The sequence below is a fragment of the Salvelinus alpinus genome, chromosome 3, assembly GCF_045679555.1.
Source record: "Salvelinus alpinus chromosome 3, SLU_Salpinus.1, whole genome shotgun sequence".
Lineage (NCBI taxonomy): Eukaryota > Metazoa > Chordata > Actinopteri > Salmoniformes > Salmonidae > Salvelinus > Salvelinus alpinus.
In genome coordinates this window covers 35,207,107-35,279,195 of record NC_092088.1, presented here as the reverse complement: position 1 = coordinate 35,279,195, position 72,089 = coordinate 35,207,107, and the positions used below count along the sequence as shown (strand labels likewise).

The following is a 72,089-nucleotide window of genomic DNA, read 5'->3' as shown; positions in this document are numbered from 1 at the left end:
GTTTTGACCACTAAACAAACAGTTAGACAAACATAGTTTGGCTTAAAATCTTCCTCTACTTCTCTGCTTCTCAAAGGCGGAAACGTTTTTTAAATTGGGTCTACCGTTCTCGAGTGAGAGTGGTTTAATTAACCCCTCACCTGCTCTTCACTAACAGCTCTCTGTGTCAATACTGATATTCCAAAACGGAACCGTTGGCTAGGGTACTCGCAGACGCTGCACTGCCAAAATCATGAGGAGACACTCCTCCTACACCGTTTAAGCAAGAAATGCCGCTCCAATATCAACAATTCCGCAACAGTCTCGACCGAGTTGCTTGAAAAGAATTTTGGATATTTGTTATACTTTTTCCGTTATTCACTTTCTTGTCCTCTTTTTGTCCTCCATCCACTTTCATTGAATTTCTCAAGATACTAAAGGCCCCATTGTGACATCATCACTTCCACCTGACATTCTCTGTAATTGAAATCAAGCAACGTTTGAAACAAATCAGCTAATAACTCCACTTTGCAACCACTTAGACAAAATTTGTAAAGTTCTCCAGCTTCGTCTACTTCTCTGCTACTCAAATCTGGAATTTGGAGAGAAAAATTATATTCGCATCAAAAGTTACAGCAAATTAAGTAACAGCACCAACATCATGTTCTGTAACATTTTGGCAAACAGTGTCCATTTTGACCAATACTGCAACAAGTTAGACAAAAAGTTAGAGTTTATGGGATATTCCTCTACTTCTATGCTATTCATAGCTGTGTGCAGAATCAAAATATTCCATAAGGAACTTACGTTACAGCTGTTTTTGTCACTGCATTACCACATGTTTTTCAAACTTTCACAAACAACGGTCGTTTTGACCACTTTCGGAGCTTTTTTGAGGAAAAAAGTACCCCATGCTAAAATCTTCCCCTGCTTCTCTGCTCTTCATAGACAAAGTCGGATTTCAAATCGGGGCTACCAATCTGTAACTAGAGGCGTTTTCGTAACCTATCGCCTCTCTTTCATGTGTCTGTAAATCATGTCAGCATCAAGGCAATTCATTACTTTCCAAACAACTATCGTTTTGACCACTAAACAAACAGTTAGACAAACATAGTTTGGCTTAAAATCTTCCTCTACTTCTCTGCTTCTCAAAGGCGGAAACGCTTTTTAAATTGGGTATACCGTTCTCGAGGGAGAGCGATTTAATTAACCCCTCACCTGCTCTTCACTAACAGCTCTCTGTGTCAATACTGATATTCCAAAACGGAACCGTTGTCTAGCATACTCGCAGACGCTGCAGGGCCAAAATCATGAGGAGACACTCCTCCTACACCGTTTAATGGAACTGTCTACCACTATATTTCACAGTTGCAAACTGCTGAAAATTGTCTCATAGTGTTTTTGTCATCTCTACTATAAGTACTGCGCACATTTTTACTTACAAATTGCATCAAACATGTTTGAGACCTTGTTTATGGAAAAACGTTTATAACTATTTTTCACAGATGCAAATGGCTGTCTCAAAGTGTTCCTATCATCTCCACCACTATGACTGAATCAGTTTTTACTAACAAATTGCATCAAACATGTTTAAGACCTTGTTAACCTCTAATTCCTCCCAAACCCGGATCCGGGAGCACCCCCATCAGTAAAAAAGCTGACTAGCATAGCCTAGCATAGCGTCACAAGTAAATACTAGCATCTAAATATCATTAAATCACAAGTCCAAGACACCAGATGAAAGATACACATCTTGTGAATCCAGCCATCATTTCTGATTTTTAAAATGTTTTACAGGGAAGACACAATATGTAAATCTATTAGCTAATCACGTTAGCAAAAGACACCATTTTTTTTACTCCACCAGTTTTTTACTCCATCAGTAGCCATCACTAATTCGACCAAATAAAGATATAAATAGCCACTAACCAAGAAACAACTTCATCAGATGACAGTCTGATAACATATTTATTGTATAGCATATGTTTTGTTCGAAAAATGTGCATATTTCAGGTATAAATCACAGTTCTACATTGCAGCTGCAATCTGAAATAGCGTCGATGCAGGCAGAATAATTACAGAGACCAACGTCAAATACCTAATTACTCATCTTAAAACATTTATGAAAAATACACAGCGTACAGCAAATGAAAGCCCAACATCTTGTGAATCCAGCCAATATGTCAGATTTTTTAAGTGTTTTACAGCGAAAACACAATATAGCATTATATTAGCTTACCACAATAGCCAGAAACACAACCGCATTTACCAGCAGCAAATGTTAGCGATCGTAACAATCCAGCAAAAGATATATAATTGGACTAACCTTGATAAACTTCATCAGATGACAGTCCTGTAACATCATATTACACAATGCATATAGGTTTTGTTCGAAAATGTGCATATTTAGCAGCACAAATCGTGGTTATACAATGTGATCAGTAGCAGCATTTCATGCATTCTGGCCGGCGCCATCTTGGAGAGGCACCTAAATCGATAAATAATCGTAAACTTGACTAAAAAATACAGGTTGGACAGCAAATGAAAGATGCATTAGTTATTAATGCAACCACTGTGTTAGATTTTTAAAATTAACGTTACTAGACATACAGTGTGTGTTACAGCCAGACCAGTGCCGCAATAATGGCGGACAAATCCTTTTACATTTTTCCACATAAATACGGAATAACATCATAAATAGCTCTTACTTTTGGACGAGCTTCTATCAGAATCTTGGGCAAGTTGTCCTTTGTCCAAAAGAATCGTTGCTCGGTTGTAAAACGTCCTCTTCAACTTTGGAACTAGCAGCTAACAATAGCTATGTGGCGCAGACATGCCCAAATGTTCAAAACGCAATACTAAGGAAATTCCGAAAACCGCAATATACTCGCATAAACTGATATAACTCGGTTTAAAATAACTTCGTTATGATGTTTCTAACACCTATATCGAATTAAATCACAGACGGATACATCTTAGGCCTATAACGAGAGCTTTTGAGCATGCCATCCTGAGGTCCTCCATTGCGTCTTGACGAACGTCGAAAGGAGCGCTCCCCCCATGCCATGTCCTTTTATAAGGTCTGAGATCTACGTAGAAACTCCATTCCAATTCTCATTGGTTACTGACATCCAGGGGAAGGCGGGTGCAGTTCATGTCGACCCATAGGATACATACAGAGCTTTAAACTGATCTGAGAACAGAGCCTCGTTTTCAGACCTTCGTAGTTCCTGTCATGAATTTCGCTGCAGAAAGAGTTCTGTTTCACCCACAGACATAATTCAAACGGTTTTAGAAACTAGAGATTGTTTTCTATCCAATAGTAATAATAATATGCATATTGTACGAGCAAGAATTGAGTACGAGGCAGTTTAATTTGGGAACGATAAATGGTAACGTTGAAACAGCACCCCCTATATTGAGAAAAGGTTAATGGAAAACTGTTTATCACTATATTTCACAGTTGGAACAGGCTGAAAATGGTCTCATAGTGTTCCTATCATCTCTACTACCATATTGCCCAAGTTTTTTCTTACAATTTACATCAAACATGTCTTAGACCTTGTCTATGGAAAAATATGTTTAACTATATTTACCATTTGCAAACTGCTGAGAATTGTTTCATAGTGTTCCTATCATCTCTACCACAAGTACTGGACCAGTTCGTACTTACAAATTGCATCAAACATATTTTAGACCTTGTTTATTGAAAACTTTGTATAACTATATTTCACAGTTGCAAACTGCTTAATAAAATGGTCTCATAGTGTTCCTATCATCGAAACTACCACTACTGCACTAACTTTTACTTAAAATTTGAATAAAAAATGTTTTAGACCTTGTTTATTGAAAACTGTTTATAACTATATTTCACAGTTGCAACATGCTGAAAACTGTCTAATGATGTTCCTATCATCTCTACTGCCAGTACTGAACCAGTTTTTACTAACAAATGTGCATCAAATATGTATTAGACCTTGTTTATGGAAAACTGTTTATAACTATATTTCACAGTTGCAACATGCTGAAAATTGTCTCATAGTGTTCCTATCATCTCTACTACCAGTGCTGCACCAGTTTTAACTTACAAATTGCATCAAACATGTTTTAGACCTTGTTTTTTAAAAACTGTTTATAACTATATTTCAAAGTTGCAAACTGCTGAAAATTGTCTCATAGTGTTTTTGTCATCTCGACTACCTGTACTGCACTAGTTTTTACTCATCAATAGCATCAAACATGTTTTCGACCTTGTTTATTGCAAACTGTCTATAACTATGTTTCACAGTTGCAAACTGCTGACAATTGTCACATAGTGTTTCTATCATCTATACCTACCAGTACAGCACTAACTTTTAATTACAAATTTGCATGAAAAATTTTTTAGACCTTGTTTATTGAAAATGTTTATAACTATATTTCACAGTTGCAAACTGCTGAAAAATGTCAGTGTTCTATCACCTCTCCTTACCTTTCAGTCCTGTACCAGTCTAACGGTATAAATCAACATAAAAGTCATGTGATATAATGTTAATCACCAATTCCTGAAAACAGATTAAAAGTATATTTAGTGGTTAAAATACCCAAAATTGTGTTTACTATTATTGAAAAAGATCTGTCATGGTTGAAATTCTCCAATTGATACCTCTGTTCAATGGTTATTGTAGTTTTTTGTAGGAAATTGCCTCAAACATGATTTAATATCATGTTAAATGACATTTCCTTTCAGTCCTGTACTATGTTTTGTGGTAGAAATTGCCACAAAAGACATATGCTGTTAATCACAAATGGTTGAGAACGGGTTAAAATTATATTTAGTGGTTAAAATACACAAAATTGTGTTTACTATTATTGTAAAAGATCTGTCATGGTTGAAATAGTCCAAATGATACCACCATTCAGTATTGCTGTAGTTTAATTGTAGAAATTGCCTGAAAAGTTATTTTATATCATGTAAATGACCAATCGTTGAAAACTGCTGGAATTTATGTTTTGCTGTTAAAACACATAATAATATGTAGTGAAATATTGAAAACATCTCTCACGGTTAAAATTCTCAAATTGATACCTCCATTCAGTCCTGTAGCAGTTTTATGGTAGAAATTGCCTCAAACGTTATTTTATATCATGTTAATTACTAATGTTTGAAAAATGTTTGACGTTTTGTTTTGCTGTAAAAATACATAAAATGCTGTCCTCTATAACTGAAGAGATCTCCATGGGTGAAATTCTGTAAATTACATTTCCTTAATGAGTGTTACAGCATTACAGACACACTATTCACGCAACAGGCTGGGAGCAGCACAGGGTCAGCCTTACCCTTGCAGCAGTTTAGGAGTTCAATGTCTTGCTCAAGGCCACAAGACAGTAAGGGATGGCACCAGCCCTGGGAGTAGTATTTTTCAAATACATAAGCTAGCTAATGCTTGATTGTGCTTGCCTGGCGCAATGGAATCAATGGAATAATCCCAAAAGTGTAAACCCCACTTGCCAATCTTGCACTCCAGGCAGGCTTGAGAAAACACTCAAAGTATTTGAAAGATTTCAAATACTATTCTGGATAGCACCAAAGTAATTGTTTGCCATTGTAATGTGGTAGGAAGTCATCTTGCTGAGACCTGAAGACCTGAAGCATTAGCTCCACAAATAAATGCCTAGCTTTAGGCTCGATCCTAGGTCCCACACTCTTCTCAATAACGTCAACAACATAGCTCAAGCAGTAGAAAGCTCTCTTCTCCTTTTATATGCAGATGATAGTCTTATACTCAGCTGGCCCCTCCCCGGATTTTCTGTTAAACGCTCTACAACAAAGCTTTCTTCGTGTCCAACAAGCTTTCTCTGCCCTTAACCTTGTCCTGAACATCTCCAAAACAAAGATCATGTGGTTTGATAAGAGGAATGCCCCTCTCCCCACCGGTAGGATTACTACCTCTGAGGGTTTAGAGCTTGAGGTAGTCACCTCATACAAGTACTTGTGAGTATGGCTAGATGGTACACTGTCCTCTCAGAACATATCAAAGCTGCAGGCTAAGGTTAAATCTAGACCTGGCTTCCTCTCTCGTAATCGTTCCTCTTTCAACCCAGCTGCCAAACTAACCCTGGTTCAGATGACCATCCTACCCATGCTAGACTACGAAGATGTAATTTATAGATCGGCAAGTAAGTGTGCTCTCGAGCGGTTAGATGTTCTTAACCATTCGGCCATCAGATTTGCCACCAATTCTCCTTATAGGACACATCACTGCACTTTATACTACTCTGTAAACTAGTAATCTCTGTATACCAGTCGCAAAGACCCACTGGTTGGAAAAATCTCCAAAAAACACTCAAACTGGACTGTTTTATCTCCATCTCTTCATTCAAGACTCAATCATGGTCACTCTTACTGACAGGTGTGGCTGCTTCGCGTGATGTATTGTTGTCTCTACCTTCTTGCCCTTTGTGCTGTTGTCTGTGGCCAATAATGTTTGTACTATGTTATGCTGCTGCCATGTTGTGTTGTTACCATGCTGTGTTTTCATGTGTTGCTGCCATGCTATGTTATTGTCTTAGGTCTCTCTTTATGTAGTGTTGTCTCTCTTGTCGAGATGTGTGTTTTCTCCTATATTTTTATTAAATGTTTTATTTTGAATCCCAGCCCCCGCCCCCGCATGCGGGCCTATTGCCTTTTGGTAGGCCGTCATTTTAAATAAGAATTTGTTCTTAACTGACTTGCCTAGTTAAATAAAAAAATAAAAAGCTTTTATCTCAGCAGGCTAACACCATTTTGTTGTGCACAGGAGTCCTGGGCTTGAACCCACCCAGTCAGTAACACCAGCAACCATCTGGTTCACTCCCACCAGATTGTTCAACTAAAATAGATTTTTGTACTATAATGAAAAGGAACTTATTATGAAGACCCCTTATGAATTATGTTGAATAAATGTGTAATGAATGTGGTATGAATGATCCTGCAACATTCATTAAAGTGTCATGACTGGTTTAATACAAGTGTTATCAATGCCTTACGTATACCCCTTTATTTAATGTGTTACCACTGTTTTGAAGTATAAATTAATAAGGGAATGCCATACTTATGTGACTAACCACTCTTTGTTCAACGCTTCTTTTGTATAATTTTAATCTCTCAGCTTCTTGCCGTGGAGATTGACACACCAGAAAGATTCAGAGCCACGGCAGACATCATCATTAATCTTCTCAACACCAACGACAACGCTCCCAAGTTCTCCTCCGATTACTACAATTCCAGAAATCCCGAAAACTCTCTGGCGGCTCCAATGTTGATTCTGTGACGGTAAGCGTCTCGTCCCAGTCCCACTCTATCCCGTCTAAAAATACATCCCAAAGCCCATGTACGTCATTCACTCGACATGTAGATAAAAGCTAGGGGAGGTAAGCTGCCAGATGGCTATCACTTTTATTTTGTTGTGTAACACTTAAGTCCCAGATTTGTTTCTCATGCTCAGCAGCACATGCTGCTGCTACAGTCCAGAATTATTTGCTTTTTTAAACAAAGAATGACTACATTGCTTTAGGACAGGGGTTACCAAACTTTTTTTATAAATAGCTCTCTAAGGTATGCAATGACCAACATGACAAGAGGAAATGATGATGTACTGATGACGAAATTGCACCCTGTGAATTCAACTATTGTAACTTTCAAGAGTAAGTTTAAAGCCCAACTGAGTTCCTTTAAAAAAATACAGATTTTTGTTGGGGAGGGGGGGGAATTACAGTTTGGGAACTACTGCTTTAGGATATGGCATTATTAATGTGTGACTATACATGTTCACTCTTTTAGTCTTCTATCTATCCATCCTCCTATTCCAAAAGGTAACGGTTTTCTTCCTGGGAAGAAGGAGAGGACCAAAACTCAGCGCGGCTAGTGTTCAACATGATTTAATAAAGAATATATTAGAACACTACAAACAACAAAACAAGAAATGTGAAAACCGAAACAGTCCTATCTGGTGCAGAACACAAAGACAGAAGACAACCACCCACAATCCCCAACACAAAACAAGCCACCTATATATGATTCTCAATCAGGGACAACGATTGACAGCTGCCTCTGATTGAGAACCAAATCAGGCTGAACACAGAAACAGACAAACTAGACACACAACATAGAATGCCCACCCAGCTCACGTCCTGACCAACACTAAAACAAGCACAACACATAAGAACTATGGTCAGGACGTGACACAAAGAACAAACCAACAGTTTCCTATTTCCATTGCAAAAGACCAACGACCCGGTGTGAACGTCAGCATTATAGATTTTTGAATGAATACTGTTTTTGTTTATATCCTTTTCGAATATCCTTAAATACATGTGCCTTGCATAATAGACAGTGCAAGAGAGCTCAAGGGTGTTTGTGCGTGTGGAGGGTAGTAATAGGTGAGGGTAGTGGCTGCCTAGAATCCTTGTCCCTGTGTGTGGTTCATCTGTACACTGAGATCGAGAGCACTGGGTGGTGGGGCTTCACTGTTAAATCCTGCCTTTGTGTGAACGAGACAAAGGCTCACCACTGTGATCACAGGCAATTTCAAAACTGCTAAACTAGCAGCTCGCCAGTAACCTTGGCCACATGGTAGAAAGGCTGTGAACAGAGCAGGCACTCCTGCAATGAGATAGAAACAGATTAGCCACATAAGCTACTATATGTTCCAATAAACATGTTCTATTCAGAGATATTCTTTATAGGTGACCCCATGCACATTATGGTCTACCTTTATTTGGTGATTTTGGGGTCAATACCGTTTCAACTGACTCATTACAGGAGAGGAATTGAAAGAAATGAATTGAGAAATCATTCTAGAGACTCATCGGGTATATTTCTTTGAGTGGAATTGTAATAGTAGTAGTTCCAGTAGTAGTTCCAAATGCTGGGCCTAATATAGTGTATAAGATGTCATACAATAACTTTTGTAGTGATTCCTATGTTGATGATGTAAATACTATTTGCTACTCTGTGGTGTGTAATGAGGAGCAACCAGATGCTGCAGTTATGAAATTGCTTATTCCAGTTACTAATAAGCATGCACCCATTAAGAAAATTACAAAAAAACGTTGTTAAATCCCCTTGGATTGAAGAAATTATGGTTGAGAGGGATGAGGCAAAAGGAATGGCAAATAAGTATAATCAAATTTATTGGTCACATACACGTGGTTAGCATATGTTATTGCAAGTGTAGCAAAATGCTTGTGCTTCTAGTTCCGACAGTGCAGCAATATCTAACAAGTAATATCTAACAATTCCACAACAAATATCTAATACACACAAATCAAAGTAAATTCATGGAAGAAGAATATATAAATATATGGATGAGCAAGTCTGGCTGCACAACCGATTGGCAAATGTACTTGCAAATTGAGAAATCACATGACTAAACTGAATAAGAAGAAGAAACTATAGTATAAAATTATATAAAGAATGACAGTAAAAAGCTTTGGAGCACCCTAAATAAAATGTTGGGCAAGAAAGCAAACTTAGCGCCATCATTCATTGTATTAGATGGCTCATTCATCACAAAACCCACTGATATTGCCAACTGCTTTAATGATTTTTTCATTGGCAAGATTAGCAAGCTTAGGAAAGACATGCCAGCAACAAACGCCGACACTGCACATCCAAGTATAACTGACCAAACTATGAAAGACAAGCATTGTAATTAAGAATTTTGTAAAGGGAGTGTGGAAGATTTGAAAAAATGATTGTTGTCTATCAACAATGACAAACCACCAGGGTCTGACAACTTGGATTGACAATTACTGAGTATAATAACGGGCAATATTGCCACTCCTATTTGGTATATCTTCAATCTAAGCCTATTTGAAAGTGCGTGCCCTCAGGCCTGGAAAGAAGCAAAAGAGATTACTCTACTCAAGAATAGTAAAGCTCCCTTTACTGGCTCAAATAGCCAACCTGTCAGCCTGTTACCAACCCGAAGTAAACTTTTGGGAAAAATTGTGTTTGACCAACCACAATGCTATTTTACAGAAAACAAATTGACAACCGATTTTCAGCACGCTTATAGGGAAGGACATTGAGCACGAATGACTGGTGATTGTCTGAGAGAAATTGATGATAAAAAGATTGTGGGTTCTGTTTTGTTAGACTCTAGTGCGGCTTTGAAATTAACGATCATAGTCTACTGCTGGAAAAACGAATGTGTTAAGGCTTTACACCCCCTGCTATATTGTGGATAAAGAGTTACCTGTATAACAAACAGAATACATAAGGTGAATGGAAGCCTCTCCAACATAGTCCAGGTAGAATCAGGAATACCCCACGGTAGCTGTCTAGGTCCCTTACTTTTTCAATCTTTACTAATGACATGCCACTGGCTTTGAGTAAAGCCAGAGTGGCTATGTATGCGGATGACTCAACACTATACACTTCAGCTACTACTGCGACTGAAATGACTGCAACACATGACCAAGGGCTGCAGTTAATTTCAGAATGTGTGGCAAGGAATAAGTTAGTCCTAAATATTTCCAAAACTAAAACCACTGTATTTGGGACAAATCATTCACTAAACCCTAAACCTCAACTAAATATTGTATTGAATCATGTGGGAATTGATCAAGTTGAGATGACAAAACTGCTTGGAGTAACCCTGGATTGTAAACTGTCATGGTCAAAACATGTTGATACAACAGTAGCTAAGATGGGGAGAAGTCTGTCCATAATAAAGTGCTGCCCTGCTTTCTTAACTTAACCATAAACCAATAATCTGAGACGGCGCTCTGGGTGATTAGCCAAATTAGCCACCATGTTGGACTCAACAGAAACCAGAAAATACATGATAAATGTTTCCTTACCTTTGAGGAATTCATCAGAATGTAGTCCTATGAATCCCAGGTCCACAATAAATGCTTGATTTGTTCGTTCATGTCCGTTATTTATGTCAAATTAGCTACTTTCGAATTGTTTACCAAAACCCTAACCAAAGTCTCAAAGCGCGACCACTATAATGTGACGAAATGTCCAAACATTCCGTTACAGTCAGTAGAAACATGGCAAACGATGTACTGAATCAATCTTTAGAATGTAGTTAACATACATCTTGAATAACGTTCCAACCGGAGAACTATAACGACTTCAATTGAGAGATGGAACACAGCTGCCTATCACGTGAACGCGCGTGGGGAATGCATGGTCACCTCATGGCACCTGATACTAAATTCTGTCTAATTCGACCCCCCTTCACATTAGAGTCATCAGACTTAGCTCTGTTGATTGCTGACATCTAGTGGAAGCCGTAGGAAGTGCAAACCCATCCACATCTCTCTGTATTTTGAATCAGCCCTTGTTGAAAATATGACACCCCTAGAAAAAATACAAACAGGAAGTGGAACTTCTCAGGTTTTTGCCTACCATATGAGTTCTGTTAATCTCACAGACTTAATTCAAACAGTTTTAGAAACTTTAGAGTGTTTTCTATCCAATACGAATAATAATATGCATATATTAGCAACTGAGACTGAGGAGCTGGCCGTTTACAATGGGCCTTTCATCCAAGCTACTCAATACTGCCCCTTCAGCCATAAGAAGTTAATAACACTATCAACAAGGCAGGTTCTACAGGCCCTATTTTGGTTGCACTTGGACTGCCGTTCAGTTGTGTGATCAGGTGCCACAAAGAGGGACTTAGGAAAAGTACAATTGGCTCAGAACAGGGCAGCACAGCTGGCTCTTAAATCAATACTAGTCAGGCTTCATTCAGGGCCTACTATTTGCATGGTCGCTGGGGTCAGACCGAGCGGGCTACGGTCAAGTGGGGCACCTCCTTGATCTCGGCACGGCCTAAAGACTAGGTTGATGCCATTTGTTTCCCGTTCTGTGTTGATTTAAGCCTGCACATTACTGGATTTCAGCCCAATTTGATGGTGAATTCATACTTCCACTTTAGTATATGAATAGGACCATTCTATCTTTTCATGTTGATATCTATAAAGGTACAGGTGACCGTGAAAATGTGCTAAAAGGAATTTGAAAATTGCCTGCACAGAAGCAGAGTTCGAGCATAACCTGTAAAACCATGTTATCCTTAGGGAGAATCTCGGACGTGTCAGACTACATGAACCGGAAAGCGCAGCTAGAATAACACTTTGCCCTATCCACCCCAACCTCCCCCCGGTGAGCCAATCGAAAATGGCGTGTCTCATTCAGGGCCTACTCTTTGCACAGTAGCTGCGGTCAGACTGAGCAAGCTACGGTCAAGTGGGGCATCTCCTTGATCTCAGTACGGTCTAAAGACTAGGTTGATGGCATGTGTTTCTTCTTCTGTGATGATTTATTAAGCCTGCACATTACTGGATTTCAGCCCTATTTGTGGTAAAGTTCATACTTCAACCTTTAGGATATGAATGGGACCATTCAATCTTTCATGTTGATATCTGTAGAGGTACAGGTGACCCTGAACATCTGCTGAAAGGAATTTAGAAAATTGCCTGCACAGAAGCAGAGTTCGAGCATAACCTGTAAACCCATGTTATCCTTAGGGAGAAACTCGGATGTGTCAGACTACATGAACCGCAAGCGCAGCTAGAATAACTCTGTGGCTTATCCACCCCAACCTTCCCCTGGTGAGCCCATTGAAAATAGCGTGTCTCTGTGTGACCCAGAGGCTGCAGTATATCCAAAGCATCATTAAATCACTACTAGTTTGGCTTCATTCCAGGCCTACTATTTGGACGGTCGCTGCGGTCAGACCGAGTGAGCTATGGTCAAGTGGTTCATCTCCTTGATCTCGGCAAGGCCTAGAAACTAGCATGATGCCATGTGTTTCCCATCCTGTGATGATTTAAGCCTGCACATTTCTGGATTTCAGCACAATTTGATGGTGAATTCATACATCCCCTTTAGAATATGAAGGGGACATTAAATATTTTCATGCTGATATCTGTAGAGGTACAGGTGACCCCTAACATGTGCTAAAATGAATTTTGAAACCTGCCTGCATAGAAGCTGAGTTAGAGCATGATCTGTAAACCCATTTTATCCTAATGGAGAAACGCGGACATGTCAGACTACTTGACCGGCAAGTGCAGCTAGAAAAAACTCTGTGGCTTATCTACCTCAACCTCCCCCCGATGAGCCCATTGAAAATGGAATATCTCTGTGTGACCTAGAGGCCGCAATATGTCCAAAGCATCATTAAATCACTACTAGTCAGGCTTCATTCTGGGCATACTATTTGCACGGTCGCAGCAGTCAGACCGAGCGAGCTACGGTCAAGTGGTTCATCTCCTTGATCTCGGCAAGGCCTAGAAACTAGCATGATGCCATGTGTTTCCTTTTTTGTGATGATTTAAGCCTGCACACTACTGGATTTCATCCCAATTTGATGGATAAGTTCATTCTTCCCCTTTAGGATATGAAGGGGTCCATTCAATCTTTTCATGTTGATATCTGTAGAGGTGCAGGTGACGCTGAACATGTGCTAAAAGGAATTTTGAACATTGCCTGCACAGAAGCAGAGTTAGAGCATAACCTGAAAACCCATCTTTTCCTTAGGGAGAAACTGGGATGTGTCAGACTACATGAACCGGCACGTGCAGCTAGAATAACTCTGTGGCTTATCCACCCCAACCTCCCCTCGATGAGCTCATCAAAAACGGCATATCTCTGTGTGACCCAGAGGCCTCAATATGTCCAAAGCATCACTAAATCACTACTAGTCAGGCTTCATTCCGGGCCTACTATTTGCACGCTCGCTGCAGTCAGACTGAGCGAGCTACGGTCAAGTGGGGTATCTCGTTGAACTCGACACGGCCTAGAGACTAGGTTGATGACATTTGTTTCCCTTTCTGTGATGATTTCGGCCCAATTTGATGGTAAAATGCATACTTTCCCTTCGGGATATGAAGGGGACCATTCAATCTTTTCTTGTTGATATCTGTAGAGGTACAGGTGACCCTGAACGTGTGCTATAAGGAATGTGAAAATTGCCTGCTCAGAAGCAGAGTTCGAGCATAACCTGCAAACGCATGTTATCCTTAAGGAGAAACTCGTATATGTCAGACAACTTGACAAGAGCGCGCAGCTAGATTACCTCTGTGGCTTATCCACACCAACCTCCCACCGACGAGCCCATCGGAAATTGCGCATCTCTGTGTGACTTAGAGGCCTGAATATGTCCAAAGCATCATGAAATCACTATTAGTCAGGCTTCATTCCAGGCCTACTATCAGCTTGGTCGCTGCAGTCAGACAGAGCGAGTTACGGTCCAGTGGGGCATCTCATTGAACTAGGCACTGCCTTGAGACTAGGTTGATGCCATTTGTTTCCCTATCTGTGATGATTTAAGCCTGCACATTTCTGAACTTCATCCCAATTTGATGGTAAAGTTAATACATGCCCTTTATGATATGAAGGGGACCATTCAATCTTTTCATGTGTATATCTGTAGAGGTACAGGTGATCCTGAACATGTGCTAAAAGGAAAATTGCAAGTGCTAAAAGGAAAATTGCTTGCAAAGAAGCAGAGTTAGAGCATAACCTGTAAACCCATGTTATTCTTATGGAGAAACTCGGATGTGTCAGACTACATGAACCGGCTTGCACAGCTAGAATAACGTTTTGGCTTATCCACCCCAACCTCCCCCCGGTGAGCCAGTCGAAAATGGCGTGTCTCTGTGTGACCCAGAGGCCGCAATATGTCCAAAGCATCACTAAATCACTCCTAGTCAGGCTTCATTCCGGGCCTACTATTTGCACGGTCGCTGCGGTCAGACCAAGCGAGCTACGGTCGAGTGGAGCATCTCGTTAACCTTGGCACGGCCTAGAAACTAGGTGTATGCCATTTGTTTCCCTTTCTGTGATGATTTAAGACTGCACATTACTGGATTTCAGCCATTTTTGATGGTAAAGTTAATACTTCCTTTTTAGGATATGACCTGGACCATTAAATCTTTTCATGTTGATATCTGTAAAGGTACAGGTGACCCTGAACATCTGCTAAAATGAATTTTAAAAATTGCCTGCACAAAAGCAGAGTTAGAGCATAACCTGTAAACCCATGTTATCCTTAGGGAGAAACTCGGATGTGCCTGATTACATGAACTGGCACGTACAGCTAGAATACCTTTGTGGCTTATCCACCTCAACCTCCCCCCGATGAGCCCATCGAAAACGGCGTGTCTCTGTGTGACCTAGCAGCCGCAATATGTCCAAAGTATCATTAAATCTCTACTAGTCAGGCTTCATTCTGGGACTACTATTTGCGCGGTCTCTGCAGTCAGACCATGCGAGCTAAGGTCAAGTGGGGCATCTCCTTGACCTCGGCAAGGCCTAGAAACTAGCATGATGCCATTTGTTTCGCTTTCTGTGATGATTTAAGCCTGCACATTATAATGGGGGTTCAAATGGGAAGTAATTTCAGTAATTCATGATCACTAAAAGTAACTGGTCAAAAACTGTAAATTGATCTAATGAGTAATAACAGTTTTGTAATTGATAAAAAACAAGTTGGATATAAGCCATATTTTTATTCTGGAATTAGTATATTATTGTTTGTGAAACAACAAAAGTTAAGTATATTATACATAAGAATACCTCATGTTGGAAATATTCAAAAAGCTGATGCAAATAGTAACCTTTTTTTTTTTTGAGAACTTGCACAGTATGTTTTACAGTTTTGACAGAATAGTGATTTGTCACAAAAAGCACTTGGGGAAGCACTTGGGGAAGTCTACTGAAAAGTATCAATAATACATCAACATTAATTAATATGAAGCTGTTTCAAATTAAGAAACAACTATAGATCAGAGACATCCACAAAGCTCACGGGTGTTCACAAGTCACTTGCACCTTTCACAGATTAGACTGTGGGATTTAAAATGTCAATGCACAAATACCTAATATGTCTTAAATATTTCTTAGAACTATAATTTTTATAGTTGATTCATTCAATAATTTAAATGGACTCTGTTTGATGGCAATTACTCTTTCTTTATACCAATGTGATTCTATATATTGATATTTAACCTTTATTTAACTAGGCAAGTCAGTTAAAAACAAATTCATATTTACAATGATGAACTACTGGGGAACAGTGGGTAAACTGCCTTGTTCAGGGGTAGAATGAAAGATTTTTATCTTCCAGCAATCTTTCGTTTACTGGCCCAACATTCTAACCACTAGGCTATAAACATCCTGATGCAAGTATTTGATTGAATTGTACATAACAGGGAGTTTTACCTCCCCACAAAACACAAAAATACAGCTACTATAAATGTTGCTGTTTATGTTTTGGAATTCTAAGAAGTTGCAATCTTATTAGAAAACAACATGCAACAGCACTTAAATCGTATTAAGATTACATGGTTGATTTGGAAAGGTCAGAGTTTGTGAATTTCCAAATGACTGTGCTATTCTGATGATGTCACTGATAACACACGTGACATTGTATAGATGATTGTCAATCAAGGACGGGAATGGTAAGGAGGACCGTTTTCACTCTGCATTTTAGATAGTTGAACATCTCACGTGGTTTCTATGTATTGATGCTTACACATTGCTTACATTTCTCACCCTAGATACCTGAATGAGACTCATAGATACCATAATTGTAGGCCTACACTCAGCATTAGGAGTTTTTACAATTGCAAAACAGATCATCTGAGTTTCTCCTATAATAACAAAAGGATTTTATGTTTGATTATCATCATTGTCATTGATTATCATCTGCTATGGTAACTGCCTCTCTCTATCAGTCTGACCTATGTTACCCTTTCAGCCTGGAGGTATGGTGCATCATAATGGAGTTATATTACATTGTAAGACTTTTCATAAACATGTATGATCCCTTATAATGTCTTGTTATCATCTCATAATAAACTTGACTAGATAACACCCATTTTTATTCAGTTGAAAGGTTGATATAGAGATATAACATATTATAGGACATTAGAAAGCCTCATACATGTTATAAAGAAGGCTTTAAGTAAAGTGTTACCACTGTATCAATGGGGTCACCTTATATCTTACTACCTTGTCATTGTTATTCTTTATTGTATCTATCTTATCTCCAATACTCTCCTATGAAAGTATAGTATACATTCTTTCTTTTCTGAGCATCAACCATCAGACAAGGTACATACGAAGTGTTGTGGTAATAATGTTGAAAAGGAAACAGATGTTAACCGATGCTGGTTGCTAAACTGTTCTCTCCACGTAAACTGAATCATACATAAAAATCGAAGAGTTGGATGGAATGAACGGGTCTCAAACACTACCTTGTGCTCTTTAATTCGAATCAATTAATGTCAAGGAACTTTACCTTAGTAACATCACCTTTATCAATGACGTGCAATGTCTAATGTCACATTTGGTGCATCATAATGAAGGCGATTGTTTACTTTTCCTGACCAGTTATAACCTGTCCGACCATTTATCACCTGTCAACAATGAAAATCTATTTTAGTAGTTTACTTTCCAACATGAATGATGTGTTAACAAAAAAAATACTTCTATGTGAAATAGGAGAACATTTTACATTACTGCCTTTGAAACTAAGCCTGGAGGAGAGAAGAGCATGCATAATACATTTCTTTCATTCTTATAATCTCAGGGTGGCCGGAGGGATGTGTTTTCATGAAAAACACCCTTTTTGGTAGAATTGCAGAGTGTTGCTGCTCTACTAATTCTGCTTGGTAGCTCAACCAGGACCTTTGCCTGTAATAACCTACAAAGCAAGATTGGAATGCCCAATCTCTGGATGACCATATGGCTTCTACTGGGACTGGAGCTATAAAGGATTTCTATCAGGGGATCTCTCTACTCTTTACATTAACTTATCCAGCTTCAAAGGAATGCAAAGTAGTATCATGTTTGATGAGTGAAAATATTGGTGACACTTTGCCTAAAGCCTGCAAGTATGATGCATTTTAATGTGGTTATAATGTATTGTTAGAGCAACAATTGTTATACACATGTATGACCCATTATATTAGCATCTCATAATATTAAATGCACATTGCTTTGGGAACCAAAGGACCATGAGTTACAGTGCATTTGGAAAGTATTCAGACCCCTTGAATTTTTCCCACATTTTGTTACATTACAGCTTTATTCTAAAATGAATAAAACATTTAAAAAATGCTCATTAATCTACACACAATACCTCATAATCACAATGCGAAAACAGGTTTGTAAAAATGTTGACAGTTGACAGTGCATGTCAGAGCAAAAAGCAAGCCATGAGGTCGAAGGAATTGTCTGTAGATTATAACAAGACATCATAAAGTGATGAAGCATTATACCTGTAGACTAAAGAGATTTTAAAAATATATATGCATTTTAGTCCATTTAGAGAAAATAAGTTCTAGGCTATTTGAGCTGGACAGGAAATCATCATTATATGTCATAATTTATAATATTAATATCTAATAATATAGTTTTTCACCAGTCTGGCCTGGCGTGTGTCTACTGCCCATCCTAAACTAGAGAGTGAACATAAATATATCCCAATGCCAGAACAAACACAACACTCCATGTTAACCCCAGACTAAAATGTCACACACACACACACACACACACACACACACACACACACACACACACACACACACACACACACACACACACACACACACACACACACACACACACACACACACACACACACACACACACACACACACACACACACACACACACACACACACACACACACACACACACACACACACCCACACCCACAACCACACCCACAACCACACAATGAAGTCCAGGTCCAGTGACTTTAATGAATCTACAACAACATTCGTACCTTTTGGAAAACCAAGAGGACAGTTTGTGTGTGATTATCACATGCTTAGTTTATTTGAACTTGTTCTCAATTTGAGGCACTTCAGACTTTTCCCCAGTGAGGAACTGCCAGATGCCTCCACTGTAGTTCTCATTGCCCAGGGCGTACACGAAAACGTTGAAGGTGGGAGAGGTCTTTGCCAAAATAGGAGCCAACTGCAAACAGAAGACCAAACAGAGCAATGTCAATGTCTCAATACGAGCTCAAGAAGAAAAACAATTGTACATTTGTGTCAAACTGTACAACAAGTTTGTTAAAATACAGATATACATAGAGGGTTGAATGACTCAGTTGGTTGGAGAATGACATTTGGCACACCAGAGTTGTGAGTTTGATTCCTGAATGGGCAATACACTATACCAATATGTGTTAAATGCACATTGCTTTGGGAACCAAAGGACCATGAGTTACAGTGCATTTGGAAAATATTCAGACCCCTTGAATTTTTCCACATTTGTTACGTTACAGCTTTATTCTAAAATGAATAAAACATATAAAAAATGCTCATTAATCTACACACAATACCTCATAATCACAATGCGAAAACAGGTTTTAAAAATGTTTCAACATGTATTACAAATCCAAAACAGAAATACCTTATTTACATAAGTACTTAGACCCTTTGCTATGAGACTCGAAATTGAGCTCAGGTGCATCCTGTTTTCACTGATTATCCTTCTACAACTCAATTGGAGTCCACCTGTGGTAAATTCAATTGATTGGACATGATTTGGAAAGGCACACACCTGTCTATATAAGGTCCCACAGTTGACAGCGCATGTCAGAGCAAAAAGCAAGCCATGAGGTCGAAGGAATTGTCTGTAGATCACCGAGACAGGATTGTGTCGAAGCACAAATCTAAGGAACGGTACCAAAACATTTCTACAGCAGTGAAGGTCCCCAAGAACACAGTGGCCTCCATCATTCTTAAATTGAAGAAGTTTCGAACCACCCAGACTCTTCCTAGAGCTTGCAGCCCTGCCAAACTGAGCAATCAGGGGAAAATGGCCTTGGTCAGGGAGGTGACCAAGAACCCAATGGTCACTGACAGAGATCCAGAGTTCTTCTGTGGAGATGGGAGAACCTTCCAGAAGGACAACCATCTCTGCATCATTTTATGGATGGAAGCCACTCCTCAGTAAAAGGCACATGACAGCCCACTTGGAGTTTGCCAAAAGGCACCTAAAAATGCTCAGACCATGAGAAACAAGATTCTCTAGTCTGATAAAACCAAGATTGAACTCTTTGGCCTGAATCCTAAGCGTCACATCTGGAGGAAACCTAGAGCAAACCTGGCACCATCCTGCGGTGCGGTGGGAATGTTTTTCAGCGGCATGGACTGGGAGACTAGTCAGGATTGAGGGAAAGATGAACAGAGCAATGTGCAGAGAGATCCTTGATGAAAACCTACTCCAGAGCACTCAGGTCCTCAGACTGGGGCAACGTTTCACCTTCCAACAGGACAACAACCCTAAACACACAGCCAAGACAACGCAGGAGTGGCTTCGGAACAAGTCTCTGATTGTCCTTGAGTGGCCCAGCCAGAGCCCTGACTTGAACCCGATCAAACATCTCTGGAGAGACTTGAAAATAGCTGTGCAGCGACGCTCCCCATCCAACCTGACAGAGTTTGAGAGGACCTGCAGAGAAGAATGGGAGAAACTCCCCAAATACAGGTGTGCCAAGCTTGTAGCGTCATACCCAAGAAGACTTGAGGCTGTAATTGCTGCCAAAGGTGCTTCAACTAAGTACTGAGTAAAGGGTCTGAATACTTATGTAAATGTGATATTTCATTTTTTTATTTTATTTTTATTTTTTTTATTTTTTTTGCAAACATTTCTAAAAACCTATTTTTGCTTTGTCATTATGCGGTATTGTGTGTAGATTGATGAGGGGGAAAAAACAAGTTAATACATTTCAGAAAAGACTAACATGACAAAATGTGGAAAAAGTCAAGGGGTCTGAATAATTTCTGAATGCACTGTATATAATCAAGCAGTGCGATTAATGACTACTATATTACACAGAAACCCTGAGTATTGCATTTGGTAAATGGAGTAAAAGACCGTCGGCATACACAAAGTCATATGACCTTGAGAAATCTATATTAAGTTTTCTGTCAGATTAGATGCAGTGCGTGTGCGCACACATATGTGTGTGTGTTGTCCTTACCATCCTAATTTTGGGAGAGACCAAGTTGGCATTCTCAACAGCAGCGTAGAAGGCCAGGACTCCATAGGGTCCCCAGCAGAACAAAAATGTCTTCAGGGGAGTGGCAGTGTTAAACTGTAGAGAGATTGACAGTATATTACTTACAGTGCCTTCAGAAAGTATTCACATCCCCTTGACAAAATGTTGTTGTTTTACAGCCTGAATTTTAAAATGGATTAAATATATTTTTTTGTCACTGGCCTACACACAATACCCCATAATATCAAAGTGGAAATGTTTACAAATGTATTTAAAATGAAAAGCTGAAATGTCTTTAATCAATACGTATTCAACCACTTTGTTATAGCAAGCCTAAATAAGTTCATGAGTAAAAATTTGCTTAACAAGTCACATAATAAATTGCATGGACTCTCTATTTGCAATAGTGTTAACATAATGTTTTATGACTACTTCATCGCTGTACCACAAACATAGATTTATCTGTAAGGTCCCTCAGTGGAGCAGTGAATTTCAAACACAGATTCAACTACAAAAACCAGCAAGGTTTTCCAATGCCTCGCAAAGAAGGACACCTATTGATGGTTGGGTTAAAAAAAAGCAGACATTGAATATACCTTTGAGCATGGTAAAGTTATTAATTACACTTTGTATGGTGTATCAATACACCCAGTCACTACAAAGATACAGGTTGGATGAACAACATTGTAGTTACTCCACAATACTAACCTAATAGACAGAATGAAAAGAAAGCCTGTACAGAATAAAAACATTCCAAAACATGCAAAGGGACAAAGAGAGAGCAGAGAGATGGTGAGAGAGAGGGAGAGAGAGAAGGAATTGTTACTGTTCAGCCATGAAGAGAACAAAAAAAGAAAGAAAAACATCTCGGATCATGGGGCTTACATGCATGTGACGGTCTGGTCACAAGCATGGGATAACGGCTGGGATAGAAACACAATATCTAGCTTACCATAATTTCATAATGAACTACATTCCGAGTTCAGCTCGTAAACAAAGACATCATGCACCAAAACAGGTACACAGGGAAACGTTGTTCACTGACCATTGAGTTATCCCATGTTTCATAATCATACTGCAATATACTTGGGGGTAACAGGTTTGTTTGTGTATGTGTTCTTTTTGAGTACACATGACACAAAGACTGGATTGCCATGTGTACAACCTTTGTATCCATAAAGGAATGTTAATTACATAGTTTACAGTTTTGTAGACATTTCTAGTAGAAACCCAACACTCTGTTTATCAGGGGAGTCTGAGAGGAGAGGGGCCTTTGGTTTTCCAAAATAATGATGAGGTGATGTGTGGATTTCAGGTATTGGATGTGTGTGTGTCTGTGTGTGTGTGAGAGAGACACAGAGAGAGCATGTCTGTGTGTGAGTGATGCTATTTGAAGGTTACATAACAGTAACAGTGCTGCCTTAGTGAGAAGAGCTCACGCTTTCCTGCAGCATAGTCACCTTTGTGCTCAGACTAGCGCGGTCTTAGACCTAGCTACAGCACCATGAGTAAATGTCTTATGCAACATATAAAAGGGAGAGGCAACCTGATTCAGTCCCTCCAGTCCCGCGGGACGTATTTATAGTGGCTTCCTTTACGGCACAGTGGTTGCATTTCAACCAACTCACCTAATCCCTTCTCCCGGGGGCCTTGATACTCTACACCTTACAGGGCAAAAAAGCTAAATAGATTAACATTGGCACTATAGGTATTGTGCATGTTGACAGAGGGTGTTCTTTAACTTCTACTTGCTACGCATCCCGGATCCGGGAGCACCCCCCACAGTAAAAAAGCTGACTAGCATAGCCTAGCATAGCGTCACAAGTAAATACTAGCATCTAAATATCATTAAATCACAAGTCCAAGACACCAGATGAAAGATACAGATCTTGTGAATCCAGCCATCATTTCTGATTTTTAAAATGTTTTACAGGGAAGACACAATATGTAAATCTATTAGCTAACCACGGTAGCAAAAGACACAACTTTTTTTCCCCACCATTATTTTCCTGCATGGGTAGCTATCACAATTTCGACCAAATAAAGATATATATATAGCCACTAACCAAGAAACAACTTCATAAGATGACAGTCTGATAACATATTTATTGTATAGCATATGTTTTTTTAGAAAAATGTGCAAATTTCAGGTATAAATCACAGTACTACATTGCAGCTGCAATCTGAAATAGTGCCGAAGCTGCCAGAATAATTACAGAGACCAATGTCAAATACCTAATTACTCATCTTAAAACATTTCTGAAAAATACACAGCGTACAGCAAATGAAAGCCCAACATCTTGTGAATCCAGCCAATATGTCAGATTTTTTAAGTGTTTTACAGCGAAAACACAATATAGCATTATATTAGCTTAGCACAATAGCCAGAAACACAAGCAATTTACCAGCAGCACAGGTTAGCGATCGTAACAATACAGCAAAAGATATATAATTTTTGACTAACCTTGATATACTTCGTCAGATGACAGTCCTGTAACATCATATTACACAATGCATATAGGTTTCGTTCGAAAATGTGCATATTTAGCAGCACAAATCGTGGTTATACAATGTGATCAGTGGCAACAGGTCATGCATTCTGGCCGGCGCCATCTTGGAAAGGCACCTAATCTAATCAATAAATAATCGTAAACTTGACTAAAAAATACAGGTTGGACAGCAAATGAAAGATGCATTAGTTATTAATGCAACCGCTGAGTTAGATTTTTAAGAGCTATTTATGATGTTATTCCGTATTTATGTGGAAAAATGTAAACGGATTTGTCCGCCATTATTGCGGCACTAGTCTGGCTGTAACGCACACTGTATGTCTAGTAACGTTAATTTAAAAAATCTAACTCAGCGGTTGCATTAATAACTAATGCATCTTTCATTTGCTGTCCAACCTGTATTTTTTGTCAAGTTTACGATTATTTATTGATTAGATTAGGTGCCTTTCCAAGATGGCGCCGGCCAGAATGCATGACCTGTTGCCACTGATCACATTGTATAACCACGATTTGTGCTGCTAAATATGCACATTTTCGAACAAAACCTATATGCATTGTGTAATATGATGTTACAGGACTGTCATCTGACGAAGTATATCAAGGTTAGTCCAAAATTATATATCTTTTGCTGTATTGTTACGATCGCTAACCTGTGCTGCTGGTAAATTGCTTGTGTTTCTGGCTATTGTGCTAAGCTAATATAATGCTATATTGTGTTTTCGCTGTAAAACACTTAAAAAATCTGACATATTGGCTGGATTCACAAGATGTTGGGCTTTCATTTGCTGTACGCTGTGTATTTTTCAGAATGTTTTAAGATGAGTAATTAGTTATTTGACGTTGGTCTCTGTAATTATTCTGGCAGCTTCGGCACTATTTCAGATTGCAGCTGCAATGTAGAACTGTGATTTATACCTGAAATATGCACATTTTTCTAAAAAAACATATGCTATACAATAAATATGTTATCAGACTGTCATCTTATGAAGTTGTTTCTTGGTTAGTGGCTATTTATATCTTTATTTGGTCGAATTAGTGATGGCTACCCGATGGAGTAAAAAACTGGTGGAGTAAAAAAAGTGGTATCTTTTGCTAACGTGGTTAGCTAATAGATTTACATATTGTGTCTTCCCTGTAAAACATTTTAAAAAATCAGAAATGATGGCTGGATTCACAAGATGTGTATCTTTCATCTGGTGTCTTGGACTTGTGATTTAATGATATTTAGATGCTAGTATTTACTTGTGACGCTATGCTAGGCTATGCTAGTCAGCTTTTTTACTGTGGGGGGTGCTCCCGGATCCGGGTTTGGGAGGAATTAGAGGTTAATGGAAGCCTCTCCAACATAATCCAGGTAGAATCAGGAATTCCCCAGGGAAGCTGCCTAGGCCCCTTACTTTTTAAAATGTTTACTAACAACATGCCACTACCTTTGTGTAAAGCCAGTGTGTCTATGTATGCGGATGACTCAACACTATACACATTTTTTAAGTAACTAAATAAATTATTATTTACAATGACGGCCTACCCCGGCCAAACCCTAACGACGCTGGGCCAATTGTGTGCCGCCCTATGGAACTCCTAATCACGGCCGGTTGTGATACAGCCTGGAATCAAACCAGGGTCTGTTAAGACACCTCTAGCACTGAGATGCAGTGCCTTAGACCGCTGCGCCACTCAGGAGGTACTACAGTGATTAAAATGACTGCTACACTTAACAAAGCGATGCAGTTAGTTTCAGAATGGGTGGCAAGGAATAAGTTAGTCCTAAATTAGTGACCCGATTCAGTAAACTAGGCATATGTTGCAAGTAATGACTTCGCAGGAGAGCCGTTTGAAGGTAAAAAAATGTTTTTATCAAAATGCGTTTTTTTGGCAGAAATGCTTTCTCGAACATGTGAACTGATAATGTCAAGTTAAAGTGTATTGTTCGCTAGCTAACGTTAGCTGGCTGGCTCACTAGCTATTGTTATGTGTATGCTCTCCGCTTTCTGGAGGACTGAGTTTTGAAATCAGTGGAATTCGAGTATGATAGCTAATGAGATGGAGAAAGCACCAGTCTGGATTACATCTTCAAACTAAGGGCAACCATGCATGGCATCAGACAGGAGACGCATCCAACCATGATGTATACGAGTAAGATAGTCTAGCTAGCTACATTCAGATATTACACGTTTCTAATTTTGACAGAGTGGTTTAATTTCAAGTGTACTGTTAACTAGTTAACGTTAGCTGGCTGGGTCGCTAGCTAATGTTATGTGTGTGATCTTATTCTTTGTATCTCAGACACATTTGCTTGACTAGTTATAGTCATAGATCTGGTTGGTTAGCTACCTGCCAATTCATGCAGGGTAGTAACGTCATGAGTTGTGATTATGGTCCACTATGCAAGTATCCATTTCAGTACAATGTCACTGCAACTGTTGTTAGACGTACTAGCTGGTAAATTCGCTCTGGCTATCTACTCCAATTTCAGACCACGGAAAAGATAATGTAGCTTGCTACATTTTCTGATTTTACGCGTTTCTAATTTTGACAAAGTATTTATTTCAAGTTAAAGTGTACTGTTAGTTAGCTAACATTAGCTGGTTGGCTCGCTAACTAACATTATGTAATGCGTTGGGATTCATTGTTTACCTAGCTAGCTATCTAGCTACATTTCTTAACAAAAAACTAATCTTAGTATGCCAGAGCGCAGAATAACTGCTACATTTTTTAACGCTGAACACCCATTGAATGTCTGGTGTCAGCAAACGTAATTCAAAGCGTAATTCAATTGTTGCCAGCAGCACTGTGTCATGACGTTGGCCTGGGGGTAGGTTTATAACAGTCATAAATACCTCTCCCCCCCTTTTTCCTCTCTCTACCCTACTGATGTGACATTTGAAAATCCTTTGGTTAACATAGAGATTCTGGGAACATCCGAAGGTGGTGGGAAATTAACTATATTCTGGTAATCCGACCAATTGAACATATGCGGTGGTTCTTAATGAATATGATGTCAGTTCGGTTGTCATCTGAGACATTCTCATCAATGATAGGATGACAAAACTTTACAGTGGAAAGTCTGCACATTGTAGTTATCGGAGTCACATGGAATTGTTGTTCAATTTAAATGTTTGAATATAAAATTATTGGTGAAGAGATGAAATGTAATTTTAGCTTCCAAATTAGAGATTTGGGTTTTCATAAGGTTAGGGCTCTGGTCAATCAGTGGCCCGCCCCTGTGAAGAGACATGGGTGATAAACCTTTTCAAACACGCCCTCCTCTCCCTTCCTATATAAAGCCTTGACGACAATATAACCTTCTGTTCCAAGTACGTGAGGTCTGTATTCTCTGCGTTAACTTCTCTGGGATATGTGGGACGCTAGCGTCCCACTTGGCCAAAAGCCAGTAAAAATGCAGGGCGCCAAATTCAAATAAATTACTATAAAAATCAAACTTTCATGAAATAAAACATAAAAGAAACCAAATTAAAGCTGCACTTGTTGTGAATCCAGCCAACATGTCTGATTTCAAAAAGGATTTATGGCGAAAGCACACCAAACGATTATGTTAGGTCAGTACATAGCCACAGAAAAACAGCCATTTTTCCAGCCAAAGAGAAGAGTAAGAAAAAGCAGAAATAGAGATCAAATTAATCACTAACCTTTGATGATCTTCATCAGATGACACTCATAGGACTTCATGTTACACAATACATGTATGTTTTGTTCGGTAAAGTTCATATTTATATCCAAAAATCTGAGTTTAGGCGGGACACTACTGTCTCACTTGGCCAAAAGCCAAAGCAAATGCAGAGCGCCATATTCAAATAAATTACTATAAAAATCAAACTTTCATTAAATCACACATGAAAGAAACCAAATTAAAGCTACACTGGTTTTCAATCCAGCCAACGTGTCAGAATTCAAATAGGCTTTTCGGCGAAAGCAAACGATGCTATTATCTGAGGATAGCACCATAGTAAACAGAGAGAGAAGCATATTTCAACCCTGCAGGCGCGACACAAAACGCAGAAATACAAATATAATTCATGCCTTACCTTTGACGAGCTTCTGTTGTTGGCACTCCAAAATGTCCCATAAACATCACAAATGGTCCTTTTGTTCAATTAAGTCCGTCGATATATATCCAAAATGTCAATTTATTTGGCGCGTTTGATCCAGAAAAACACCGGTTCCAACTTGTGCAACGTGACTACAAAATATCTCAAAAGTTACCTGTAAACTTTGCCAAAACATTTCAAACTACTTTTGTAATACAACTTTAGGTATTTTTTAACATAAATAATCAATAAAATTGAAGACGGGATGATCTGTGTTCAATACAGGAGGAAAAGAAACTGTAGCTAGCTTTCTGGTCACGCGCCTCTATCTAACAGTACACTTCAAGTTACCCTCGTTCTGGATGGCGGTACTTCTTCAGTACACAAAGGAAAACACCTCAACCAATTTCTAAAGACTGTTGACATCCAGTGGAAGCTGTAGGAACTGCAAGAAGGTCCCTTAGAAATCTGTATTCGCAATGAAAATAATTGAAAAGAGAGTGACCTCAAAAACAATATCTGAATGGTTTGTCCTCAGGGTTTCGCCTGCTAAATAAGTTATGTTATACTCACAGACATGATTCAAACAGTTTTAGAAACTTCAGAGTGTTTTCTATCCAAATCGACTAACACTATGCATATCTTATCTTCTGGGGATGAGTAGCTGGCAGTTGAATTTGGGTATGCTTTTCATCCAACGGTGAAAATGCTGCCCCCTATCCTAGAGAAGTTTTTAAGAGAGAGAGAACAGCTCACTGAACATTACTCGCCCTAGCAGAGCTGGTTAGGCTGTTATGTTATCCAGAGCGTTGGTGACTTCAACTGTGCAGTCAGATTGTCCGTTGGTAAATGCAGAGCGTTTCGCGTTCAAGGCGCATCCTGGACTGTTTGAATCATGTCTGTGAGTATAACAGAACTTATTCTGTTGACGCTAGCGTCCCACATATCCCAGAGAGTTGAATGTCTGGAAGTAACTGGCAAGTTAGTACAGAACGCTCGGATCAACCCTTAAAGAGATGGGTGGGGCTAAGGCTTACGAGGGTGTGAACAATGCTGAATGGGTGGACACAAAGGGCTCTCCAATAGCAGTACCAAAACATTGAAAAACAGTTATCAAAAGGGAGTTTACAAGTTGATCAACTTTCAAAGCAGAATTACTTTCCCATTGTTTCCTCAAATGCAGTGTATGATATATCACTTTGTAGCTCTGAGTCTCTACTTTTATCCGATGTAAAAAAACAGAAATTCAAACATTGCTACATAAGACTAAATCCAGGGGGTGAGTCACATGTATCAAAAACTAAAAGCATTGCATTTGGGAAAAATCATTAACTAAACCCTAAACCTCAACTAAATCTTGTAATGAATAATATGGAAATTGAGCAAGTTGAAGTGACTAAACTGCTTGGAGTAACTCTGGATTGTAAACTGTCATTGTCAAAACATATTGATACAATAGTAGCTAAGATGGTGAGAAGTCTGTCCATAATGAAACACTACTCTTTACAGCACTTTCAACAAGGCAGGTCCTACAGGCCCTAGTTTTGTTGCACCTGAACCACTGTTCAGTCGTGTGGCCAGGTGCCACAAAGAGGGACTTAGGAAAATTGCAATCAGCTCAGAACAGGGCAGTATGGCTTGCCCTTGGATGTCCACTACCGTTCAAAAGTTTGGGATCACTTAAAAATGTCCTTGTTTCTCAAAGAAAAGCAATTTTTTTGTCCATTAAAATAACATAAAATTGATCAGAAATACAATGTAGACATTTTTAATGTTGTAAATTACTATTGTAGCTAGAAACGGCAGATATTTTATGGAATATCTACATAGGCGTACAGAGAACCATTATCAGCAACCATCACTCCTGTGTTCCAATGGCATGTTGTGTTAGCTAATCCAAGTTGATCATTTTAAAAGGCTAATTGATCATTAGAAAACCCTTTGGCAATTATGGTAGCACAGATAAACTGTTGTAGTGATTAAAGAAGCAATAAAACTGGCCTTCTTTAGACTAGTTGACTATCTGGAGCGTCAGCATTTGTGGGTTCGATTACAGGCTCAAAATGGATAGAAACCAACTTTCTTCTGAAACTCGTCAGTATTCTTGTTCTGAGAAATGAAAGCTATTCCATGCGAGAAATTGCCAAGATACTGAAGATCTCGTACAACGCTGTGTACTACTCCCTTCACAGAACAACACAAACTGGCTCTAACCAGATGCTGGCCTTCTAAGCAGAGTTCCTCTGTCCAGTGTCTTTTGCCCATCTTAATCTTTTCTTTTTATTGGCCTATCTGAGATATGGCTTTTTCTTTGTATCTCTGCCTAGAAGGCCAGCATCCCGGAGTCACCTCTTCACTAATGACATTGAGACTGGTGTTTTGCGGGTACTATTTAATGAAGCTGCCAGTTGAGAACTTGTGAGGCGTCTGTTTCTCAAACTAGACATTCTAATGTACTTGTCCTCTTGCTCAGTTGTGCACCGGGGCCTCCCACTTCTCTTTCTATTTGTCAGGACCCGGTGTGAGAAACAGTCACTAATAGTCGGCAGAACCCAGAAGATGAGGCAGACACAGCAGTACTAGAGATGGTGGTTTAATAAAGGGAAAAAAGTCTTCAGGCAAAAAATATAAATCCACAACGTCAAAAAGTAATGCCAAGAGAAAAAATGAATATCCACCAAGCTACAAAGAAAATCCACAAAGTGGTAAGAACAGCAGGGAAAAAACAAACCTCAAAAGAATAATCAAAAACAAACAAGAACAAAACCAGAGTACCTCAGGAAAATCCAACTGGAGAAATACATGTTCACAGCATGGCTGGGTGCTAACATACAAACACTGAGCAAAGAACTGAGGAACACACAGGGTTTAAATACCAACAAGGAAATGACACACAGGTGCAAATAATAATTAGAACAAGGGAAAAACAAAAGGTTCAAAAAGGCGCAATTGGGGCATCTAGTGACCAAAACCTGAACAAGCCTGGCCAAATCCTGACACTATTGCTTGGAGGCCAGCCACAGTTCGTCCTTTAATTAAAGGGGGAGATCATGCTGATCCTGACTGTTATAGGCCTGTTTCTAATTTACCCTGTTTATCAAAAGTGTTTCGAAAAACTTGTCAATAATCAACTGACTGGCTTTCTTGATGTCTATAGTATTCTCTCTGGTATGCAATCTGGTTTCCACTCAGGTTATGGATTTGTCACTGCAACCTTAAAAGGTCCTCAATGATGTCACACTTGCCCTTGATTATAAGCAATGTTGTGCTGATATTTGTATTGACTTGGTCAAAGCTTTTGATACGGTAAACCATTCCAGTCTTGTGGGCCGGCTAAGGAGTGTTGGTGTCTCTGTGGGGTCTTGGGGCTGGTTTGCTGACTACCTCTCTCAAACAGTGCAGTGTATAAAGTCAGAAAATCTGTTGTCTCAGCCACTGCCTGTCACCAAGGGAGTACCCCAAGGCTCGATCCTAGACCCCACTCTCTTCTCAATTTACATCAACAACATAGCTCAGGCAGTAGAAAGCTCTCTCATCCATTTATAGTCTTATACTCAGCTGGCCCCTCCCCGGATTTTGTGTTAAATGCTCTATAACAAAGCTTTCTTACTGTCCAGCAAGGTTTCTCTGCCCTTAACTTTGTTCTGAACACCTCCAAAACAAAGGTCATGTGGTTGGGAAAGAAGAATGCCTCTTTCCACACAGGTGTGATTAATACCTCTGAGGGTTTAGAGCTTGAGGTAGTCACCTCTTACAAGTAATTGAGAGTATGGCTAGATGGTACACTGTCCTTCTCTCAGCACATATCAAAGCTGCAAGCTAAAGTTCAATCTAGACTTGGTTTCCTCTATCGTAATCGTTCCTCTTCCACCCGCCTGCAAAACTAACCATGATTCAGATGACCATCCTACCCATGCTAGATTACAGAGACACAATTTATAGATCGGCAGGTAAGGGTGCTCTCGAGTGAATAGATTGCTTTACCATTCGGACATCAGATTTGCCACCAATCTCTCCTTTATGTTGTATTGTCTCTCTTGTCGTGATGTGTGTTTTGTCCTATTTTTTTTATATTTATCCCAGGCCCTATCCCCGCAGGAGGCCTTTTGACTTTTGGTTGGCCGTCATTGTAAATAAGAATTTGTTCTTAACTGAATTGCCTAGTAAAATAAAGGGGAAATAAAAACAGTAGCTGCTGCCTTGGCATGGGGATCCATAATAAATACAAAAAAATTACAGTATTGGAACAGGGCTTAGCCATGAATGAAAATAATAGTAGACATGCTTCTTACCCTGGGGTTTCCAGTCTTCTTGAATTTCTGGCCGATGGACTGGTAGGAGGACATGACAACAAAGGTCTGGATGGCCATGTTGAAAATGGCCATGGGGATCAGGTAGGATGCATAGTTGCTGTTTAGAAGAAAAAAGAACACAGGATGTTATGAAACAAGTGCACCTGGGGAGCAAAGATGAATGTTTTACAATACAGAAAGAGACAATACTCTACAGTGGCTGGCGAAAGTATTAACCCCGCTTCGCATTTTTCCTATCTTGTGGCTTACAACCTGGAATTAAAATAGATTTTGGGGGGGTTTGTATCATTTGATTTACACAACATGCCTACCACTTTGAAGATGCAAAATATTTTTTACTGTGAAACAAACAAGAACTATTTAACCCCTAAAGTCAATACTTTGTAGAGCCACCTTTTGCAGTAATTATTGGGGTATGTTGGGGTATGTCTCTATAAGCTTAGCACATCTAACCACTGGGATTTTTGCTCATTGTTCAAAGGCAAAACTGCTCCAGCTCCTTCAAGTTGGAAGGGTTCCGCTGGTGTACGGAATTCTTTAAGTCATACCACAGATTGTCAATTGGATTGAAGTCTGGGCTTTGACTAGGCCAATCCAAGACATTTAAATGTTTTCCCTTAAACCACTCAAGTGTTGCTTTAGCAGTTTGCTTAGCGTCATTGTCCTGCCTGAAGGTGAACTTCCATCCCAGTCTCAAATCTCTGGAAGACTGAAAAAAGAGCTTTTTGGCCATCGAGGAATTTCCCTGATATTTAGTGCCAATCCATCATTCCCTCAATTCTGCACCGAGTTTCCCAGTCCCTGCCGATGAAACACAGTCCCCACAGCATGATGCTGCCACCACCATGCTTCACTATGGGGATGGTATTCTCGGTGTGATGAGAGATGTTGGGTTTGCGCCAGACGTTAGCATTTTCCTTGATGGCCAAAAAGCTCAATTTTAGTCTCATCTGACTAAATGTTTGGAGAGTCTCCCACATGCCTTTTGCAAACACCAAACGTGTTTGCTTATTTTTTTCGTTAACTTCTCACGAGTCACCATCCCGGATCCGGGAGCACCCTCATCAGTAAAAAAGCTGACTAGCATAGCCTAGCATAGCGCCACAAGTAAATACTAGCATCTAAATATCATGAAATCACAAGTCCAAGACACCAGATGAAAGATACAGATCTTGTGAATCCAGCCATCATTTCTGATTTTTAAAATGTTTTACAGGGAAGAACAATATGTATTTCTATTAGCTAACCACGATAGCAAAAGACCCAACCGCATATTTCCACCATATTTTTACTGCATAGGTAGCTATCACAAATTCGACCAAATAAAGATATAAATAGACACTAACCAAGAAACAACTTCATCAGATGACAGTCTGATAACATATTTATTGTATAGCATATGTTTTGTTCGAAAAATGTGCATATTTCAGGTATAAATCATAGTTTTACATTGCAGCCACCATCACAACTCTCACCAAAGCAATTAGAATAACTACAGAGAGCAACGTGAATTACCTAAATACTCATCATAAAACATTTATGAAAAATACAGTGTACAGCAAATGAAAGACAAACATCTTGTGAATCCAGCCAATATTTCAGATGTTTTAAGTGTTTTACAGCGAAAACACAATATAGCATTATATTAGCTTACCACAATAGCCAAAGACACAACCCATTTATCAGCAGCAAAAGTTAGCGATCGCAGAAAACCAGCAAAAGATATAAGTTTTCACTAACCTGGACAAACTTCATCAGATGACAGTCCTATAACATCATATTACACAAAACATATATTGTTTGTTCGAAAATGTGCATATTTAGCGGCACAAATCGTGGTTTTACAATGTGAATAGTAGCCAAACTGCAAACAAAATGTCGGGAGAAATCTTGGAGAGGCACCTAATCTAATCAATAACTAATCATACACTTGACTAAAAAATACAGGTTGGACAGCAAATGAAAGATACACTAGTTCTTAATGCAACCGTTGTGTTAGATTTTTTAAATTAACGTTACTACGACATACAGCTGTGACGTTGTAACGAGACCAGCGCCGCAAATTAATGGCGGACATATTACGTCTAAACAATTTTCGACAGAAATACGGAATTAACATCATAAATTGTTCCTACTATTTGGATGAGCTTCCATCAGAATCTTTTACAATGTTGTCCTTTGTCCAGAATAATCGTTGCTTTGGTTGTAGAACGGTCGTCTTCAACTGTGTAATTAGCAGCAAACGTTAGCCATGTGGCGCAGAAGTGTCCAACTCAGCATAACGCAGAACAAAGAAAATACCGAAAATCGCAATATACTGATATAACTCGGTTTAAAATAACTACATTATGATATTTTTAACACATATATCAAATTAAATCAGAGCCGGAGATATCTAACTTATAAAACGAAAGCTTTTCAGAGCGCAATGCAGACGTCCATCTTGCGTCAGGCCAGACGATGAAAAGACCAGACCTTCCGTTCCAAGAGCTCTTGTTCGGCCTCAGATCTAGCTAGACACCCCATTCCAATTCTCACTGCCTACTGACATCTAGGGGAAGGCGTATGCAGTGCATGTAGACCCATAGATTCCATGCAAATGTATAAACTGACCCTGGAACAGAGCCCTCGATTTCAGATTTCTCACTTCCTGACAGGAAGTTTGCTGCAAAATGAGGTCTGTTTTACTCACAGATATAATTCAAACGGTTTTAGAAACTAGAGAGTGTTTTCTATCCAATAGTAATAATAATATGCATATTGTACGAGCAATAATTGAGTACGAGGCAGTTTAATTTGGGAACGATTTTTTACAAAGTGAAAACAGCGCCCCCATATTGACAAAAGGCAATGGCTTTTCTTCTGGCCACTCTTCCGTAAAGCCCAGCTCTGTGGAGTGTACGGCATAAAGTGGTTCTATGGACAGATACTCCAATCTCCGCTGTGGAGCTTTGCAGCTCCTTCAGGGGTCTCTTTGTTTCCTCTCTGATTAATGTCCTGCTTGCCTGGTCCGTGAGTTTTGCTGGGTGGCCCTCTCTTGGCAGGTTTTTTGTGGTGACATATTCTTTCCATTTTTTAATAATGGATTTAATGGTGCTCCGTGGGATGTTCAAAGTTTCTGATCTTTTTTTATAACCCAACCCTGATCTGTACTTCTCCACAACTTTGTCCCTGACCTGTTTGGAGAGCTCCTTGGTCTTCATGGTGCCACTTGCTTGGTGGTGCCCCTTGCTTAGCGGTGTTGCAGACTCTGGAGCCTTTCAGAACAAGTGTAAATATACTGAGATCATGTGACAGATCATGTGACACTTAGATTGCACACAGGTGGACTTTATTTAACTAATTATGTGACTTCTGGAGGTAATTGGTTGCACCAGATGTTATTTAGGAGCTTCATCGTAAAGGAGGTGAATGTAATGCAACAAAATAGGAATAACGCCAAGGGGGATGAATACTTTTGCAAGGCACTCTATGTCTGATGAGTATCTGTAAAACCAGGTACTGTACTAAGGTTGATGTTTGGCTAGACATGGCAGGGTTGAAGGTTTTGGCAATCATGTGATGTATTTCTGATTTGTGTGTTTGTGTGTGTGTGTGTGTGTGTGTGTGTGCCTGTCTGTCCATCAGTCAGTCCTTTTGCAATATGTGAAGTTGTGTGTGTGTGTGTGTGTGTGTGTGTGTGTGTGCCTGTCTGTCCATCAGTCAGTCCTTTTGCAATATGTGAAGTTGTGTGTGTGTGTGTGTGTGTGTGTGTGTGTGTGTGTGTGTGTGTGTGTGTGTGTGTGTGTGTGTGTGTGTGTGTGTGTGTGTTACATGTCTCTCTGTATTATTATTATTTTTTTAATGGATCCCCATTTTCTTGGGGTCCAGCAAAATTAAGGCATTTAAAAAAAACATTATAATACATTCATAACAGATTTCATAACATATTAAGTGTGTGCCCTCAGGCCCCTACCCTACTACCACACAAAATCCATGTGTATGTTAATTGTGTGTTTGTATGCATGTGTCTGTGCCTATGTTGTGTTGCTTCACAATCTCCGCTGTTCCATAAGGTGCATTTTTTTACTGCTTGCATAAGTTACTTGATGTAGAATAGAGTTCCATATAGTCATGGCTCTATGTAGTACTGTGAGCGTCCCATAGTCTGTTCTGGACTTGGGGAATGTGAAGAGACCTCTGGTGGCATATCTTGTGGGGTATGCGTGGGTGTCCGAGCTGTGTCCCAGTAGTTCAAACAGACATTCAGCATGTCAATACATCTCACAAATACCAATAGTGAGGAAGTCAATCTCTCCTCCACTTTGAGCCAGGAGAGCTTGACATGCATGTCATTAATGTTAGCTCTCTGTGTACATCCAAGGGCCAGCCATGCTGCCGTGTTCTGAGCCATTTTCAATTTTCCGAAGTCCCACTTTGTGGCAGCTGACCACGCGACTGAAAAGTAGTCCAGGTGCGACAAAACTAGTGACTGAGGACCTGCCTTGTTGATAGTACTGTTAAGAATGCAGAGCAGCGCTTTATTATGGACAGACTTCTCCCCATCCTAACTACTGTTGTATCAACACGTTTTGACCATGAAAGTTTACAATCCAGGGTTACTCCAAGCTGTTTAGTTTCCTCAACTTGCTCAATTACCACATTATTAATTCAGTCCCTCCAGGATTCCGCGATTCTGTGATCGCATAATTCAATGCAAAATCAACCAATCAGCGCATATATTCCAGCACTTTTAGCGCATAAAAGGTTCCAATAAAAAGCGGGTTTGTAATTTTGACGAATTACTGCACTGTTGCCGTGGAAAAGGGCTCAATTCAACCACACGTCAACAAAGTTTCCCCCCCCCTGGCCTGTCAGCGTATTCACATGCGAAGATGATGTGTGATTGTTGATGGCTGACAGGCAGTACAATGAACAGAAATTTACCAACAAAAATAACAGCTAACGACCGTGCAAATCAATTTCCAAATGTTTATGGACACTAGAAAAAGTCGACAATCAACAGTCACTTTGAATCAGCAAAGCATATGAGAATGTCAGAACAGTTACCACAGCAGCGGCAGATCACAATGACTGAAGTGGTAGCAGGAAAGACTGTGGCAAGCACTGAAAGAATCAAGGTGAGTGACGTTTTTACTCTGCTAACCTTGGCTTAACTTCACTAGGGTAGGGGCAGCATTCGGAATTTTGGATGAAATGCATGCCCAATTTAAACTGCCTGCTTCTCGGGCCCAGATAATATGATATGCATATAACTGGTAGATTTGGATAGAAAACACTCTAAAGTTTCCAAAACTGTTAAAATAGTGTCTGTGAGTATAACAAAACTGGTTTGGCAGGCGAAAACCTGAGAAAAATCCGTTCAGGAAGTAGTTTCTTTGGGGGTTTTGTAGTTTTCTATTCAATGCCATTACAGTATCCATCGACTTAGGACTCAAACTGCAGTTTCTATGCCTTCCACTAGATGTCAACAGTCTTTAGAAATAGTTTCAGGCTTGTATTCTGAAGAATGAGGGAATAAGAGCATTCGGAATGACTGGACGCTAAAGTGTCGCAGAGCTTTTTCATGCGCTCAACAGAGAGAGAGCAATTCTTGTTTACCTTTTAAATTGTCTACGTTATTGTGCGGGTTGAAATATTATCGATTATTTAGACTAAAAACAACCTGAGGGTTGAATATAAACATCGTTTGACATGTTTCTATGAACTTTACGGATACAATTATAATTTTTTTGTCTTCCTGTTTTGACTGTGTTTGAGCCTGTGGATTACTGAAGAAAACGCGCAAACAAAACAGAGGTTTTTGTATATAAAGATACTTTATTGAACAAAATAAAAATGTATTGAGTAAATGAATGTCTGCTGAGTGCAACCATATGAAGATCATCAAAGGTAAGGGATTCATTTTATTTCTATTTCTGACTCTGACTCTGTTCTACTTGGCTGGTTACTGTTTGTAATGAATTGTCTAGTGGGCTATGTTCTCAAATAATCGTAAGGTATGCTTTCGCCGTAAAGCATTTTTAAAATCTGACACCGTGGTTGGATTCACAAGACGTTCATCTTTAAACCTATGTAAAACGTGTTTTGTTTTCTGAATTTTTATAATGAGTATTTCTGTTTTTGAATTTGGCGCCCAGCAGTTTCACTGGCTGTTGAAGAGGTGGGACGTCCCACATACCCAAGAGAGGTTAAGTAGGGTGGTCTGCACTCTGCTCTCCCCATTCTGTCTATGGAGAGCGCTGCTCAAATCACAGAGTGCAATTTGTCTGCATTGCCATTTTAAACTCTCTGTAAAACTTAATACGGATCACGAAAGCACAATCTTTCTGGATGTAATTAAAAAAATAAAATAATCAACCACAACTCTATTTTCCCGTGTTCTGTTCTTTATCTCCCTTACAACCCTTTAAGAAAAAAATCACAATCAAGAACTTTGAAGACAAATTAAGAAATATCGATCCTCAAATTGAATCTATTCGTTTTTTTAAGAGAGTGAGTGAGTGAGTGTGTGAGTGAGTGAGACTTTTTGTCTTTCTTTAATGAAACATTCTCATTTCATAAACTCACCCCCCCTTAAAAATAAAAATATATCCTGTACTGTATACATTTACCATACTCACCTTTCCCTCTACCACACGATACTAAACAACACCGCACATCACAATAACCAAAAAAACACTTTTACAACCGTATGTCCAATACATCTTCCCCAGCTATACAGACAACCCCCCCCCCCCAACACACCATATCTCCTGAAACATCTCCACACTTTTTATCATTCTATAGAACTCAAATTCTACCCTAAGGCGCGCAGAGACCATCCCATTAAATAATAGTAAATGGTCTGTTATCCCCCCACCTTTGACCCTGTTCCTCCTTGTTGGCCAAATAGCCAACTTAGCCTGAGCAAACAGAAAATTCAACAAAAGATATTTGGCCTTCTCCTTATTTGAATACCTGTACCCATTATAAACATCCCAACAGTAATAACTACCCCAAACCTCTCACACAGACATTCCAACAGAGACATTAATTGCATTAACCTGGCGCACACAGAAAACACATGAATAACAGTTTCTTTCATAACACAGAAAGGACACCCCTGCCCAATTCCCAGTTCAACCCGTACCAACCAGCTGTTAGTGGCCAGGGCTCCATGAAGAAACCTCCACTGGAGGTCCCCTGACATCTTTGGTACTGGGGGTTTGTAAAGCCCCCTCCATCTAAAACCCACCATACTCTCCGCCCCACATACCCCCTGCCAATGATGCCTTCACTCCTGTTAGGCTCCTATTGTTCCTTACCTTAACTTCTTTGTGATAGAGGGGGCAGCATTTTCACTTTTGGATGAATTGCGTGCCCATAGTGAACTGCCTCCTACTCTGTCCCAGATGCTAATATATGCATATTATTATTACTATTGGATATAAAACACTCTGAAGTTTCTAAAACTGTTTGAATTATGTCTGTGAGTATAACAGAACTCATATGGCAGGCAAAAACCTGAGAAAAAATCCAAACAGGAAGTGAGAATTCTGAGACTGGTCAATGTTCAACTCATCGCCTATTCAATTCCCTGTAAGATATGGATCTGTTTGCACTTCTTACGCCTTACACTAGATGTCAACAGTCTGTAGAACGTAGAATGAAGCCTCTAGTGTGATGTGGGGCCGGTTGGGAGGTGTTTCAGTCATTGGTCTGGCAGAATGCCAGTTCCTGGTCATGCGCGTTCCAAACGATAACGTCTTGCTTTCCATAACTTCTAGAGACACAAAGGAATTCTCCGGTTGGAAGGTTATTGGATAGTTATGATAACAACATCCTGAAGATTGATTCTCTACTTAGTTTGACCAGTTTATTCGACCTGTTAAGACACAGGTGCTTTTTGAGCTTTGCTATTGGTCTCTTTCTTTGCTGGCTTTTCTCTCACTTCTTATGGAGACTCTTCGGGTAGGCTCGCTTAATATAAATGGTGCCAGAGATGCGGGAAAGAGTGTGTTGGGTGAATATGTAAAACAAAAAAAAGTACTGGTGTCGTTTCTGCAGGAGATGCATAGTGATGTGTTGAATAAGTCGATTGGCGGCTCTGGTGGAAAGGGGCAAACGTGTTGAGCCATGGGACAAATTTTAGTGCAGTGGTGGCAGTCCTGTTTGTATCAGGTCTGTCTGTAAAGATTTGCTCCTCAAAGGAGGTGTGTAGGAGTAGGCTGCTTGTTGTAAAAGTAGAAATCAACAACATGGGTTTTGTCTTTATAAATGTGTATGCGCCTAACACAGGGAGAGAGAGGGGGGTTCTATTTGGGTGTCTTAGACAGGAACTCTCACAGGTAGCGCCTGAGGAGACGCTGGTTGTTGGCGGGGACTGGAACTGTACAATGGATTTTTATGAAAGACAGAAATGGGGAAGAGCCTCATTCAGTGTCAGTGGGAGTGTTAAAGAAACTATACATCTAAACAGTGTCTGAAGGTAGACCCTTACGCACTGTTGTGACCCACTTCCTCAACCTAAACCGTTTCCTGGGTGAGAGGACACCATGCCCCTCATTTTTATAGTATTTTGTACTGATCTTACAAACTTTCCCGGATCAGAAAAAAAAGCCTAAAGATGAACTTTTTCCCCATTGGTCTCATTCAGGAACCTTGTCAGTTCTCTCAACATGTACTTTGACCCCTCTGCTTGACTGGCTGTCAGCTCCGAACCCATTGAAGAGGAGTCTGAAAAAAATAACTCCTCATCCTCTTCCTCAGACTCACTTTCCTCCTCATCTCCATCTCCCATCCTGACCACCTGTCCTTCCTCTTTGGTCAGGGCCTTCCCGCCAGCACCAGGCAAAGGTTCCATGGTGCCTTTGACCACACCCTTTTTCCTTTTCCGCTTGACACCCTCCTCCTCCCCCCCTAGTCTCTTACACTTCCTCACTATACTCTCCTCATCCACTAGCATAACCTGACTAGACCCAGCCTAATCTACACCACCCTCCATAGCATGACTAGGCCCAGCATCATCTACACCACCATCCATAGCATGACTAGACCCAGCCTCAGCTACCCCGCCATCTCTAGCCTGACTAGGCCCAGCCTCATTTACACCACCATCTCTTGCATGACTAGGCCCAGCCTCATTAACACCACCATCCCTGGCATGACTAGGCCCAGCCTCTGCTGTCTGCATCTCATTACCCCCTGCACGTTGACCTCGATTTCCCCCACTGGCGCTTGTGCCCTCACCTTGTCTACGGCCTTTATGTGGGCACGCAAAGCTCTTATGCCCAAAATCCTCACACTCAAAATATCGTAGACTATCTGTGCTGGCAAACCCTGTGTAGAGCCCCTCCCCATGCCTCACTTTAAAATGCACATTTAGCTGTTGCTCATTGTTATTCAGAAACATAAACATTTGCCCTTTTACACTTTTTATATTATGTATTCTGCTTAAAATCATCCTAAAATTTAGCACATTTGACTTTTATTGCTTTATGTAAAAAAAGAAATTGCAAAATGTATTGCAGAAATTTCAGAAAAGCTGCCGCAAAATCAAGCATTTTTGGCTGCAGAAATCACAAAATGTTGATAAATCCTGGAGGGACTGTTTATTACAATATTTAGTTGAGATTTTGGGTTTTGTGAATGATTTGTCCCAAATACAATGCTTTTAGTTTATGAAATATTTAGGACAAACTTATTCCTTGCCACCCATTCTGAAAGCCAGTGGCATGTCGTTAGTAAAGACTGAGAAAAGTAAGGGGCCTAGACAGCTACCCTGGGCAATTCCTGAATCTACCTGGATTTTGTTGGAGAGGCTTCCATTAAATAACACCCTCTGTGTTCTGTTAGACAGGTAACTCTTTATCCACAATATAGCAGTTGGTGTACAGCCATAACACATTCATTTTTCCAGTAGTAGACTATGATCGATAATGTCAAAAGCCGCATTGAAGTCTAACAAAACAGCCCGACAATCTTTTTATCATAAATTTCTCTCAGCCGTCATTTGTGTAAGTGCCATGTTTGTTGAATGTCCTTCGTGCTAAAAATCTGTTACTGTAGAATGGCATTGTATCTGGTCAAACACCATTTTTCCCAAAAGTTTACGAAGGGTTGGTAACAGGCTGACTGGTCGGCTATTTGAGCCAGTAAATGTGGCTTTACTATCCTTAGGTAGGGGAATAACTTTTTATTTCCTCCAGGCCTGAGGGCACACACTTTATGGTAGGCTGAAATTGAAGATATGGCAAATAGGAGTGGCAATATCATCTGCTATTATCGTCAGTAATTTTCCATCCAAGATGTCAGACCCCGGTGGCTTGTCAGTGTTGATAGACAACAATATTTTTTTCACCACTTTACACTTTACAGATTTCAAAAATGCAATGCTTGTCTTTTATTAATTGGTCAGATACAGTATATTTGGATGTGAAGTGTCAGCATTTGTTGCTTGCATGTCATGCCTAAATTTGCTAATCTGGCCAATGAAAAAATCATTAAAGTAGTTGGCAATATCAGTGGGTTTTGTAATGAATAAATCATCTGATTCAGTGAATGATGGAGTGGGGTTTGCCTTTCAAAAACATAGGAATAGCCACAAAACATATATATATATATATTACCTTTATTTAACTAGGCAAGTCAGTTAAGGACAAATTCTTATTTTCAATGACGGCCTAGGAACAGTGGGTTAACTGCCTTGTTCAGGGGCAGAACGACAGTTTTTTACCTTGTCAGTTCAGGGATTTGATTGTGCAACCTTTCGGTTACAAGTCCAACGCTCTAACCACGAGGCTACCTGCCGCCCCAAATATTACCTCTTATACACTATATTAGGCCCAGTCTTTGGAACTTTGGTTTTCCTAGATATGGCTACTATATTTTGATCACTACATCCGATGGATTTGAATACTGCTTTCAAACAAATGTCTGCAGCATTAGTAAATATGTGATCAATACATGTTGATGATTTCATTCCTGTGCTTTTTGTAACTACCCTGGTTGGTTGAATGATAACCTGAACCAGGTTGCAGACACTAGTTACAGTTTGAAGCTTTCTCTGGAGTGAGTAGCCAGAAAATCACCCAGAAAATATAACTCTATTGATTTCACACACTACTCTACATATATCCTGATGCCAAGTCACCTTACCTCTATACATATCTACCGCTATCACTCCAGTATCCCTGCACATTGTAAATATGGTTCTGAAACTGACCGTGTGTATAATATGCTTACTTACATAATTGTTTTATTATTATTATTATTATTATTTTTATATTGTGTGTTTTTGTTCTACCTTGTTATTTGTAGTATTATATTGTTATTGATTACTGCAAAGTTGGGTTTAGAGATTGCAAGAAAGGCATTTAACTGTACTTGTGCATGTGACATTAAAAACTTGAAACCTGAAACTTGAAACGTGGGTGTGTTTGTCACCTGTCTCCTTTGCTGTAGTCAAGGGTACAGCATGTCCTGAGGGGTTCGTAGTCATACTCTCCCCAGCCGATGAGGGGCATGGCGGACCAGAAGGCGGTGAACAGCCAGATGAAAATAGCCAGAGTGATGGCACTGCTCCACTGTAGCTTTGTCCCTGATGAAAAGCACAACCATAGAAATACATGACTATTGTAGCTGTAAACGGCAGATTTGTTTATGGAATATCTACATAGGCGTACAGAGGCCCATTATCAGCCACCATCACTCCTGCGTTCCAATGGCACGTTGTGTTAGCTAATCCAAGTTTATCATTTTAAAAGGTTAATTGATCATTAGAAAACCCATGCTCTTACTGAGGCAAGGAGGTTGTTGGCCAAGATCTCGCGATACATGGCCCCATCCATCCTCCCCTCAATACGGTGCAGTCGTCCTGTCCCCTTTGCAGAAAAGCATCACCAAAGAATGATGTTTCCACCTCCATGCTTCACAGTTGGGATGGTGTTCTTGGGGTTGTACTCATCCTTCTTCTTCCTCCAAACACGGCGAGTGGAGTTTAGACCAAAAAGCTCTACTTTTGTCACATCAGACCACATGACCTTCTCCCATTCCTCCTCTGGATCATCCAGATGGTCATTGGCAAACTTCAGACGGGCCTGGACATGCGCTGGCTTGAGCAGGGGGACCTTGCGTGCGCTGCAGGATTTTAATGCATGACGGCGTAGTGTGTTACTAATGGTTTTCTTTGAGACTGTGGTCCCAGCTCTCTTCATTCAGGTCCTGCCGTGTAGTTCTGGGCTGATCCCTCACCTTCCTCATGATCATTGATGCCCCAGGAGGTGAGATCTTTCATGGAGCCCCAGACCGAGGGTGATTGACCGTCATCTTGAACTTCTTCCATTTTCTAATAATTGCGCCAACAGTTGTTTCCTTCTCACCAAGCTGCTTGCCTATTGTCCTGTAGCCCATCCCAGCCTTGTGCAGGTCTACAATTTTATCCCTGATGTCCTTACACAGCTCTCTGGTCTTGGCCATTGTGGAGAGGTTGGAGTCTGTTTGATTGAGTGTGTGGACAGGTGTCTTTTATACAGGTAATGAGTTCAAACAGGTGCAGTTAATACAGGTAATGAGTGGAGAACAGGAGGGCTTCTTAAAGAAAAACTAACAGGTCTGTGAGAGCCGGAATTCGTACTGGTTGGTAGGTTATCAAATACTTATGTCATGCAATAAAAAGCAAATTAATTACGTAAAAATCATACAATGTGCTTTTATGGATTTTTGTTTTAGATTCCGTCTCTCACAGTTGAAGTGTACCTATAATAAAAAATTACAGACCTCTAAATCCTGCAAAATCGGCAGTGTATCAAATACTTGTTCTCCCCACTGTATATATATAGTGCCTTCAAAACTATGAAATAACACATATGGAGTAGTAACCCCAAAAATTTTAAACAAATCAAAATATATTCTACATGTGAGATTCTTCAAATAGCCACCCTTTGCCTTAATGACAGCTTTGGCATTCTCTCAACCAGCTTCACCTGGAATGCTTTTCCAATGGTCTTGAAGGACTTCCCACATATGCTGAGCACTTGTTGGCTGTTTTTGCTTCACTCTGCGGTCTGACTCATCTCAAACTATCTCATTTTGGTTGAGGTCGAGGGGTTGTGGAGGCCAGGTCATCTGATGAAGCACTCCATCACTCTCCTTCTTGGTAAAATAGCCTTAACACAGCCCGGAGGTGTGTTAGGTCATTGTCCTGTTGAAAATCAAATGATAGTCCCACTAAGCCCAAACCAGATGGGATGGCGTATCGCTGCAGAGTGCTGTGGTTGCCATGCTGGTTAAGGGTGCCTTGAATTCTAAATTAATCACTGACAGTGTCACCAGCAAAGCACCCCCACACCGTAATACCTCCTCCTCCATGCTTTACGGTGGGAAATACATCCGTTCACCCACACATCTCACAAAGACAGGGAGGTTTTGGACTCCAGACCAAAGGACAAATTTCCACCGGTCTAATGTCCATTGCTCATGTTTCTTGGCCCAAGCAAGTCTCTTCTTATTATTGGTGTCCTTTGGTAGTGGTTTCTTTGCAGCAATTCAATCATGAAGGCCTGATTCACACAGTTTCCTCTGAACAATTGATGTTGAGACATGTCTGTTACTTGAACTCTGTAAATCATTTATTTGGGCTGCAATTTCTGAGACTGGTAACTCTAATGAACTTATCCCTGCAGCAGAGGTAACTCTGGCTCTTACATTCCTTTGGCGATTCGCATGAGAGACAGTTTCATCATAGCACTTGATGGTTTTTGAAACTGCACTTGAAGAAACTTTCAAAGTTCTTGAACTTTTCCATATTGACTGACCTTCATGTCTTAAAGTAATGATGGACTGTCATTTCTCTTTACTTATTTGAGCTATCCTTGCCATAATATAGACTTGGTCTTCTGTATACTATCTTTTCTATACCCCCCCACCTTGTCTGTATATATATACAGTTGAAATCGGAAGTTTACATACACCTTAACCAAATACATTTAAAATCTTAATTTTTTTTTTTTACAATTCCTGACATTTAATCCAAGTAAAAATTCCCTGTTTTAGGTCAGTTAGGATCACCACTTTATTTTAAGAATGTGAAATGTCAGAATAATAGTAGAGTGGTTTGTTTCAGCTTTTATTTCTTTCATCACATTGCAAGCGGGTCAGAAGTTTACATACACTCAATTAGTATTTGGTAGCATTGCCTTTAAATTGTTTAACTTGGGTCAAACGTTTCGGTTAGCCTTCCACAAGCTTCCCACAATAGAGTGAATTTTGGCCCATTCCTCCTGACAGAGCTGGTGTAACTGAGTCAGGTGTGTATGCCTCCTTGCTCGCACATGCTTTTTCAGTTCTGCCCACACATTTTCTATGGGATTGAGGTCAGGGCTTTTTGTTAGCCACTCCAATACCTTGACTTTGTTGTCCTTAAGCCATTTTGCCACAACTTTGGAAGTATGCTTGGGGTATTTGTACATTTGGAAGACTCATTTGCGACCAAGCTTTAACTTCCTGACTGATGTCTTGAGATGTTGCTTCAATATATCCATGTAATTTTCTTCCCTCATGATGCCATCTATTTTGTGAAGTGTACCAGTCCCTCCTGCAGCAAAGCAACCCCACAATATGATGCTGCCCCGCCGTGCTTCACGGTCGGGATGGTGTTCTTTGGCTTGCAAGCGTCCCCTTTTCCCTCCAAACATAACAATGGTCAAAATGGCCAAATAGTTATATTTTTGTTTCATCAGACCAGAGGACATTTCTCCAAAAAGTACGATATTTGTCCCCATGTGCAGTTGCAAACCGTAGGCTGTCTTTTTTATGGCGGTTTTGGAGCAGTGGCTTCTTCCTGAGCGGCCTTTCAGGTTGTGTTGATATAGGACTCATTTTACTGTGGATGTAGATACTTTTGTACCTGTTTCCTCCAGCATCTTCACAAGGTCCTATGCTGTTTTTCTGGGATTGATTTGATCTTTTCGCACCAAAGTACCTTCATCTCTAGGAGACAGAATGCGTCTCCTTCCTGAGCGGTATGACGGCTGCGTTGTCCCATGTGTTTATACTTGCGTACTATTGTTTCTACAGATGAACGTGGTACCTTCAGGCATTTGGAAATTTCTCCCAAGAATGAACCAGACCTGTGGAGGTCTACAGTTTTTTTTATGAGGTCTTGGCTGATTTCTTTTGATTTTTCCATGATGTCAAGAAAAGAGGCACTGAGTTTGAAGGTAGGCCTTGAAATTCATCCACAGGTACACCTCCAATTGACTCAAATGATGTCAATTAGCTTATTAGAAACTTCTAAAGCCATGACATAATTTTCTGGAATTTTCCAAGCTGTTTAAAGGAACAGTCAACTTAGTGTATGTAAACTTCTGACCCACTGGAATTGTGATACAGTGAATTATAAGTGAAATAATCTGTCTGTAAACAATTGTTGTAAAAATGATGCACAAAGTAGATGTCCTTACCAAATTGTCAAAACTATAGTTTGTTAACAAAACATGTGTGGAGTGATTGATAAACGAGTTTTAATGACTCCAACCTAAGTTTTCTTTTTTTTTTTTTTGCAGACGTGTTGCTGTGCGTTTTGTTGCTGTGCGTTTTGTTGCCAACCTTACTCTGCTAGCTGACAACTTTACGTTTTTTTTCTTTTTACTTTTTAATTACCATTTATATTTTTAGTTTTTCCATCACAACTTTTTTCCCTCATTCAACTTTTTCACTCCGGACGCTTTATCTGGACATGGTTCGTCAGCACTTTCAACAGCCGAAGCTAAGTAGTAACATTAACATGATGTCTTCTAATTGCAGTCGCTGTACTCATAATATACAGGAGAACGATCGCCTTACGGCGAGGATAGCTGTGCTGCAAGCCCAGCTTCAGACGCAATCGTTAGGCAAGGGTAATTTCAGTGTAGGAAAGGATGAAACAGCGTCTGTGCCACCAGTAAGTACAGATAGTAGTATAAACCCCCCCACACAGTCCCCACAGCCGGACAACTTTCTCATGGCTTCTGGAGGGAAATGCTGTAGGAATGCTCAACTGGTGTCGCTCATTCAGCCGACAGAAACTTTCAACCGCTTTTCCCCATTAAGTAGCGAGTCGGAGTCTGAGGCCGAGTCTTCTCTTGTCTCTACTCCTCCCGTTACGGGGTCTGAGACGCCGAAGGCTCCCACCATTAGCTCTGACAAATTGAAAACCCTAGTCATTGGCGACTCCATTACCCGCAGTATTAGACTTAAAACGAATCACCCAGCGATCATACACTGTTTACCAGGGGGCAGGGCTACCGACGTTAAGGCTAATCTGAAGATGGTGCTGGCTAAAGCTAAAACTGGCGAGTGTAGAGAGTATAGAGATATTGTTATCCACGTCGGCACCAAAGATGTTAGGATGAAACAGTCAGAGGTCACCAAGCACAACATAGCTTCAGCGTGTAAATCAGCTAGAAAGATGTGTCGGCATCGAGTAATTGTCTCTGGCCCCCTCCCAGTTAGGGGGAGTGACGAGCTCTACAGCAGAGTCTCACAACTCAATCGCTGGTTGAAAACTGTTTTCTGCCCCTCCCAAAAGATAGAATTTGTAGATAATTGGCCCTCTTTCTGGGACTCACCCACAAACAGGACCAAGCCTGACCTGCTGTGGAGTGACGGACTCCATCCTAGCTGGAGGAGTGCTCTCATCTTATCTACCAACATAGATAGGGCTCTAACTCCCCTAGCTCCACAATGAAATAGGGTGCAGGCCAGGCAGCAGGCTTTTAGCCAACCTGCGAGCTTAGTGGAGTCTGCCACTAGCATAGTCAGTGTAGTCAGCTCAGCCATCCCCATTGAGACTGTGTCTGTGCCTCGACCTAGGTTGGGCAAAACTAAACATGGCGGTGTTCGCCTTAGCAATCTCATTAGGATAAAGACCTCCTCCATTCCTGCCATTATTGAAAGCGATAGTGATACCTCACATCTCAAAATAGGGTTACTTAATGTTAGATCCCTCACTTCAAAGGCAGTTATAGTCAATGTACTAATCACTGATCATAATGTTGATGTGATTGGCCTGACTGAAACATGGCATAAGCCTGATGAATTTACTGTGTTAAATGAGGCCTCACCTCCTGGTTACACTAGTGACCATATCCCCCGTGCATCCCGCAAAGGCGGAGGTGTTGCTAACATTTACGATAGCAAATTTCTATTTACAAAAAAGAAAATGACGTTTTCGTCTTTTGAGCTTCTAGTCATGAAATCTATGCAGCCTACTCATAGCTACTGTTTACAGGCCTCCTGGGCCATATACAGCGTTCCTCTCTGAGTTCCCTGAATTCCTATCGGACCTTGAGTCATAGCAGATAATATTCTAATTTTTGGTGATTTTAATATTCATATGGAAAAGTCCACAGACCCACTCCAAAAGGCTTTCGGAGCCATCATCGACTCAGTGGGTTTTGTCCAACATGTCTCTGGACCTACTCACTGCCACAGTCATACTCTGGACCTAGTTTTGTCCCATGGAATAAATGTTGTAGATCTTAATGTTTTTCCTCATAATCCTGGACTATCGGACCACCATTTTATTACGTTTGCAATCACAACAAATAATCTGCTCAGACCCCAACCAAGGAGCATCAAAAGTCGTGCTATAAATTCTCAGACAACACAAAGATTCCTTGATGCCCTTCCAGACTCCCTCTGCCTACCCAAGGATATCAGAGGACAAAAATCAGTTAACCACCTAACTGAGGAACTCAATTTAACCTTGCGCAATACCCTAGATGCAGTTGCACCCCTAAAAACGAAAAACATTTGTCATAAGAAACTAGCTCCCTGGTATACAGAAAATACCCGAGCTCTGAAGCAAGCTTCCAGAAAATTGGAACGGAAATGGCGTCACACCAAACTGGAAGTCTTTCGACTAGCTTGGAAAGACAGTACCGTGCAGTATCGAAGAGCCCTCACTGCTGCTCGATCATCCTACTTTTCCAACTTAATTGAGGAAAATAAGAACAGTCCAAAATTTCTTTTTGATACTGTTGCAAAGCTAACTAAAAAGCAGCATTCCCCAAGAGAGGATGGCTTTCACTTCAGCAGTAATAAATTTGAGGAACTTCTTTGAGGAAAAGATCATGATCATTAGAAAGCAAATTACGGACTCCTCTTTAAATCTGCGTAATCCTCCAGGGCTTAGCTGTCCTGGATCTGCACAGCTCTGCCAGGGCCTGGGATCGGGAGAGACACTCAAGTGTTTTAGTACTATATCTCTTGACACAATGATGAAAATAATCATGGCCTCTAAACCTTCAAGCTGCATACTGGATCCTATTCCAACTAAACTACTGAAAGAGCTGCTTCATGTGCTTGGCCCTCCTATGTTGAACATAATAAACGGCTCTCTATCCACCGGATGTGTACCAAACTCACTAAAAGTGGCAGTAATAAAGCCTCTCTTGAAAAAGCCAAACCTTGACCCGGAAAATATAAAAAACTATCGGCCTATATCGAATCTTCCATTCCTCTCAAAAAAAATTGAAAAAGCTGTTGCGCAGCAACTCACTGCCTTCCTGAAGACAAACAATGCTTCAGTCTGGTTTTAGACCCCCTCATAGCACTGAGACTGCACTTGTGAAGGTGGTAAATGACCTTTTAATGGCGTCAGACCGAGGCTCTGCATCTGTCCTCGTGCTACTTGACCTTAGTGCTGCCTTTGACACCATCGATCACCACATTCTTTTGGAGAGACTGGAAACCCAAATTGGTCTACACGGACAAGTTCTGGCCTGGTTTAGATCTTATCTGTCGGAAAGATATCAGTTTGTCTCTGTGAATGGTTTGTCCTCTGACAAATCAACTGTACATTTCGGTGTTCCTCAAGGTTCCGTTTTAGGACCACTATTGTTTTCACTATATATTTTATCTCTTGGGGATGTTATTCGAAAACATAATGTTAACTTTCACTGCTATGCGGATGACACACCGCTGTACATTTCAATGAAACATGGTAAAAGTAGAAAGTTACTGGACCATGTCCAGATAAAGCGTCCGGAGTGAAAAAGTTGAATGATGGAAAAAAGTTGTGATGGAAAAACTAAAAATATAAACGGTAATTAAAAAGTAAAAAAACGTACATTTCAATGAAACATGGTGAAGCCCCAAAATTGCCCTCGCTAGAAGCCTGTGTTTCAGAAATAAGGAAGTGGATGGCTGAAAACATTCTACTTTTAAACTCGGACAAAACAGAGATGCTTGTTCTAGGTCCCAAGAAACAAAGAGATCTTCTGTTAAATCTGACAATTAATCTTAATGGTTGTAAAGTCGTCTCAAATAAAACTGTGAAGGACCTCGGCGTTACTCTTGACCCTGATCTCTCTTTTGACGAACATATCAAGACTGTTTCAAGGACAGCTTTTTTCCATCTACGTAACATTGCAAAAATCTGAGACTTTCTGTCCAAAAATGATGCAGAAAAATTCATCCATGCATTTGTTACTTCTAGGTTAGACTACTGCAATGCTCTACTTTCCGGCTACACGGATAAAGCACTAAATAAACTTCAGTTAGTGCTAAATACGGCTGCTAGAATCCTGACTAGAACCAAGAAATTTGATCATATTACTCCAGTGCTAGCTTCCATACACTGGCTTCCTGTTAACCTCTTATGGCTGCAAGGGAAATTATTGAGTAGCCAGAAAAAAGGTGCCCATTTCAAACGGCCTCGTACTCAATTCTTGCTCGTACAATATGCATATTATTTATTACCTTTGGATATAAAACACCTTCTAGTTTCTAAAACAGGTTTAATTATTTCTCTAAGTGAAACATAACTCTTTTTACAGCCCATTTTCTGGAAAAAGTGAATTTTCCAAGAAGCTATGTCTCTCTTCAAGATACTCTCTATAAAAGGCCTTGGCACTTGGGACTGTACAAACACGTCACACATCTTCCCCTGGTTGTCATGCGGAAGTGAGAGAAAAAAGGACTTGATTATCTCTGTCAGGGACTGAAAGGAACCTCTTTGAGTGATAAGTGCGCACTTTATAATTTTTTCTGGGCGCGAAGTAGGAACTGGACCGCGCTCCTGGAAAACACTCGTTATAGGTGAATATGACCTCCAGCTTCGATTTTCTTTGATACATGTCACAAAATCATCCTAAAGTATGTTTTTTCAATATACTTTAATTATATTATTGAAATTTATTCTGGACTTTAGACGTGATGCGACGCAAGAATTTTGTCAAGACGGAGAGGTTAGCATGGCATGGCCAGTGTGTCATGCTAATTCAACAGGGACATCGTTCGTTCTAGGTCCAAATGAACACGGTTCTGAACAAAGGACCCTTTGGAGAACATTCTGATGGAAAATCAACAAAGATAAGGACCCAATTTGGGATGCTTTTTCATATATCTGTCGAACTGTGCTATCGCTAGCGTTTGACTAGAATCAATGCTGCTGTGTGCTAGCTATTGTAGTAAGCTAATATAACGATATATTGTGTTTTCGCTGTAAAACACTTCAGAAATCGGAAATATTGTCTGTATTCACAAGATCTTTCTCTTTCATTAGCTATCCACCATATATTTTTCTGAAATCTTTTCTGATGTGAAATTAGAAGTAGACGTTGGTGTCTGTTTTCTCTGGCTACTGCCGTGCGATTTCTTACTGTAGCTATGATGGTAGCAGTAATGTAAAACTGATTTATAGCTAAAATATGCATTTTTTTTGAACAAAACATAGATTTATTGTGTAACATGTTATAGGACTGTCATCTGAGGGAGTTTTTTCTAGGTTATTTAGGTTAGTTCTAGGTTAGTTAGGTTGGCTTTGCATGCTAGCTGCATGCTAGCTGCATGCTACCGGTGCTGTGAAAAATAAGTGTCTCTCTTTTTGTATTTGGTGGTGAGCTAACATGAATATATGTGGTGTTTTCGCTGTAAAACATTTAAAGAATCTGAAATATTGTCTGTATTCACAAGATCTTTCTCTTTCATTAGCTATCCACCATATATTTCTCTGAAATGTTTTCTGAAGTGTAATAAGGTAGTTGACGTTGGTGTCTGTATTTTCTCTGGCTACTCCCGTGCGATTTCTTACTGTAGCTATGATGGTAGCAGTAATGTAAAACTGATTTATAGCTAAAATATGCATTTTTTTTTAACAAAACATAGATTTATTGTGTAACATGTTATAGGACTGTCATCTGAGGTAGTTTTTTCTAGGTTATTTAGGTTGGTTCTAGGTTAGTTAGGTTGGCTTGTGCATGCTAAATGCAGCCTACTTGTGCTGTGAAAAATGTCTTTCTGTCTTTTTTTATTTGGTGGTGACCTAACATAAATATATGTGGTGTTTTCTCTGTAAAACATTTAAAAAATCGGACATGTTGGCTGGATTGACAAGATGTTTATCTTTCAAATGCTGTATTGGACTTGTTAATGTGTGAAAGTTAAATATTTTACAAAAATAGATTTTGAATTTCGCGCTCTGCACTTGGACAGGCTGTTGTCATATTGATCCCGATGTCGGGCTTGCAGCCTGAAGAAGTTAAGGCAAGGGCTGATTTCAAGGTTTTACTGTTAACCTATAAAGCGTTACATGGGCTTGCTCCTGCCGTACATACCTACACGTACGCTACGGTCACAAGACGCAGGCCTCCTAATTGTCCGTAGAATTTCTAAGCAAATAGCTGGAGGCAGGGCTTTCTCCTATAGATCTCCATTTTTATGGAATGGTCTGCCTACCCATGTGAGAGACGCAGACTCGGTCTCAATCTTTAAGTCTTTACTGAAGACTTATCTCTTTAGTAGGTCATATGATTGAGTGTAGTCTGGCCCAGGAGTGTGAAGGTGAACGGAAAGGCTCTGGAGCAACGAACCGCCCTTGCTGTCTCTGCCTGGCCGGTTCCTCTCTCTCCACTGGGATTCTCTACCTCTAACCCTATTACAGGGGCTGAGTCACTGGCTTAATGGTGCTCTTTCATGCCGTCCCTAGGAGGGGTGCGTCACTTGAGTGGGTTGAGTTACTGACGTGATCTTCCTGTCTGGGTTGGCTTGTGCTGGTTTGTGCTGTGGTGGAGATCTTTGTGGGCTATACTCGGCCTTGTCTCAGGATTGTAAGTTGAAGTGGTTGAAGATATCCCTCTAGTGGTGCGGGGGCTGTGCTTTGGCAAAGTGGGTGGGGTTATATCCTTCCTGTTTGGCCCTGTCCGGGGGTATCATCGGATGGGTCCACAGTGTCTCCTGACCCCTCCTGTCTCAGCCTCCAGTATTTATGCTGCAGTAGTTTGTGTCGGGGGGCTAGGGTCAGTTGGTTATATCTGGAGTACTTCTCCTGTCTTATCCAGTGTCCTGTGTGAATTTAAGTATGCTCTCTCTAATTCTCTCCTTCTCTCTTTCTTTCTCTCTCTCGGAGGACCTGAGCCCTAGGACCATACGTCAGGACTACCGGGCATGATGACTCCTTGCTGTCCCCAGTCCACCTGGCCTTGCTGCTGTTCCAGTTTCAACTGTTCTGCCTGCGGTTATGGAACCCCTACCTGTCCCAGACCTGCTGTTTTCAACTCTTAATGATCGGCTATGAAAAGCCAACTGACATCTATTCCTGATTATTATTTGACCATGCTTGTCATTTATGAACATTTTGAACATCTTGGCTCTCTCTAATTCTCTCCTTTTCTCTTTCTTTCTCTCTCTCGGAGGACCTGAGCCCTAGGACCATACGTCAGGACTACCGGGCATGATGACTCCTTGCTGTCCCCAGTCCACCTGGCCTTGCTGCTGTTCCAGTTTCAACTGTTCTGCCTGCGGTTATGGAACCCCTACCTGTCCCAGACCTGCTATTTTCAACTCTTAATGATCGGCTATGAAAAGCCAACTGACATTTATTTCTGATTATTATTTGACCATGCTTGTCATTTATGAACATTTTGAACATCTTGGCCATGTTCTGTTATAATCTCCACCCGGCACAGCCAGAAGAGGACTGGCCACCCCTCATAGCCTGGTTCCTCTCTAGGTTTCTTCCTAGGTTTTGGCCTTTCTAGGGAGTTTTTCCTAGCCACCGTGCTTCTACACCTGCATTGCTTGCTGTTTGGGGTTTTAGGCTGGGTTTCTGTACAGCACTTCGAGATATTAGCTGATGTACGAAGGGCTATATAAAATAAACTTGATTGATTGATAGATTGAAGTGTATGTAAACTTCCGACTTCAACTGTATATATCAAAAACGTTCCACAGGGATGCTGGCCCATGTTGACTCCAATGCTTCCCACAGTTGTGTCAAGTTGGCTGATGTCCTTTGGGTGGTGGATCATTCTTGATACACACAGGAATCTGTTGAGCGTGAAACACCCAGCAGCGTTGCAGTTCTTGATACAAACTGGTGCACCTTGCACCTAATACCATACCCCGTTCGAATCCACTTAAATATTTTGTCTTGCCCATTCACCCTCTGAATGGCACACACACACACAATCAATGTTTCAATATTCTTAAGGCTTAAAAATCATTCTTTATCCTGTCTCCTCCCCTTCATCTACACTAATTGAAGTGGATTTAACAAGTGACATCCATAAGGGATCATAGCTTTCACCTGGATTCACCTGGTCAGTCTATGTCATGCAAAGAGCAGGGTCCTTAATGTTTTGTACACTCAATGTATAGTTTGACAAGGTCAAAACACAATAGAAATTGTGTCAGTGTGGGTGTAATCTGCAGATTATGTCTTTGTGAGAGGTCATTAAAACCATATAGATGAGTGACCTCATAACAGACCAATAGACTCTTAGGCCAGATGGCCTTTTAGGATGCTGTGAGGCCCCAAGAACAGCTGCACACAAAGATTAGTCCTGTTTAGTGTGTGTTTGTTTGTGCATTTGTTGTTGGGGATGGATGTGTGTGTGTGTGTACATTTATTGTTGGGGATGTGTGTGTGTGTGTGTGTGTGTGTGTGTGTGTGTGTGTGTGTGTGTGTGTGTGTGTGTGTGTGTGTGTGTGTGTGTGTGTGTGTGTGTGTGTGTGTGTGTGTGTGTGTGTGTGTGTGTGTGTGTGTGTGTGTGTGTGTGTGTGCACGTGTGTCTATGGAGATGTATGAGACCTAAGAAACCTATGAGACTCATGCCACTTACTTGTGCAGTACTGGTGGTATCTGTCCCATGCAATGGCAGCAATGAAGTGGATGCTGGCGAGAGCTGTCACGAAACCCTGGAAGCCATGAGTCTGGCAGCCATCTGAGCCATAGGGCCAGTACCTGGAGAAGGGCATACAGTAGTAAAGAGGGGGAAAGACAATACATTAGGCCTTAACACTATGTTATTATTTTTATTGTGTTCAACAATGAATTGATAGACTGGTAGAGCACAATGTAACAGAAAACTGTAATTTATATGGTCATTTTTAGTATTATCAACAGTAAAAATAAACTTTAAAACATTTTACTGCAGCATACTGTAAATGATGGTGCATTGTGGGAAAATTGGCATATTTCAAATGGTACTGTAATTCCACCCCACAGAATGCAGTACCGTACCGTATTGTGTCGTTTGAGCCCTAAAAACCTTTTGACCATTAGGAGATGCATGGTATGGTTGTTTCTGGCTCATTAACATATTTTGAGGCGTACCTTGTAAGAAGCTATATTTGTTGCACCCATTAGTGAGAATGCTGTACCAATTTAACTCATATGTAGTTATAGTACTCTGTCAATTTAAAATGTATAGTCAACAGATTGAAATGGCAGCAAGTCTCAAAGCTTTAAGTGTTGAGCATTATGTCATGTCCTTTTGGTCTGTTCTACCCTGTAGTCTCTGTCAGTTTGGAAGCTTTTGAGAAGGCCTCTAGAAGTGCAAGTGATATAAAACACGAAACATGAATTAATATACTGTAATATACTAGCAGCCAACCTGCTTGCACTAATCACTTGTAATTACAGTGAAATACAAACTCCTCCCCTCAATGAATTTCATTCATCCATTAATTAATGAATTCATTCATTCCGATTACGGTAGCAGTTACATTTTTATAGTATAATATCGTCAGTCAATTTGCGGTAGTGTAGTGTGTGTCATTACACAGTACTTGCTTTGATACTGTATTTATATTACAGTAGGTGTACAGCAATATGAAATACAGAATTTTACTCACCACCGAGATGCCTGCAAGATACTGTCAAATTAATGGCAAACACTTTACAGTGCATAGAACTAGACTGCAGGGAAGGCCAGTGTCTGTTTATGATATTTTGCATTGGCCATGGTCATCTATTAATAACCATTTGAATTTGAAGTGAATCTGGTGCCTGTTTTAATCCTAAACCACCTAGACGCCAACCCAGAGCATCATCGTTCATCCCCCCGATTAAAGAGTTCTAAATCCTCCGCCTTTATGCATCACAGCATAGTCCCCGGAAGGTCTGTTATGACCCTACCTCGTTGGTGTACTACTCTAAAACTATGCAGAGATATTGATTAGCCAATTGATTGGAATATGTCAGAGAGAGAGACACATATTCTCCTTTGAGTTGGTCCGCTATGGTATTGAGAACCCCCAGTATATAATATTCCATATTCAATTAATGGTATTTTGCAGTGGCAAAACGTTGCAACAATGAGTCAGTGTGAGTAAAAAGTGAATAAGGCGATGGGGTGGATTAGTATGCTATGTCACTCACCTCAGAAAACTGGAGAAAGCGGCAATGGTTGCGTTCGCAGAGATGCCCATATCGGCCAATGCCAAACTCAAGACTAGGAAATTGCTGGGGGTTCTCAGCTCTCTTATTTTGAGGAAAGCAGCGACTGTCACAGCATTCAGGAAGAATCCCAGAAGACCTTTAAGGGACATAACACAGAATAGGTTATAAACACAGTGGCAGTGTGCATAGCAGAGCGCATATTCCAAGATTTGAAGTAAACATTTAAAGTTTTCTTTTGAAAGGCTGTTTAAACAATAATAATGTGTTATTCCAGACTATTGAATGTTGAAATTATAGGATATATCATGCAATTGTCTGGACAAAATCAGCATTTCATCCATATTGCATCAGGTCACGTAACTGCGCTGCTACCACTCTTTGTTAAAGAGTGCGTAAACAGGCCACCAACCCTGAACACAGATCATCAGGTCTAACATAGCATATAGAAGCATAGCTACCGCATTTATGGATGAATTCCATCACTCACCCTCCACTAGCAGACAAGATCCCAAAGAGAATACATCGAAGTCTGAGAAACCATCCGGTAAAGGGTAGGAAGACACCATCTTCAATCCGATTTTTCACACCAGTAAAGTGCAGAAATCACAGATCTACTTACTCTTCACTGTCCGCTTGCTTTACAATGTGCCTCTAACCTAACTGATCCCACTTTTAAAGGGGCATTTCACGTGAAAAAGCATGCATGCAATTATGTAAAGCTCTCTCACTCTCTTGCCCCAATCCGCACAAGAATGTATTAATGAACATAACAACACAACCCGCTGTCCCCTAATACGTATTTACACACCGCTACTCTAAAGCTCTCTATTAGTTACACAACAAGCCTTTCTGTCTGTGTAAGACCACCGTCTGGAGAAGGATGACCTTAATGTCAAATGCAAATGTTTGGTGTAGTCTTTACAACTCTGTTGAAAGGATGTTCAGCACCCAGCCATATACATCCATTCATTCATGCTTTTTGTAGGCTACTGAAGTGTTTGCATGGCAGTAATATACAGCACCATTTACAGCTATATAGGCTACGTAACATGTATAGGCCTATAAACAGTATAACGTAGGCAGGGTTGGGTAGGTTACTTTCTAAATGTAATCTGTTATAGTTACTAGTTACCTGTCCAAAATAACGTAACTTTTGGATTAGCCAAACATAATCGGATTACTTTCAGTTACTATTGGATTACTTTCCCCTTAAGAGGCATTAGAAGAAGACAAAAAGGATCCGTCAAACATATTTGGTGTGTCATCATAGTGGTCTCTGACTGGTTGTCAGACTCACTCAGGTTTCCATCCAGTTATGTTTGTAAAGTCATACTGTATAAAAATCATAATTTATTTGTTCCATATGGTGGGATATTTTGTGTCTGTAAAATGTATTACGGCAGTGGAAATGTGGCCGTGAATGTGTTAGCCGTAGCTAGTAGGCTAGCTAGCAGGTAAAAATAGGCCACATGTTTAAAACATATAGAATTAGTTAGTTATTTAGTTATTTGTCATGTTAAAGTTCTGCATTATAATAATTATAGGTGTCCCCTTCTTTGGGTCTGATAGCACAAACAAAGGCGAGAATCACTCAAAATAAATCCACTTCAGGAGATGAAGTGGGTGAGTAAGACTGGAGCACTCCACAAATGATGTGATGATTCACGTATAGTGTCAAATCTTCTCAAATCATTGGATTCATGTTTAGGTAAACTGACTGCAAGAGTTGTTCACACAATCATTCATATGCAAGTTATATGAATTATGTAAGTGTTTTTGTGCATTATTTTGTGCATCATTAAGTAATTCATTTTTTCCCTTACATTTAAAAATGGTAACTGACACACACACACACACACACACACACACACACACACTTCAGACACTTATCTCAGTGTGAGACACTGACCTCACTGCAAAACTGAAAGACAATTAACTATTCTTAGATTTGACTGGAACAAAGCAGGAGAATCAAATAACTGGAACTGCAAGATTTTTAAAGGTATGAGATCTATGTTGAATAAATGAATAAACAAATCTAATGGGAAAGTCAACTCTGTAAACTTTGCTATAGTTCTGTAATACAAAAGGAGGCTTAGTTGAGCGAGATGACGAGATGCTTTCTGACAAAGGTGTGAGAGATACAAAAGCCACAACTTGCCATAAATGATACCATCTATTCTTTAGTGGAACATGCTATAATTGCAACATCCTAATTGGCAGCTTTTCATACCATAGGGTTAGAGGGGAGAACAATGGTCATATTGTTTGCCTACAAAACTGGATTATCAGATTATAATATTTTATATATATTTATTTCCACACTATGAGGTTGGAATAATACTGTGAAATTGTGAAAATTATGATAATTCCCTTTTTAGTGTAAGAGCTGTTTGAAAAGACTGCCTGAAATTTAAGCCTGTTTTGGTGGGATGGAGTTTTGATTAGAAAGAGAGTTTCAAACCTCTCTGCCAATAAAAGCTCATTTTAAGTTCTCGTCCCCAATTAGATCAGTCCTAGCAAAATTCTTGCTTGAGAAATTGCTCTTTGCTAAGAAGAGTTAAAAAAAAAAAAAAAAAAAATTGACAATTTTAATAGAAAACAATCAAAGTAAGATACTTCATTTTTACCCAGAATGGATTTGATATTGTGTCACGTTCTGACCATAGTTCTTCAGACGAAGAGGAGGAAATCTGCTGTTACATATTGAGATAAAAATGGCTGTATATGACCACACAAATCATCATTACTAAATGAGGTCATTTAGGATTCTGTAATGTTTCACGTATTGTGTATTTTAATAAACTGATTTAGATGTGTGCTTTCGGTTTCTGTTTTGGTCTGTGACCATTATAAATACACTACATGTTTTAATGCATGTTTATTCAGATCCGAGGCTATGGAATTTGTGATAAAAACTAGGCTATGTATGAGTCTCTAATATGACTTGTCTGACACAGATTTGTGTTATTATGAACTGATCTGTTTATAGCATAGCTCTTAGTTGTCTCTAATATTAAAGCCAAGCTCACAAATCCATCTGTCCATTGCTGACCTCAGTATGGCTGGCTTTAGGTGTACAGAGAAATTGCCATCTGCACATGGGTTTTTGGCTGTCATGGAAAAACATACTTTTCATGATAAAACAACAATATTTTCCAACAATATTTTCCTCTAATTATATCTGACCCACAAATAAAATGTATTTCCAACATTTGACTCTGTCAAAATATATCACTGATCATTTTGAACCTATGCAATTTTGTTGGGCACTTAACATTTTTATATTTTCCATGTATATATATTTATAAAAATATGCCAAATGTCTCTGGACTGTGAATCTGCCCAAAATATGTCAAATTGTATCTGGCTAATTTATCTGGCTAATATTTTCCTCATTGAGCTTGAATAAGGTACAATTTTAAGACACACTTGATAGAAAAGTCTCAATTTGTCAGGCCATGGACTCTACAAGGTCTTGAAAGCGTTTCACAGGGATGCTGAGCCCACAGTTGTGTCAAGTTGGCTAGATGTCCTTAGTAGTGCATGACGTCATAATATTTTACTGTCAGCCATTGTTGCCATTAATGCTAGTTTGACCACTAGTGGGCAATCTTTGAGAAGCTAAGTTATTGAAATGACATGGAGCTGTATGACCCTAGAGTCCTATTTACTGTAGCTGTTTTAGCGTAACTTATTTATTAGCATAAAGACTAGAAATCACTGTTCACTTTAATAATCGGAACACTAGTCACTTTAATTTAATAATGTTTACATATTTTGCATTACTCATATACTGTATTCTATTTTATTCTACTGTATTTTAGTCTATGCCGCTCTGCCATTGCTAGTCCAAATATTTATATTTATAGGTTCTTAATTCCATTCCTTTACTTTAAATGCGTGTGTATGGTTGTGAAATTGTTAGATATTACTTTAGATATTACTGCACTATTGGAGCTAGAAACACAAGCATTTCGCTACACCCACAATCGCATCTGCTAAACATGTGTATGTGACCAACAACATTTGATTTGATTGGAAAGGCCTACTTCAATATGCGGTATATCTATCAATCATCACACAGCATACAAGTCATCCATGTCTTTAAATACAGTCAAGCATTTTAGTTATAAAATGAAATAACAAAGGGAGCCTCGAATAATTCAACAATGAATAACAATGAATTCAACAATGAATAAATCGCTAAAGCGATTGAATTTAGTAATGCATTTGACAGTTTTTTAATGTTGGCTGTACTAGAGACTTTAAAACCTTTTTTTGTTAGAACAGATTATATAGGATTGATTATAATTTGTTTGTAAATACTTATTGTATTTACTGTACTGTTTATACTGTTATAAATGTAGCTTAATTAAATTGATTAGTATTATGGTGTTTCTATTCCAAGAAAAATGTAAATGCATTTTGCAGTAGCCTATGTAGTCCTCAGGGTTTCCGTCTGGGAAATATGGCTCTGTAAAACGTGACCGGTCGGGAGTAGGCCTAGGCTACAAAGCAACTGCGAGTGAAGGGCAAAATAATCCTAACATTTCCACATCCTAATTGTCGGCTAACCAATACCCAAATGAAGATTCAGTGAAAATAAAAATCTGATTGATTTATCAAGATCAGTCCCCATGCTTGCCTCAAAGCAGCGCGAAACAGTGCTGAAATAGTCGATCACACGTGGTTAGGCTAATGCTTCCAATGCTATTATAACAATTGGATGACTTTGGGTGTTTCAGTAAGCAACACTTTGTTGCATTCAGTTGCTTGAGCCTAATTTATTCCAATGTTTCTGTCATTCAGATATATTGATTCCCATAGTAATTCAATATGGATCTATCCAGATGTGGTTAGAAAACAATGCATGTGGTGGGCTATGCAAAGAGATGTCTCACAAACATCCATGAATAAATTTAAAGTCCTTCAACAAGGCAATAGTATATTGTCCTACTGATAGCCTATCAAGGGTGGTTGGCTACTTTTGTATTCCAATTTATTGGAAAGGCTGCTAAACAATTTAAACCTGGCCCACACTATTGTTGCGAACTTATTGTACAGTGCACTTTCACTCAATTCTCCGCCTAACTCTCTAGCCATGCCACCAGATTATTCTTTCTATTGTTATTATCTATTTGGTAACATTTCCGTGCTCCCGAGTGGCGCAGCGGTCTAAGGCACTGCATCTCAGTGCAAGAGGCATCACTACAGACACCCTGGTTTGAATCCAGGCTGTATCACAACTGACCGTGATTGGGAGTCCCATAGGGCGGCGCACAATTGGCCCAGGTTTGGCCGGTGTAGGCCGTCATTGTAAATATGAATGTGTTCTTAACTGACTTGCCGAGTTAAATAAAAAAATAATATAATGGAATATAACAGAACGTTTTCATTTCTCATCAAACAAAATGTATACTGAAAAATTGAAAATCCACCAAAGTCAGCCTTTAAATGCTTTATTATCCAAATGTTGAATGTGTGTGTGTGGATGACAGAGAGAAACAAAATGGTGCAGTTTGAGGCCATGTGGCGGGATGCAGGCGCTGGAGATGGGGGTTTGAACAGGTGGGTCTGGGCAGGTGTGATGTAGTTTTCATTTGTATGTGTATGTTTTGTATTGTCTAAAAATATCAAATAAAACTGGAAGGCTTTTCCAACAGTCTTGAAGAAGTTCCCACATATGCTGAGCATTTGTTGGCTGCTTTTCCTTCACTCTGCGGTCCAACTCATCCCAAACCGTCTCAATTTGGTTGAGGTCACGGGATTTGGAGGCCAGGTCATCTGATGCAGCACTCCACCACTCTCCTTCTTGGTCAAATAGCCCTTACACAGCCTTGAGGTGTGTTGGGTCATTGTCCTGTTGAAAAACAAATGATAGTCAGACTAAGCCAAAACCAGATGGGATGGCATATCGCTGCAGACTGCTGTGGTAGCCAAGCTGTTAAGGGCGCCTTGAATTCTAAATAAATCACTGACAGTGTCACCAGAAAAGCACCCCCACACCATAACACCTCCTCCTCCATGCTTTACGTTGGGAATTACACATGCAAAGATCATCTGTTCACCCACACCGCGTCTTACAAAGACACAGCAGTTGGAACCAAAAATCTCCAATTTGGACTCCAGACCAAAGGCCAAAGTTCCACCGGTCTAATGTCCATTGGTCGAGTTTCTTGGCCCAAGCAAGTCTCTTCTTCTTATTGGTGTCTTTTAGTAGTGGCTTCTTTGCAGTAATTCGACCATGAGGGCTGATTCACAAAGTCACCTCTGAACAGTTGATATTGAGATGTGTCTGTTACTTGAACTCTGTGAAGCATTTATTTGGGCTGCAATTTCTGAGGCTGGTAAACTCTAATGAACTTATGCTCTGCAGCAGAGGTAACTCTGAGTCTTCCATTCCTGTGGCGATCCTCATGAGAGCCAGTTTCATCATAGCGCTGGATGGTTTTTGCGACTACCTTGTCACAACACAACTGATTGGCTCAAACGCATTAGGAAGGAAAGAAAATCCACAAATTAAGTTTTAAGAAGACACACCTGTTAACCTCACTGGGATATGTGGGACGGTAGCGTCCCAACTGGCCAACATCCAGTGAAAATGCAGAGCGCCAAAGTCAAATAAATTACTATAAAAATTCAACTTTGATGAAATCATACATTCAATACACCAAATTAAAGCTACACTTGTTGTGAATCCAGCCAATGTGTCAGATTTCAAAAATGCTTTACGGCGAAAAACAAACAATGCTATTATCTGAGCATAGCACCCCAGTAAACAAACACAGACCATCATATTTCAACCTTCCAGGCGCGACACAAAACGCAGAAATAAAAATAAAATTCATGCCTTACCTTTGACGAGCTTCTTCTGTTGGCACTCCAATATGTCCCATAAACATCACAAATGGTCCTTTTGTTCGATTAACTCCGTCGATATATATCCAAAATGTCAATTTATTTGGCGCGTTTGATCCAGAAAAACACTGGTTCCAACTTGCGCGACATGACTACAAAATATCTCAAAGGTTACCTGTAAGCATTGTCCAAACATTTCAAATGACTTTTGTATTACAACTTTAGGTATTTTTTTACGTAAATAATCGATAAAATTGAAGACGGGATATACTGTGTTCAATACCGGAGGAAAACAAAGTGGAGCGTGCTTTCAGGTCACGAGCCTCTAACAAAGAGTACACTTCCCTATATCCTCATTCTGAACAGTGTTACTTCTTAATTTCTCAAAGGAAAAACCTCAACCAATTTCTAAAGACTGTTGACATCCAGTGGAAGCAATAGGAACTGCAGGAAAGTCGATTAGAATTCTGGATTCCCAATGAAATCGCATTGAAAAGAAAGTGACCTAAAAAAAAAAAATCTGAACGGTTTGTCCTCGGGGTTTCGCCTGCCAAATACGTTCTGTTATACTCACAGACATGATTCAAACAGTTTTAGAAACTCCAGAGTGTTTTCTATCCAAATAATATGCATATCTTAGCTTCTGGGTCTGAGTAGCAGGCCGTTTACTTTGGACACGTTTACTTTTCTTCCGGACGTGAAAATACTGCCCCCTGTCCCAAAGAAGTTAATTGAAATGCATTCCAGGTTAGTACCTTATGAAGCTGGTTGAGAGAATGCCAAGAGTGTTCAAAGCTGCCATCAAGGCAAAGGGTGGCTATTTGAAGATTCTCAAATGTTAAATATATTCTGATTTGTTTAACACTTTTTTGGTTACTATATGATTCCATATGTGTTCTTTCATAGTGTTGATGTCTTCACTATTATTCTACAATGTAGAAAATCGAGAAAAAAAAAGAAAAACCCTTGAATGAGTAGGTGTTCTAAAACTTTTGATTGGTAGTGTATGTCATTTACATTCTTCATTGTAACCACAATGTCACAAATAATTGTCATCAAATAAAATTTGATTTGATTTGATAATTGAACACACACAACATGAGCAGATTAACTTGGTCAAATAATTTCTTTATTAAAGACTATCAGAAAGAATGTTGGTACTTGTTTATTTTGATCCAAAGCCACGAATGAGTGAGTCACTCAGCTTTATGCTGACAAATATAGCTTTATGCTGAGAATTAGCCTACAAAATAGGCCAAGCCTAAACAAATATATTAAAAGGCCTAAATAAACTAGTACATTTCATAAATAAATGAAGTAGCTCAGGTCTTCCCCAAACTGTTGCCACAAAGTTGTATGCTGCAGCGTTAAGATTTTCCTTCACTGGAAATAAGGGGCCTAGCCGAACCATGAAAAACAGCCCCAGACCATTATTGCTCCCCCAACTAGATTTACAGTTGGCACTATGAAATTCGGGGAGTTAGTGTTCTCCTGGCATCCGCCAAACCCAGATTCGTCCGTCGGACTGCCAGATGGTGAATCGTCATTCATCACTCCAGAGAACTCGTTTCCACTGCTCAAGAGTCCAATGACGGAGAGCTTTACACCACTCCAGCAAACGCTTAGCATTGATGATCTTATACAAGTGTGCGTCTTCTCGGCCATGGAAATCCATTTAATGAAGCTCTCGACGAACAGTTCTTGTTCTGACATTGCTTTCAGAGGCAGTTTAGAACTCGGTAGTGAGTCCTGCAACCGAGGGCAGACGATTTGTACGCGCTTCAGCAAGCTTGTGTGGCCTACCACTTCACGGCGGAGCCGTTATTGCTCCTAGACATTTCCACTTCACAATAACAGCTCTTACAGTTGACCGGGCAGCTGTAATTGGGCAGAAATTTGACAAACTGGCTTGTTGGAAAGGTGGCATCCTATGACGGTACCACGTTGAAAGACACTGAGCTCTTCAGTACGGGCTATCTAGATATATAATATATCTGTCAGCAACGGGTGTGGCTGAAATAGCCGAATCCACTAATTTGAAGGTGTGTCCAGTGTACAGTGGTTACTCAATTAAAAGTTTCAAGCTTATGCCGCAATAGTTTGTGTAGATGGTGGCAGATTGTGGTAAATTGAGTCATTCTGTCATTCGCCACACTATCACAAGGGGGAGTTAGAATGCTGATTATGCTTTTGGTTTCTCCCTATAAAAGCAGAAATGAATAAATATGTATATAACAAACTGTCTTTATTGGCCACAGTGTGAAAGAGTGATAGCCCCTCTATATAAAGTGAGTTTCTGGAACACGAAGTGCTTCTTTGCTGATGTGAAGAAGAAACTGAATGAAAGCGAGTCCAGCGAGGATGCGAAAGGGAAGAAGGTTGCCCATATTTTCAAGACCTGAGCTACTTAATTAATGTATTTTATTTATGAAATGTACTACTTTATTTAGGCAATTTAATATATTTGTTTAGACTTGTCCTATTTAGTAGTCTATTTTGCAGCATAAAGCTATATGGCGCAGAAAAGGATGGCTGACGTTTTACATGCTCCAAACCAACTGTATTATTTTGTTAGTTTTTCTGCGTTGTTTGTAACTTATTTTTTTAACCTATTTTGTACATAATGTTGCTGCTACCATCTCTTATGACCGAAAATAACTAATGGACATCAGAACAGCGATCACTCACTGGAAGAAGCTTTTTCCTTTAACGAGTCAGATGAGAAGGATGTACTGCTTTCCTGAGAACAGGCCCAAATCCCCATCATTTGCGTGAAGAAAAGACAAAGGAAAAGGGGGTGCAGGTTGTGCTGCCTTCTGAGAATCCGTAGGCGAGCGAGTAAACTCCCACTGCCATCTGTTCTACTGGCTAACATGCAATCATTGGAAAATAAAATTGATGACCTACGATCATGATTATCCTACCAACGGGACATTAAAAACTGTAAAATCTTATATTTCACCGAGTCGTGGCTGAACGACGACACGGATCATTTAGAGCTGTGGGATTTTCCATGCACCGGCAGAACAGAGAAGAAGCTACGTCTGGTAAGTTGAGGGGTGGGGGTGTGTGTCTTTTTGTCAATAACAGCTGGTGCGCGATGTCTAATACCAAAGAAGTCTCAAGGTATTGTTCGCCTGAGGTAGAGTAGCCAGCCAGCAGCCAGCTGGTTTCTTCACGCATCGCGCCGACAGAAACAAACATCTTTCTGGTAAGAAGAGGGGCGGGGGTGTATGCCTTATGATTAACGAGACGTGGTGTGATCATAACAACATACAGGAACTCAAGTCATTCTGTTCACCTGATCTAGAATTCCTCACAATCAAATGTCGACCGCATTATCTACCAAGGGAATTCTCTTCGATTATAATTACAGCCGTATATATTCCCCCCCAAGCAGACACATCGATGGCCCTGAACGAACTTTATCTGACACTTTGTAAACTGGAAACCACACACCCTGAGGCTGCATTCATCGTAGCTGGGGATTTTAACAAGGCTAATCTGAAAACAAAACTCCCTAAATTCTATCAGCATATCGATTGTGCTACCAGGGCTGGTAAAACCTTGGATCATTGTTATACTAACTTCCGCGACGCATTTAAGGCCCTCCCCCGCCCTCCTTTCGGAAAAGCTGACCACGACTCCATTTTGTTGCTTCCAGCCTACAAACAGAAACTAAAATAACAAGCTCCCTCGCTCAGGTCTGTTCAACGCTGGTCCGACCAATCTGATTCCACGCTTCAAGACTGCTTCGATCACGTGGATTGGGATATGTTCCGCATTGCGTCCAACAACAATATTGACGAATACGCTGATTCGTTGAGCGAGTTCATTAGAAAGTGCATTGACGATGTCGTACCCACAGCAACGATTAAAACATTCCCAAACCAGAAACCGTGGATTGATGGCAGCATTCGCGTGAAACTGAAAGCGCTGCTTTTAACCAGGGCAAGGTGACCGGAAACATGACCGAATACAAACAGTGTAGCTATTTTCTCCGCAAGGCAATCAAACAAGCTAAGTCCCAGTATAGAGACAAAGTAGAGTCGCAATTCAACAGCTCAGACACAAGAGGTGTGTGGCAGGGTCTACAGTCAATCACGGATTACAAAAAGAAAACCAGCCCTGTCGCGGACCAGGATGTCTTGCTCCCAGACAGGCTAAATAGGAGGACAATACAGTGCCACTGACACGGCACGCTACCAAAACCTGCGGGCTCTCCTTCACTGCAGCCGAGGTGAGTAAAACATTTAAACGTGTTAACCCTCGCAAGGCTGCAGGCGCGTCCTCAGTCCATGCGCAGACCAGCTGGCTGGTGTGTTTAAGGACATATTCAATCAAACCTTATCCCAGTCTGCTGTTCCCACATGCCTGAAGAGGGCCACCATTGTTCCTGTTCCCAAGAAAGCTAAGGTAACTGAGCTAAACGACTACCGCCCCGTAGCACTCACTTCCGTCATCATGAAGTGCTTTGAGAGACTAGTCAAGGACCATATCACCTCCACCCTACCTGACACCCTAGACCCACTCCAATTTGCTTACCGACCCAATAGGTCCACAGACGACGCAATCGCAACCACACTGCACACTGCCCTAACCCATCTGGACAAGAGGAATACCTATGTGAGAATGCTGTTCATCGACTACAGCTCAGCATTTAACACCATAGTACCCTCCAAACTCGTCATCAAGCTCGAGACCCTGGGTCTCGACCCCGCCCTGTGCAACTGGGTCCTGGACTTCCTGACGGGCCGCCCCCAGGTGGTGAGGGTAGGTAACAACATCTCCACCCCGCTGATCCTCAACACTGGGGCCCACAAGGGTGCGTTCTGAGCCCTCTCCTGTACTCCCTGTTCACCCACGACTGCGTGGCCATGCACGCCTCCAACTCAATCATCATGTTTGCGGACGACACTACAGTGGTAGGCTTGAATACCAACAATGACGAGACGGCCTACAGGGAGGAGGTGAGGGCCCTCGGAGTGTGGTGTCAGGAAAATAACCTCACACTCAACGTCAACAAAACAAAGGAGATGATTGTGGACTTCAGGAAACAGCAGAGGGAGCACCCCCCTATCCACATCGACGGGACAGTAGTGGAGAAGGTGGAAAGTTTTAAGTTCCTCGGTGTACACATCACGGACAAACTGAATTGGTCCACCCACACAGACAGCGTTGTGAAGAAGGCGCAGCAGCGCCTCTTCAACCTCAGGAGGCTGAAGAAATTCGGCTTGTCACCAAAAGCACTCACAAACTTCTACAGATGCACAATCGAGAGCATCCTGTCGGGCTGTATCACCGCCTGGTACGGCAACTGCTCTGCCCACAACCGTAAGGCTCTCCAGAGGGTAGTGAGGTCTGCACAACGCATCACCGGGGGCAAACTACCTGCCCCCCAGGACACCTACACCACCCGATGTCACAGGAAGGCCATAAAGTTCATCAAGGACAACAAACACCCAAGCCACTGCCTGTTCACCCCGCTATCATCCAGAAGGCGAGGTCAGTACAGGTGCATCAAAGCAGGGACCGAGAGACTGAAAAACAGCTTCTATCTCAAGGCCATCAGACTGTTAAACAGCCACCACTAACATTTAGTGGCCGCTGCCAACATACTGACTCAACTCCAGCCACTTTAATAATGGGAATTGATGGAAATTATGTAAAAATGTACCACTAGCCACTTTAAACAATGCCACTTAATATAATGTTTACATACCCTACATTACTCATCTCATATGTATATGTATATACTGTACTCTATATCATCTACTGCATCTTGCCATCTTTATGTAATACATGTATCACTAGCCACTTTAAACTATGCCACTTTATGTTTACATACCCTACATTACTCATCTCATATGTATATACTGTACTCTATACCATCTACTGCATCTTGCCTATGCCGTTCTGTACCATCACTCATTCATATATCTTTATGCACATATTCTTTATCCCTTTACACTTGTGTGTATTAGGTAGTAGTTGTGGATTTGTTAGGTTAGATTACTTGTTGGTTATTACTGCATTGTCGGAACTAAAAGCACAAGCATTTCGCTACACTCGCATTAACATCTGCTAACCATGTGTATGTGACAAATAAAATTTGATTTGATTTTGATTTGATTTGAGTACCTTATGATAACCTGTAGACCACACTACCTACCAAGAGTGTTCTCATCTATATTATTCGTAGCCGTCTATTTACCACCACAGACTGATGTTGGCACTAAGACCGCACTCAACCAACTCTATAAGGCCATAAGCAAACAAGAAAATGCTCATCCAGAAGCGGCGCTCCTAGTGGACGGGGAATTTAATGCAGGCAATCTTAAATCAGTTTTACCACATTTTTACCAGCATGTCACATGTGCAACCATTGGAAAAAAAAATCTAGACCACCTTCACTCCACACACAGAGATGCATACAAAGCTCTCGCCCGCCCTCCATTTGGCAGATCTGACCTGGTTACAAGAAAAACAAAAGCAGGAAGTGCCAGTGACTTGCTCAATACGGAAGTGGTCAGATGACACGGATGCTACGCTACAGGACTGTTTTGCTAGCACAGACTGTAATATGTTCCGGGATTCACCCAAAGGCATTGAGAATTATATTTGCAACAATCAGAAGCCATGGATTACAGGCAACATCTGCATCGAGCTAAAGGCTAGAGCTGCCTCTTTCAAGGAGCAGGACACTAAACCGGACGCTTATAAGAAATCCCGCTATGCTCTCAGACAAACCATCAAACAAGCTGTGTCAATACAGAATTAAGATTGAATCCTACTACGCTGGCTCTGACGCTCGTCGGATGTGGCAGGGCTTGAAAACTATTACGGACTACAAAGGGAAACCCAGACACGAGACTCCCAGTGACGTGAGCCTTCCAGATGAGCTAAATGCCTTTTATGCTCGCTTCAAGGCAAGCAACACTGGAGCATGCACGAGAGCACCAGCTGTTCTGGATGAATGTGTGATAACGCTCTCGGTAGCTGATGTGAGCAAGACCTTTAAACAGTTCAACATTCACAAAACTGCGGGGCCAGATGGATTAGCAGGACGTGTACTCAATCCATGCATGGACCAACTGGCAAGAGTCTTCACTAACATTTTCAACCTCTCCCTCACGAGTCTGTAATACCTACATGTGTCAAGCAGACCATCATAGTCTCTGTAACCAAGGAAGCAAAGGTAACCTGCCTAAATGATTACGTCAGTAGCCATGAAGTGCTTTGAAAGGCTGGTCATGGCTCACATCAACAGCATCCTCCCGGATACCCTAGACCCACTCCAATTCGCATACCGCCCCAACAGATCCACAGATGACGCAATCTCAATTGCACTCCACACTGCCCTTTCCCACCTGGACAAAAGGAACACCTATGTGAGAATGCTGTTCATTGACTACAGCGTTCAACACCATAGTGCCCACAAAGCTCATCACTAAGCTAAGGACCCTGGGACTAAACACCTCCCCCTGCACCTGGATCCTAGACTTCCTGACGGGCCGCCCCCAGGTGGTGAGGGTAGGTAACAACATCTCCACCCCGCTGATCCTCAACACTGGGGCCCACAAGGGTGCGTTCTGAGCCCTCTCCTGTACTCCCTGTTCACCCACGACTGCGTGGCCATGCACGCCTCCAACTCAATCATCAAGTTTGCGGACGACACTACAGTGGTAGGCTTGAATACCAACAATGACGAGACGGCC

The 72,089-nt window shown here is 40.5% G+C and overlaps 1 protein-coding gene across 2 annotated transcripts; it reads right to left on the bottom strand.

The window, feature by feature from the left end:
• Nucleotides 1-18,040: 18,040 nt before the first annotated feature.
• On the bottom strand, nucleotides 18,041-58,386 carry LOC139570600 (RPE-retinal G protein-coupled receptor-like). Of its 2 annotated transcripts, XM_071392585.1 has the most exons (7): nucleotides 57,998-58,383; nucleotides 57,490-57,646; nucleotides 55,949-56,070; nucleotides 43,290-43,443; nucleotides 31,842-31,959; nucleotides 20,973-21,086; nucleotides 18,041-18,955 (listed from the first exon to the last, which is right to left on the bottom strand). In XM_071392585.1, the coding sequence occupies exons 1-7, from the start codon at nucleotides 58,074-58,076 to the stop codon at nucleotides 18,812-18,814; spliced, it is 888 nt and encodes a 295-aa protein (XP_071248686.1). In that variant the 5' UTR covers nucleotides 58,077-58,383; the 3' UTR covers nucleotides 18,041-18,811. The 2 variants fall into 2 exon arrangements, with proteins under 2 accessions (XP_071248686.1, XP_071248687.1); XM_071392586.1 differs by lacking the exon at nucleotides 20,973-21,086 and having other exon boundaries at nucleotides 57,998-58,386.
• Between the last annotated feature and the right edge of the window lie 13,703 nt (nucleotides 58,387-72,089).

Bases quoted from the DNA above. Each gene is read 5' to 3' on its own strand.
- LOC139570600 (XM_071392585.1), bottom strand. From the start codon at position 58,076: ATGGTGTCTTCCTACCCTTTACCGGATGGTTTCTCAGACTTCGATGTA. The intron at 57,647-57,997 runs GTGAGTGATGGA...TGTCCCTTAAAG, and splicing joins ATCTTGTCTGCTAGTGGAGG to GTCTTCTGGGATTCTTCCTG. The intron at 21,087-31,841 runs GTAAGAAGCATG...ATCTCTCTACAG, and splicing joins AGAAGACTGGAAACCCCAGG to TTTAACACTGCCACTCCCCT.